Source organism: Danio aesculapii, chromosome 16 (genome assembly GCF_903798145.1).
Source record: "Danio aesculapii chromosome 16, fDanAes4.1, whole genome shotgun sequence".
NCBI classification, from domain to species: domain Eukaryota; kingdom Metazoa; phylum Chordata; class Actinopteri; order Cypriniformes; family Danionidae; genus Danio; species Danio aesculapii.
In genome coordinates this window covers 48,982,733-49,043,680 of record NC_079450.1, presented here as the reverse complement: position 1 = coordinate 49,043,680, position 60,948 = coordinate 48,982,733, and the positions used below count along the sequence as shown (strand labels likewise).

Here is a 60,948-nt window from a genome sequence, read left to right as displayed (position 1 = left end):
GACACACCCCTGGGGGGCGCCAGTGCTGATTGTGCGGATGCTAGATGAGAATTTTCCCAGCTTCACCAGCTGCTGCCTGTCCGTTAGGAAGCTGTTGATCCACTGACAGACAGAGGTGGGCACAGAGAGCTGAGTTAATTTGGGCAGGAGAAGTTTTGGGATGATAGTGTTAAACGCCGAGCTGAAGTCAACAAACAAGATCCTCACATAGGTCCCTGGTCTGTCTAGGTGTTGCAGAGCATAATGCAGTCCCATATTTACTGCATCATCCACAGACCTGTTTGCTCTGTAGGCAAACTGAAGAGAGTCCAGTGAGGGTTCAGTGATGTCCTTCAGGTGGGTCAGCATCAGTTTTTCAAAGGACTTCATGACCACAGATGTTAGTGCCACCGGTCTGTAGTCATTAGTCATATATACTACAGTCTGTAGTATATATTTATCTTTAAAATCGCGGGAATCTCATGCGACAGTTCAAAACAGTATTGCTGCTTCAGGATATTTCAGACATATGGACACACATTGGATAATTAAGTGGAGCAAAGCCACACCATACGCAACTTGATCTTCCATTGTTAAATAATTTGATAAGAAGTGCACAACATTTTCACGCTAGATAGCATGTTTTATGCAGGAATGTAACTGATATTCTGCAACGGCTCCTTTAAATACGAGACCAACGTAGCGAATTTTGACGCTCTCACTGCCGGAGCTGAAGGCATACAGCGTTGTCGCCAGAGTGACCTTGGATGCTCTCACTGCTTTCGGTGTGAACGCACAGAGTGAGCAAGAGGCGACACTCAATAGAACGTTCCATTGCAACAGCAGCGCCCAGCAACAGCCCCGGATTCCGCCATTTTGGAGTGAAAGCGATCGGCTGTTCATTGGATTTTATTGCTGTCGCGATAACAAGCAGCTGCTTTGTTTTTATTTATTTAAAAAGCGCAATAATACTGAGATACAAACTGAAAGACGACAATACAACACTTACGATCACAATCATCAGCACTTTTAATAGTTTATTTTACAGACTTATAATATGCTGTTGTTCTATTGGAGTTTTCATTCCAAAATGGCCGCCGCGCCATCTAGTGGCTGTTTACCAAATTGCACTAGAGTGTCGCCTCTTGGTTTTTCTATGCTCTTTGATGCCAGTCTGTCAGAAATTGCGCTACAGAAAAACACAGCATGTCATGTGACTGAACCAAAGCACATCATTGGCTTCTCTGAGGTCTTCTCTTTCCAACAAAAAAGAATAATGTTGGTCTTAAAGAAACAGTGGCAGGGAAATTAACATAAGTATCATGTTGCCATATGGTGCAGTAGAGGGTTGAATGTCCGTGTACTTATTCCCCATTCAACCAAAATGTGCCCTCAACATGACCAAAACAATTTGAAAGATTCTTTTAAAACGCTACTTATCACTGTGTGATGTGCTATGTGCTAAAACGGCATTAACCTCTATCACTCAATTCAGAACTTGTAAAAAGCACAATTTTGATTAAGGGTTGAATAAGAAAGAAATTACGAAACTGTCTCATTGGCCTTTCATGTGTATCTCAAATAGTTTGCTTGCTTGAAGGGCTGATGTTCACAGGCAGGTCACAACTAGCACTGCGACTATGGAAAAGAACCAAATGAGGCCCTTGGAGATAATCATCCATGGGTGTTTGCAAATCATTATCTCAACCTGATTTTTTTATGTAGAGCTTAACATGTAATGAAGGAAAAATAGATGTGTATGTGCTGCAAATAACACAAAATGGATGTCTAATGTGCCATAACACTAATTTATCTCCACCTGATGACATACTTTTCTTATTATTAATAATTATGGCTCATATAACGATTTAAAGTGGTTCAGTTAAGTTGATATTTTAGTTATATATGTTTGATTAAATCTGATTTTTAATAAATGACCTTTTGTGTGTGAAATGTACAAACATTTCTGCCTATTTCGTGTGAATACCACGTTTATAAATAAGACCCCTGGTTACTGTGGTTTATGTTTATGATTAACTCATTCAAAAGACTGTAGCCATTAACATGTTAAACCCAAAAAGGGATAGTTAGTATACCCAAAAATAAAAATGTCTGTCGTCCTTTTATTAACCATGCGTTGACAAACCTGTTTGAGTTGCTTTCTTGAAATATCTGTTCTTGAAGTTCTGTTGAACACAAGATATTTAAAAAAAATGTAGAAAACCGGTAAGCCTGGCTTCTATTTGTTTTTCCTATTATTGATGTTAATGGTTACCGGTTTTCAACATTCTTCAAAATGTCTTCTTTTGTGTTTAACAGAGAAGCAAAACTTTTAAGTTTGAAACCACAAGAGTAAACAAAGTAAATTTTATCTTTGGGTGAACTACCCCTAGGCGGCACAGTGGTCAACACTGTCGCCTCACAGCAAGAAGGTCACTGTTTCGAGTTTCAGCTAAACCAGTTGTCATTTCTGAGTTTGCATGTTCTCCCTGTGTTCTCATGGGTTTTCTCTGGGCGCTCAGGTCCTCCACAGTCCAAAGACATGCACTATAAGTAAATTGGTGCCATAATGTATGAGTCTGTGTGAATGACAGAGTGTGTGGGTGTTTCCCAGTACTGGATTGCAGCTAGAAGGCATAAAACATAAAACATATGCTGAAACAGTTGGCGGTTCATTACGCTGTGGTGACCCCTGATAAATAAGGGACTGAGCCAAAAGAAAATGAACCACCTTTTAACCTTACTAGCATCCTTGAATTTACAGGCAAAATATTCTAAATTCAGGCAGATGTCAAAATGTGAAAGCTTTTTAAATATGTACTATACAAAAGTGGTGTAAAGTATTTGAGTAAATGTAATTATTTACTGTACTTGTCTTTTTTTGTCTACTTTCTACTGTCAAAGATAACTTTTGATCTCTACTTGACAATTTGAGTGTTTTGTACACATGAAATTACTTCGTCTTCTGCAGCAGATAAAGGAATAGTTCACCTAAAAATTTAAACCTGCTTTACTTTTACTTTCCCTCAAGTGATTCCAAATCTTTATTGTTTACTTTATCGAACACAAAATAAGATATTTTGAGGAAAGCAAAACCGGTAACCATTGACATCCATATATATATATATATATATATATATATATATATATATATATATATATATATATATATATATATATATATATATATATATATAGGGGAGCGCTGGGCACAAAGTAACGCAGGGTTAAATGAGTTTTTAGGTATTTGCTCAGGGTTAACCATGGCATGCTTCTGAGGTTTTCATCAGTGTCAGCAGACGTCTTCCTGCCAATTATTGAAACATTTTGGCGAAATTTGGATGAGAAACACAGGAGAAACAGTTTTTGCAGCATAGAATAATTTTTTATTACTCAATATTTTTTATTTTTAAAAAAATCTGTGAAAGTTTGTTAGTAAAATCTTATACTGTTGTGATCACCGTTTTCTAGGCTAAAAGATGAAACCATTTTGAAAGATGTAAAAAAAACACACAGTGACTGCTAGGCAGTTTTGAGGAAAACATGACACAGCAGGGTTAGTTGTAACAGGGTGTTACAATTAAGACAAACACTGTTGGACACCTATTAAACCAACAAAATATTTTTTGAATTTTGAGTGTAATGAGAACTGTAAATGTTTTTAATAGAAAATATTGTTTTAATAGAAATACAATTATTTTATTGCTAATAATGCAAATAGATTAAAATGTGTTTCTCCAATAAACAAATAAATACATAAACATGCTGTGCTATGTAGAATAAAAAAAAAAAAAAGAAATGAGCCAGTTACTGAGGAAATATAGCTATTCAAAGTAACCTGAATTTAAATTAATTGTGTAAAATCTGCCTTTGCATGCATGTTACAACTAACCCTCTGTTACAACTTGCCCAGCAGGTGGGGTAAATAGTGACATTTGTACTCCTGGCACTTTTGGCAATACTGCACAGAAACCATAGGTCCGGCGATCATAATTCCAGTGCTCATTTGTAAGAGAGGCTTATGTGTTATTGGTAAAATGGTTTGTCTAACCCTATTACTTTGTTCATTATTTGACTAAAACCCAAAAGTGTTACTTTGTGCCCCCCTCTCCCCTATATATATATATATATATATATATATATATATATATATATATATATATATATATATATATATATATATATATATATGGAGAGAGAGAGAGAGAGAGAGACAGCTCTTACCGTTATCCAGCTTTCTTCAAAACAAAGGTTTGAAAAAGGATAAAATGATGACGGGATTTTGACTTTTGGGTGAACTATCTCTTTAATGTCTGCCACAGAAAAACAAACAATAGCGCCATCTATATATCGTTGCACGTATATTTTGTCCTTACCAAAACCTGCTAATAAGACTATACACTACACACTGTACGCGTGCTGTCACTGGGGTGGTACCTTTTCAAAAGATGCTAATTTGTACATAAAAGGTCCATATTAATACCTCAATGCAACATATTAGTACCTAGAAAGTACAAAAGTGTTCCTCTTAAATTTTTAGGTACTAATATATACTTTTGAGGTACCCTGTAAGTACAAATGTGTAACTTTTGAAAAGGTACCACCTCAGTGACAGCTTGCGTTCCTATTTCTGAGAGTGTACAGTGGTGAAAAAGTAACTAGGCTGTATTTAATGGCTGTAGAACATACAGTCTCACTGCAGTCATAATGAAATCAGTCTCTAAATAAATAATAAATAGGATTTCATATTTCTGATAGTACAAACATCACCCATGAAAGGAAGGATACGTCTTTATTACTAATTTTAACACCAAGTTATAGTTAATTGATTAATCGTCTCCTACCATTTATAAGAGCTGCATGATACTGAAAAAAATATGCAAAATTGTTGAGTATTTCAATAAACACTTCCCTAAGATGCTATTTTCATTCATTCATTTTCCTTCGGCCACAGCGGAATGAATCGCCAACTTACTCAGCATGTTTTACACAGCGGATGCCCTTCCAGATGCAACCCAGTACTGGGAAAAACCAATACACTCACATTCACACGCATACACCACAGCCAATTTAGTTTATTCAATTCACCTACAGCGCATGTCATTGGACTGTGAAAAAACTAGAGCGCCCGGAGGAAACCCACGCCAACACGTGTAGAACATGCAAACTCCACACAGAAATGCCATCTGACCCAGCCGGTTTTAAATAACTTTTCATATTAATGAAAACTGGTAAAATTTATTTTGCATCAATGTGGACAGTTAAAACGCTATGAATAAGTTAAACCACAGCAGATATACTGACTCTGATTGACTCTCTCCGTTAGTGTTTATTTTCAGCTCTGGGTTCACCTTTGGGCTGCTCCAGCCAATAGCAGAACAGTAACTATTGTGAAGGTGGGTGGGGTTAAAGCTAGTAAGGCCCCATCTGATCAAATTTAAGTAAATGCATAAAATCAATGTCTGTGATATGTACGCTCACCGGCCACTTTATTAGGTACACCTTACTAGTACCAGGTTGGACCCCCCTTTTGACTTCAGAACTACCTTAATCCATCATGGTTTAAGATTTTGGTTCATATTGACATGATAGCTTCCCACAGTTGCTGCAGATTTGTCGGCTCCACATCCATGACGCGAATGTCTTGTTCCATCACATCCCAAAGGTGGTCTATTGAATTGAGCTCTGGTGACTGTGGAGGCCACTTGAGCACAGTGAACTCATTGTCATGTTCTGAGATGATTCACGCTTTATTACATGGTGCCTTATCCTGCTGGAAGTAGCCATCAGAAGATGGGTCCACTGTGGTCATAAAGAGATGGACATAGTCAGCAGCAATAGGTAGGCTGTGGCATTGACACAATGATCATTTGGTACTAATAGGCCCAAAGTGTGGCAGGAAAATATACCCCACACCATTACACCACCTACAGCCTGAACCATTGATACAAGGCAGGATGGATCCATGCTTTCATGTTGTTGACGCCAAACTCTGACCCTACCATCTGAATGTGGCAGCAGAAACCAAGACTCATCAGACCAGGCAACTTTTTTCCAATCTTCTATTGTCCAATTTTGGTGAGCCTGTGGAAATTGTAGCCTCAGATTCGTGTTCTTAGCTGACAGGAGTGTCACTGGTGTGGTCTTCTGCTGCTGTAGCCCATCCGCCTCAAGTTTGGACGTGTTGTGCATTCAGAGATGCTCTTCTGCATACCTCGGTTGTAACGAGCAGTTATTTGAGTTACTGTTGCCTTTCTATCAGCTGGAACCAGTCTGGCCATTCTCCTCTGACCTCAGGCATCAACAAGGCATTTGTGCCCACAAAACTGCCGCTCACTGGATATTTTCACTTTGTCGGACCATTCTCTGCAAACCCTACAGATAGTTGTGCGTGATAATCCCAGTAGATCAGCAGTTTCTGAACTACTCAGACCAGCCCGTCTGGCACCAACAACCATGCCACATTCAAAGTCACTTAAATCACCTTTCTTCTCCATTCTGACGCTCGGTTTGAACTGCAGCAGATCGTCTTGACCATGTCTACATGCCTAAATGCATTGAGTTGCTGCCATGTGATTGGCTGATTAGAAATGTGTTAACGAGCAGTTAGACAGGTGTACCTAATAAATTGGCCGGTGAGTGTATATTTCATATACCAACATTTCAATAATTTTGTGTTAAAATTGTGCAGCAATACAATCTATACACAAAAAAAGATCTTTTTTCCACATTCTAATCTAATTGAATTAAACATTCTGGAGGGAAAAAAAACGAAGTTTAATTGCCTACGTCGCAGGTGAACGAAAGGTGCAAATAACACAAACTATGAGCATTATGCTAAAACATTCACACAGGACAACGTTTACAATACATCATGGCTGTTTTTAAAAAGCAATAATTTACAGCATTTGGATCTGTGCATGCAGCCTGCGTACTCATATGAGATACAAAGTTTCCACAAGAATTGTGATAGATCTTCCAAATTTAAAAGTGCACATTCATGACTCATGAATGCGAGGTGTCACTTTGGTACAGTTCACAGTCCCGATGTTTATTGCAAACAATGAATACACAGGTTCCCATATCAAAAATACTACAAACAATAATTTGTACCAATCTGCAAACGATGGGATGCATTTTTTTCTTTTGAAATTTGTTTATATCGAAAATCCATATGTAGGTGTTTATTAAAATAGATCATTATCTCGAGAGGAAATAACTTTTAAAAGGGGTGCAGAGTGTGTATGTCTTGTGAGGCATGTGGAAATATGAAGGCCGGTCTCAGTGTGTTGGAATTTTCCGAATATCTTCGAATACGAGTCTTTTCTGAGCAGGCTGTGTTCTGTGGTGTCGATTATAAGATCTTCTGCAGAATGGAATTAGGCACTTCAAGTGTTTCATCCCTCGCCAGGACAATATCGTAAGAGTCCATGTACTTTTCTAATAGTTCCTCAACCTGTGAAATGACATCATCAAGCATATAAGTCAAATCAACAGAATCCAGTCATTAAAACAGAATTAGTTGTAGAACACAATTTGGCAATTTATGATCATTGATATTATTTAATGTGTTGGGGAATTTGTGACAAACAGATTTGATGGATTTATGTACATATTTATTAATTTACTGCATTACAAAAGCTGTTTAAGTTATTGTGACACATGTAAGTAAACTAGTCTAGAGTGCTGTCTGCAGTTAAAAACTAGCCTCAAACGCTATCTACTGTTATAAAACTAACCTGGAGCGCCATCTGCTGTTAAAAACTAGCATAGAGCACCATCTGCAATTAAAAACTAGTATTGAGCGCTGTCTGCTGTTAAAAGCTAGCCTAGAGCTCCATCTGCTGTAAAAACTAGCCTAGAGCACCGTCTGCTGTTAAAAACTAGCCTAGAGCACCGTCTGCTGTTAAAAGCTAGCCTAGAGCACCGTCTGCTGTTAAAAGCTAGCCTAAATTACCAGCTGCTGATGAAAAAAAACTAGCCTAGCTTGCTGCCTACTGTAAAAAACTAGCCTAAAGCGTTGTCTGCTGTTAAGCAGCCTAGAGCACCACACCTAGAGCACCATCTACTAATAAAAAACTAGCCTAGAGCACCGTCTGCTGTTAAAAACTAGCCTAGAGCATCATCTGCTGTAACAAAACTAGCCTACAGCGCTATCAGCTGTTAAAAACTAGCCTAAGTAGCCGTCTGCTATAAAATAAACTAGCCTAGAGCGCCGTCTGCAGTTAAAAACTAGCCTACCCTAGAGTGCCATCTACTGTTTAAAAGCTAGCCTAGAGCACCGTCTGATGTAAAAAAAAAACTAGCCTAGTAAGTAAACTAGTCTAGAGTGCTGTCTGCTGTTAAAAACTAGCCTCAAACGCTATCTACTGTTATAAAACTAACCTGGAGCGCCATCTGCTGTTAAAAATTAGCATAGAGCACCATCTGCAATTAAAAACTAGTATTGAGCGCTGTCTGCTGTTAAAAGCTAGCCTAGAGCTCCATCTGCTGTAAAAACTAGCCTAGAGCACCGTCTGCTGTTAAAAACTAGCCTAGAGCACCGTCTGCTGTTAAAAGCTAGCCTAGAGCACCGTCTGCTGTTAAAAGCTAGCCTAAATTACCAGCTGGTGATGAAAAAAAACTAGCCTAGCTTGCTGCCTACTGTAAAAAACTAGCCTAAAGCGTTGTCTGCTGTTAAGCAGCCTAGAGCACCACACCTAGAGCACCATCTACTAATAAAAAACTAGCCTAGAGCGTCGTCTGCTGTTAAAAACTAGCCTAGAGCATCATCTGCTTTAACAAAACTAGCCTACAGCGCCATCAGCTGTTAAAAACTAGCCTAAGTAGCCGTCTGCTATAAAATAAACTAGCCTAGAGCGCCGTCTGCTGTTAAAAACTAGCCTACCCTAGAGTGCCATCTACTGTTTAAAAGCTAGCCTAGAGCACCGTCTGATGTAAAAAAAAAAACTAGCCTAGTAAGTAAACTAGTCTAGAGTGCTGTCTGCTGTTAAAAACTAGCCTCAAACACTATCTACTGTTATAAAACTAACCTGGAGCGCCATCTGCTGTTAAAAATTAGCATAGAGCACCATCTGCTATTAAAAACTAGCATCAAGCGCTGTCTGCTGTTAAAAGCTAGCCTAAATTACCAGCTGCTGATGAAAAAAAACTAGCCTAGCTTGCTGCCTACTGTAAAAAAACTAGCCTAAAGCGTTGTCTGCTGTTAAGCAACCTAGAGCACCATCTGCTAATAAAAAACTAGGCTAGAGCTTTGTCTGCTGTTAAAAACACGCCTAGAGCACCATCTACTAATAAAAAACTAGCCTAGAGCATCGTCTGCTGTTAAAAACTAGCCTAGAGCATCATCTGCTGTAAAAACAAAACTAGCCTACAGTGCCATTAGCTGTTAAAAACTAGGCTAAGTAGCCGTCTGCTGTTAAAAACTAGCCTACCCTAGAGAGCCATCTACTGTTTAAAAGCTAGCCTAGAGCACCGTCTGATGTAAAAAAAAACTAGCCTAGTAAGTAAACTAGTCTAGAGTGCTGTCTGCTGTTAAAAACTAGCCTCAAACGCTATCTACTGTTATAAAACTAACCTGGAGCGCCATCTGCTGTTAAAAACTAGCATAGAGCACCATCTGCTATTAAAAACTAGCATCGAGCGCTGTCTGCTGTTAAAAGCTAGCCTAGAGCACCATCTGCTGTAAAAACTAGCCTAGAGCACCATCTGTGATAAAAACTAACCTAGAGCGCCACCTGCTGTTAAAAACTAGCCTAGAGCACCATTTGCTGTAAAAATAAAACTAGCCTACCGCACCATCTGCTGTTAAAAACTAGCCTAGAGCACCATCTGCTGTTAAAAACCAGCCTACCGTGCCCCCTTGAGTGCCATCTGCTGTTAAAAACTAGCAAACTAGCCTAAAGCTGTTAAAAACTACCCTAGAGCACGTCTGCGTTGTTTGTTGTAAAAAATTCTAATAAATAAATAATAAATATAAAATTAAATAGCCTATAGCGCCATCTGCTGTTGAAAACCAATAACAGACTCAGTTTTCACTACAGCTGTACATACAAACAATACTTTTTTGCATAGTGAGAATAAAAACAACAACAAAAAACAGTACCTTATCATTGAGATAGCCAATCTTGAGGATGTTCTCCACGTTGGGGACACCATCTGCCATGGTGAGATCCCCGAGGGAGTCTCCTAGTAGAATAATGTTTCCATTGTCCTTCAGCTGTTTGAAGTACTCTGTGTTCCTTAAAGCACCGTCATGCTTGTTGTAAACATGGATCAGCTCTCCTTTAAAGCCTTTCAGAACCCCCTGCAAGACCATGCACACAATCCTGAACACCAGATGCAAAACTGAAGCAGTGTTTAAGAATAATGTGAACCGATGGCATTTATAAAGGGGTTGAGGCTCACATTGTCATCAAAGTCCATGAAGTTGGACACAACTTTGACGTTGGGGTGGTAGACGCCAGCCTGTCTGATGATCTCTTCCAGCACATCTCCCAGTCCCGCCGAAAAAATGAACACAGGAACGGTGTGCTGGTGCAGCCGGTCAAAGAACTGCTCGTAACCTTCCCTGTCACAATCAAACACACAGTAAAAATCAGATCTGGTATTACATATCTGGAAAAAATAACATGTTTTAGCAGTGTCAGATCTAATGATGTCTGGGACTTTTACTCTTATTTCATAAATAAAGTGTTTTATATAAACTTTGACATTTGAATGAAGAATTTTTTTTCTTATGCTATATTAAAAAGACAAAGGCCGCATAAATGACCTAATGAACATATGGATATAAAGTATCGCCATTCAGATTAAGAATATCCTAATGAGCATCAGAAACACGGTGCTGCTAAGTCTTTGATATTTGTTAACTGTGACAAATTAAAGCGCAGTTAAGTGAAACCGGTTAAGTGCTGCATCCCTGTATCATGTAAACATAAACTTAGTCGTGGCTGATACCATAAGCTGCTGTTAAATACTAGCATAGAGCGCTGTCTGCTGTTAAAAACTAGCCTAAAGCGCCATCTGCTGTTAAAAACTAGCCTAAAGCGCTGTCTGCTGTTGAAAACTAACGCTGTTAAAAACTAGCTTAGAGCAATATCTGCTGTTAAAAACTAGTCTAGAACACCATCTGCTGTTAAAAACTAGCGTGGAGCACCGTCTGCTTATAAAAACTAACCTAGAGCACCGTCTGTTGTTAAAAACTAGCCTAAAGTGCCATCTGCTGTTAAAAACTAGCCTAGCGAGCTATCTGCTGTTAAAAACTAGCCTAAAGCGCTGTCTGCTGTTAAAAGCTAACGCTGTTAAAAACTAGCTTAGAGCGATATCTGCTGTTAAAAACTAGCATAGAGTGCTTTCTGCTGTTAAAAACTAGCCTAGAGCACCGTCTGCTGTTAAAAACTAGCCCAGAGCACCATCTGCTGTTAAAAACTAGCTAAGAGCACTATCTGCTGTTAAAAACTAGCCCAGAGCATCGTCTGCTGTTAAAAACTAGCCTAGAGCACCGTCTGCTGTTAAAAACTAGCCTAGAGCACTATCTGCTGTTAAAAACTAGCCTAGAGCACTATCTGCTGTTAAAAACTAGCATATAGCACCATCTGCTGTTAAAAACTAGCCTATAGCACCATCTGCAGTTAAAAACAAGCTTAGAGCACTATCTGCTGTTAAAAACTAGCCTAGAGCACCATCTGCTGTTAAAAACTAGCCTAGAGCACTATCTGCTGTTAAAAACTAGCCTAGAGCACTATCTGCTGTTAAGAACTAGCCTAGAGCACTATCTGCTGTTAAAAACTAGCCTAGAGCACTATCTGCTGTTAAAAACTAGCCTAGAGCACTATCTGCTGTTAAAAACTAGCCTATAGCACCATCTGCAGTTAAAAACTAGCCTATAGCACCATCTGCAGTTAAAAACTAGCTTAGAGCGCTATCTGCTGTTAAAAACTAGCCTAGAGCGCTATCTGCTGTTAAAAACAAGTCTAGAGCAACGTCTGCTGTTAAAAACTAGCCTAGAGCACTATCTGCTGTTAAAAACTAGAGCTCCATCTGCTGTTAAAAACTAGCCTAAAGCATGGTCTGCTGTTAAAAACTAACGCTGTTAAAAACTAGCTTAGAGTGATATCTGCTGTTAAATTCTAGCATACAGTGCCTTCTGCTGTTAAAAACTAGAGCTCCATCTGCTGTTAAAAACTAGCCCAGAGCATCGTCTGCTGTTAAAAACTAGCCTAGAGCACCGTCTGCTGTTAAAAACTAGCCTAGAGCACCATCTGCTGTTAAAAACTAGCCTAGAGCACTATCTGCTGTTAAAAACTAGCCTAGAGCACTATCTGCTGTTAAAAACTAGCCTAGAGCACTATCTGCTGTTAAAAACTAGCCTAGAGCACTATCTGCTGTTAAAAACTAGCCTAGAGCACTATCTGCTGTTAAAAACTAGCCTATAGCACCATCTGCAGTTAAAAACTAGCCTATAGCACCATCTGCAGTTAAAAACTAGCTTAGAGCGCTATCTGCTGTTAAAAACTAGCCTAGAGCGCTATCTGCTGTTAAAAACAAGTCTAGAGCAACGTCTGCTGTTAAAAACTAGCCTAGAGCACTATCTGCTGTTAAAAACTAGAGCTCCATCTGCTGTTAAAAACTAGCCTAAAGCATGGTCTGCTGTTAAAAACTAACGCTGTTAAAAACTAGCTTAGAGTGATATCTGCTGTTAAATTCTAGCATACAGTGCCTTCTGCTGTTAAAAACTAGAGCTCCATCTGCTGTTAAAAACTAGCCCAGAGCATCGTCTGCTGTTAAAAACTAGCCTAGAGCACCGTCTGCTGTTAAAAACTAGCCTAGAGCACCATCTGCTGTTAAAAACTAGCCTAGAGCACCATCTGCTGTTAAAAACTAGCCTAGAGCACTATCTGCTGTTAAAAACTAGCCTAGAGCACTATCTGCTGTTAAAAACTAGCCTATAGCACCATCTGCAGTTAAAAACTAGCCTATAGCACCATCTGCAGTTAAAAACTAGCTTAGAGCGTTATCTGCTGTTAAAAACTAGCTTAGAGCGCTATCTGCTGTTAAAAACTAGCCTAGAGCGCTATCTGCTGTTAAAAACTAGCCTAGAGCGCTATCTGCTGTTAAAAACAAGTCTAGAGCAACGTCTGCTGTTAAAAACTAGCCTAGAGCAACGTCTGCTGTTAAAAACTAGCCTAGAGCACTATCTGCTGTTAAAAACTAGCCTAGAGCACTATCTGCTGTTAAAAACTAGCCTATAGCACCATCTGCAGTTAAAAACTAGCCTATAGCACCATCTGCAGTTAAAAACTAGCTTAGAGCGCTATCTGCTGTTAAAAACTAGCCTAGAGCGCTATCTGCTGTTAAAAACAAGTCTAGAGCAACGTCTGCTGTTAAAAACTAGCCTAGAGCACTCTCTGCTGTTAAAAACTAGAGCTCCATCTGCTGTTAAAAACTAGCCTAAAGCATGGTCTGCTGTTAAAAACTAACGCTGTTAAAAACTAGCTTAGAGTGATATCTGCTGTTAAATTCTAGCATACAGTGCCTTCTGCTGTTAAAAACTAGAGCTCCATCTGCTGTTAAAAACTAGCCCAGAGCATCGTCTGCTGTTAAAAACTAGCCTAGAGCACCGTCTGCTGTTAAAAACTAGCCTAGAGCACCATCTGCTGTTAAAAACTAGCCTAGAGCACCATCTGCTGTTAAAAACTAGCCTAGAGCACTATCTGCTGTTAAAAACTAGCCTAGAGCACTATCTGCTGTTAAAAACTAGCCTATAGCACCATCTGCAGTTAAAAACTAGCCTATAGCACCATCTGCAGTTAAAAACTAGCTTAGAGCGTTATCTGCTGTTAAAAACTAGCTTAGAGCACTATCTGCTGTTAAAAACTAGCCTAGAGCGCTATCTGCTGTTAAAAACTAGCCTAGAGCGCTATCTGCTGTTAAAAACAAGTCTAGAGCAACGTCTGCTGTTAAAAACTAGCCTAGAGCACTCTCTGCTGTTAAAAACTAGAGCTCCATCTGCTGTTAAAAACTAGCCTAAAGCATGGTCTGCTGTTAAAAATTAACGCTGTTAAAAACTAGCTTAGAGTGATATCTGCTGTTAAATTCTAGCATACAGTGCCTTCTGCTGTTAAAAACTAGAGCTCCATCTGCTGTTAAAAACTAGCCTAAAACACCATCTGCTGTTAAAAACTAGCCTAAAGTCTCATCTTTAACATTAATGATGTGTAACTGCCAGCCGATTAACTACATTTCCCTTTATATTGCTCTTGATTTGGTTCACAGTGAAAGGCTGGATAAAATAGCTGAAATGTTTGTACCTTAGACTGACGTCTGACTCTCTGACGGCCTCTGGAAGTTTGTCTTTTTCCAATCTCTGTTCAACCAATAATGTGTGAGACTTGAAATACCTGAAAAAAGCGGCATTTATTTAATGACATATTTTGAAAGATCAATTCATATTATGAGTATTTGTAGAAATGGACACTCACCACTCCACCATAAATGGATATTTCTCCTCTATTGTCAAATGAGGGTCTATCTCTATAGGATAATACGTTTCCTTTAGGTGGACCAGCTGAAAGAATATATAATTTACCATGTAAATATTTATATACGAAATCAAATTTTTATGATATATTTTTAGATGCTCACGACGCATTTAAGGAAAGCTTAAGAAAATCAGATACCTTCTTCCTACAATCGTCTGTCACCAGTTTTGAGTTGTCAATAATATCTGTGAAAGCAAAATGACTGATCACCCAATCCCAAAGACACAGCTTTTATTGGACACACACACACATATATACATATATACATATATATATATATATATATATATATATATATATATATATATATATATATATATATATATATATATATATATATATATATATATATACATATGTAGTTGAAGTCAACATTATTAGTCCTCCTGTGATTTTTTTCCTTTTCTTTTTCAAATATTTCCCAAATTATGTTTAACAGAACAAGGAAATTTTCACAGTATTTCCGATAATATTCTTATTTGTTATATTTCAGATAGAATAAAAGTAGATTTTAATTTTTAAAAAACTATTTTAAGGTCAATATTATTAGCCCCCTTTAGCAATATTTTTTTCGATTGTCCACAGAACAAACCATAGTTATACAATTATTTAAAAGAAATCGGTTATAACAAATGAGTTATTCAAACTATGTCAAAGGTGCAGTAGTAGATTGTCTTCAGAAACATTTTTGTTGTGCTGCCTGAAAGTCTCTTCACAGTCCAATCATAATGATTAAAGTAAATGATCTAAACATATTTATATGTATTTTGATGCTCTGGGTAGGGCATACAACTAAAAAATGTTCATCCAATTAAATATTGTTGGGCCGACAATTACCATAATTCTAGTCTGTCAGCAAATGTAGATTTGTAGAACTGTGTGCTTCTGTTCACGCGCACATGGACATGAGTGACAGCGATAAAAACAAATGCTGAATCAAAACTTTCAAATCCTGACAAAATATTAGAGTTACTTTTGCACGCTGAATGAAGGACAACACCATGGCTGAAAAATTTATTTTAGACAGGTAATGTTTTAAAACTCTTTTAGTCGTGCAAAGCTTCTGTAGATTTTGTTTTTTACAAATGGGTTATATGCACAGAAGTGTTGCCACTGAAATCTTCTGGTTTATTCACTCAAACTAAGGGAAAAAGATCAAGGAATGTGAGCGAGTGTTATACGAGTACAAATCTTTGTTGTAAACACATTTTTTTGGCATACTCACTATGACATGATGGACAACGCTTTCCATTGACAGCAAATCTGCTTAACGTCATATCAAAATCTGTGATGATCTAAAAAAAAAAAAAAGGACAAAAATAAAGCACAGTAAGAATAGTCAAGTTGCACATTTGGAGTCATTAGATTTAGTCACAGATATATATATATGTGTGTGTGTGTATGTATATATATATATATATATATATATATATATATATATATATATATTTATTTATACACGTGTATATATTTATGTGTATCTCTCTCTCTCTCTCTCTCTCTATATATATATATATATGTGTGTGTGTGTGTATATATTTATGTACATACATACATACATACATACATACATTCATACATATATATATATATACACACATACACACACATATATATATATATATATATATATATATATATATATATATATATATATACACATACACACACATATATATATATATATATATATATATATATATATATATATATATACACATACACATATATACATACACACACATATATACATACACACACACACACATATACATATATATATATATATATATATATATATATATATATATATATATATATATATATATATATATATATATATATATATATATATATATACACATATACATATATACACATATACATATACACACATATACATATATACACATATATATATACATATATACACATATATATATATATATACACACATATATATTCAATTATAATTCAATTATATAATCAATTATTAGACCCACCTATACAGCTTAAAGTGACATTTAAAGGCTTAACTAGGTTAATTAGGTTAACTAGGCAGGTTAGGGTAATTAGGCAATTTATTGTATAATGATGGTTTGTTCTGTAGACGATCGAAAAAATATATAGCTTAAAGGGGCTAATAATTTTGACCTTAAAAACGTTTTTAAAAGATTTAAAACTGCTTTTATTTTAGCCAAAATAAAACAAATAAGACTTTCTCCGGAAGAAAAAATACTATCAGACATACTGTGAAAATTTACTCGCTCTGTTAAACATAATTTGGGAAATATTTAAAAAAAGAAAAAAAATTGAAAGGGGGGGCTGATAATTCTGACTTCAACTGTACATACCACCTATTTAATGATGCAAATAAATAAGATTTCTATTGATGTATGGTTTGTTGAGACATGACAATATTTGGCAGGTTCAAAAACACCTAAATATTAAGAAAATCAATTGGGTTAGGGTTGTCTATGGTTGAAAAGTTAAGTCATAATTAAGTTCTTAGCATTACGTTACCAAACAAAAATGGCGTTTTATTATATTTATATTAGAACACTTACAAAATATCTTCATGGATCATGAGCTTTACTTAATATTCTAATCCATTAAAAGAAAACATTTAGACATTCACAATAAACAATATCTACAATAATATTTAACATTACACAAATGTATTTTTGGTAATGCATGCAACATGAATCACATTTCAGCAATATCATACAGTGATTCCTGCTTTATTGTGCTTTCATTCTGTGCATAACACAAGTTGTGCGTTAGAATAGTCATGGCAGTGCAAAAAAAAAAAAAAGCACAGAAAAGGTTGTACCTGCAGTTTGGAAGCTCCACCTTTAATGAGACCACAGATAATCTGCTCCACCCTCTCAGGGTCTCTGATGTGAACGGTGTTTTTCTCGAACTCTGGCATCTGCAGCAACAAGAAACAACCAATGAGATTGAGGCATTCAGTGGTGTGCTGATGTATTCCCTCCCTTCTCCCTAAAGCTATGCTGACGTCACTGTCAAGAGGAGGAGCCAGAGGAGAGCAGATGCTGCAGTCTCACAACCATACAGAAGAAACACACACAAGCTTCAGTCTTTAAGAAGAATTCCACTGAGGCAGAAGACAATAATAAATTACAGGTAAACATTTTCTGGAATCATTTTGTCAATTTGTGCTAGTAATCATTTCCTGTATAATTTTTTTATTTAAATGTCCAGCAATTGCTTAATAATAATTATGCTTATGCTGTTGTATAATTATATCTTAGAGACATTTTTGTATATTGGTTAGTTTTAACAGGGATAGTTCACCAAATCTCTTTTTATACTCACTATCAAGGGGTTCCAAACCTTTACAAGTTTCTTTATACTGTTAAAGACAAAATAACATTTTAAAGATAGCAGAAAACCTGAAACCATTGACTTCCATAGTTGGAAATAGAACTACTATGGAAGTCAATGGTTGCAGGTTTACAGCATTCTTCAAAATATCTTTCGTGTTCAACGTAAGGTAGAAAGCCAAACAGGTTTGGAACAAGTGGAAAAACGAGTAAATGATGAGACAGAACTTTCAGTTTTGGCTGAACTATCCCTTTAAGTACTGCAAACTATAATTTAGACAGTGTTGACTTGTCATTTGTCAGTGTCAAAGTTAAGTCCCTCCTTATCCTGATTCCAAAAATACAGTGGACAACATACTCCGAGTACACTGGATGTACCTTGTGATCTTAAAAATACCCCAACCCCCATCTCAAGCCCCCCAAATGGAAACCAGATCCCTTATATTTACATAAGTTGCATAAGACAGATTGTGCAGATATTCAAACTAATTAAAAACAAGCTCCCAAAGAACTCACGAACTCAAACATATCCCATTTAAGAAGCAACAAACATTTCCAGTCAACTACAATCACCATTTTTTATTATACAACATAAATTATGTAGGTACGTCAAACACAAACTCGCAAGAATGCAAAAGCATCCAAACGTCAAATTACTTGTCGTAAATATGGATTTCACTGACATTTACTGCAGGACACAAGTAAACAAATATCAAGTCCAATAATAACTCGGTGTAAAAATAGCCTGTAACCGTACCTTTTCCTCTTCCAGGCGTTGTGTCAAAGAGAAGAAAAAGTTTCTTGTCTGACACGCACTTATATAGCCCTGCCACAAAGGGGGCGTTGCCTCAAAAACGATAACACCCCATAATCTAACCCCCTGCAGGGAGTCACATGACCCAAACACCCTTCTTAAAGACGCACACAAAAATATATAAAGCCAAAATAATGTGATAATGACACAAGTGAGGTTTAGAAATAGGTTTATTATTATTATACCCTTTTATTTAAATAAAACTCCACTTTTTTGAAAATAGGCTTATTCTACAAGTCACCTAGAGTTAAACAGTTCAGTTTTACTTTTTTTTTAATCCGTTCAGAACATCTCCAGGTGTGATTGGAGCACTTTTAGCTTAGCATAAATTATATTTCTCAAAAAACAAACAAAAACTATTTTAGACTTTTCTGTAGTTACATTGTGTACTTATGCTGTGTTCACACCAGACGCAGCACGCGCAAATAAATCACGCTATTCGTGCATAGATGATGAACATTTTGAGTTTACTCGCCTCATTCGTACATCAAGAAACACTTCATTCACGCGCCAAGTTCGCTTCATTCGCACGTCAAATTCACTTCATTTTTGTGCCAAATTTGCTTCATTTGTGCGCCAAATTCGCTTCATTCGCACGTCAAATTCGCTCCATTTGCATGGCAAATTCGTTTCATTCACATGCCAAATTCACTTCACATTAGACGGGGATTTGCGTCATGGGTAGGGCTTCTGCTAAATCATTGAATCGGATTAGACCATTAGCATCTTGCTCAAAAAAAAAAAAAAGGATAATTTTCCTATTAAAGACTTTTCTGTAGTTGCATTGTGTACTTATGCTGTGCTCACACCAGACGCAGAACATGCGAATAAATCTCGCTATTCGCACACGAGTAGATGATGAACATTGAGCTTACTTGCCTCATTCGCACGTCAAATTCGATTCATTCACGCGTCAAATTCACTTCATATTTGACATGGATTTGCAATATGGGCAGGGCTTCCGCTAAATCAACGAATCGGATTAGACCCTTAGCATGTTGTTAAAAAAAACGAACAAACAAACAAGGATAATTTTTCTATTGAAGACTTTTCTGTAGTTACATCATGTACTTATGCTGTGTTCACCAGACGCAGCACACGCGAATAAATCACACTATTCGCGCATAAGTTCAAATCACATGCCAAATTTGTTTCATTTGCGCTAAATTTACTTAATTCGCGCATCAATTTTGCTTTGTTTGCGTGCCAATTTCACTTACTTCACGCGCCAATTTCGGTTAGTTCGGTGTCGAATTCGATTCCTACGCCCATCAAATTCGCGTCACAGTCGCTTCACAATAGACGTGGATTTGCGTCATGGGCTAGCATGGATTTTATTAAGAGAATAGCTTTGTTTATGTGCTTTAGGAAGGCTGAAAAACAGCATATATTCATTCTGCGCTGTGTCTGAGTCTACTAGATCCTTTCAGAGGTGCACCCAGCTCTGAGTTCATCAACTCCTCCAGAAACTGTACCTGAATGACGGTGGCTTTCAGCGGTGCTTCAGACTGAGCCAAGCCCAGTTTGATGAGCTGTTGTCTGGTGTGGGCACAGAATTTCCTCTTGGGACACCAACAACAGGCACTACGTCATAATCAAGCCCCTACAAGAGAAACCTCTTGATTGGTTAATGCGACACGAATGTCTGCTGAAGTTCAAATTTCCAGTTCAAAAGTCCAGCGATTCGCACGTCAAACGTGCAAAACGCTCAACTTGTGCCAACTCATTCACACGAATAGTGTCATTCGCACCACTCTATTTGCGCGATTCATGCCGCAGGATGTCTTTTTGCATCTTTACATTAACTTAACATGTAGATTACTCCCACTTGACGCTTCATCCACATCTGGTGTAAAAGCAGCATAAGACTGACAAAAACGAATTATGTTACGCAGTGTAGTTACCTAGCTAGGGACTATTTCAGGTACTGCATAATATCATTGCACCTGCTACAGCAGCAAAGTTCCTTGATCATTACACCAGAATGAAAGTATAGTTCCTAGCCATATTAGCCAAACAAAATAGCAACTTTTCATTTTCTGTCAGTATTAGCACACAGTGTACCAACAGAAAAGTCAAGCGTTAAATAGGAAAATTATTGAAAATTATTATTATTATTATTATTTTTTTTTTTTTTTGAGTGAGATGCTAATGGTCTAATCCGATTCAATGATTTATGCTAAGCTAAATTAAAGGTGCTCCTGCCAGACCCTCAGACCGGTCGAATTGATTTGAAAATAGTGAAAATTCAGGTCAAACAACATTGTCTCTGACCAAATTATGCTGACCAAAGGACTGAGGTTATCTCATAGTGTCTGAATGTGCGGCATGTGTGGATTGTGTGGTTCAATAAGGTCAGGGTTTGCTCAAGGACTGCTCTACTCTGCATATGTTTATTTCAGATGTCAGAAACGAAAATAATAAGCATTATGAAGCTCCAAAGAGAATTTCATCCATGTCTGTGGGTTGGAGTCATGCTGTAACATGTTATTGTGTTTCTAAAACAGGTTTTAAACATCACACAATGATTCTTCAGCGTATGAATGCTCAATGAATGTCCCAACAGCATTACTGATACTGAGGATTAAGATACAATTCATCAAGCAAGGACATTTGAGCTTGTTTACCATATTTGAAGTGCGCTAATCAGTGTTTACATGCTAATTAAATCGCATTAAGCAATTGTGACTCTTTGTCTGAATTAAAACTATTTGATTGGTATGGATTGTTTACATTGACTTTACAAAGATTTTTAAGAGTGAAAGTTTTGGTGAAATGAAAATGTTGCCATTATTTCATTGCTTGTTCCAAACTTGTTTGAGTTTCTTTCTTCTGAACACACAAAAGGAAGATATACTCAAGAATGCTGGGGATAAAACAGCCATTGACTTGGATGTCAACGGCAGATTTTCTTTGCAACCTTCTTCAGAATATTTTGTTTGTGTAGGAAAAAACCAGAAGAAAAAAATACATAAAAGGTTTATAACTACTTGAGTACGAGTAAATGTTGAGACATTTTATTTTTAGTGAGATATCCCTTGTGTTTCAAAGACAAAAACCTTTAAGCATAAGTAAAAGTTGAATTTTTAATTTTGTGTGAACAAAGTCAATAATACCAAAATGAAGTGGCCTGTTACACGCCAACATTTTTGGCCAAAGCCTGTTCATTAACATGACAATGAAATTTTTGTGACTGAAAACACACAGATCTTAAAATTGGTTTCAAAGTAGAAGTTTGAAATTGAAAATGCTGCCATTGTCATCTCTATCTATATACCCAAAAATGAAAGTCTTTGAAAACGATGACGTCCTGTACATGCAAAGTATGTTTAGAGAGGTGTAGATTAAAGAATGTATGTAAAACAAACATACACAACAATGGTGGAGTGTGTGGTAGAACGACCAACAGCAAAAACGCATTATACACACACATGTCAAATTCTACATAAACGTCAGCGCCTAGCCGACAGCATGTTCTCCCTTCCCTACTGTACAGTTTTCAAGGACTTGTAAAGGTGGATCATTTTAAAAACGTTGTTAAATATTAAACATTTTTTTTTAAAATAAGGGAAAACCTTTGGCGTTTTTGGCTACATCGTTATTGTGTAAAAGTAGCCCAAATTTCAATAATATAGAGATTTGTTGATATTTTATATATTTTTTTTCTTATTCATTAAATCATATTTTTTTAAAATTACGTATTATTCACACACACACACACTTTGGTGGTTTATGAGGTCTTTCTATTTGCAATATATATTTCATACTCTAAAAAGCACTTGTTATATTGTCCTAACCCTACCCCTAAACCAAACCCTATTAGGAAATCAGTCGCAAATTTTGAAATCTGAAAAAGACCCTGTTAACGTAATTTTTTCATTTGGATGCGTTTTTAAGACCTCTGTGACGGAGTAAGATTTCAAGCAAATTTAAACCAAGAAGTTATCAAGTTTGAAGGTTCGTACACCGTTTATCGTCAGCGTTTTTTGAGACGTTTTTCCGGATTCGAACCCAAGTGATTTTCACTGGCGTCGAGCAGAAGAGTATGCAAAATCACTCCTTGACGTTAGATGGCGCTACACAACTATAAGCTTCTGACACCCGCTTGTAACACAGAAGAAGACAGAAAGTTGACAAGTTTGTTGTTAAAGTTACTGGTGATTTAAACAAGCATGGATGGTTCAAGTAGCAGCTCCAGCTTTAGCGATGAAGAAATTATTATTGTTCATCAGTGCAATAAGCAGCTCCACGTTCATATCGCCTCCGATCATCTTCTTCAATGTGCGCTCGCATTGACAGTGTTGCACTTGAGCGCCTCCAAAGTGCCATTCTGATTAGTGGAGAAGGTTTTGACAGCGCGTCATAACAAAAAAACGAGCATGAGGTGTTTCTTTAAAAATTATGCTTTTACGTCTGCCGTTTTGTGCGTTGGTGTGCACGATCACATTGGCGCCCTTCATTTAGTCACAAGGCGTTAAACGTCGAAGCAAAACGCGAGCAAAAAGCATCCCAGTGGCATGGGACGATAACGGTTTTCAAGGTATACCGCAGTTCGGAAAAGTCAAAGTTTTAAAACAGCCAAAACTTCCTGCTATATCGTTCCTAAGGTATGTGTACGATTTTTTATTTACGTCTTTTTGTTTTGTTTTTTAGGACAACAGTATACGCAGCAGAAAAGATATCTAAAGATGCCATTTATATTGTAAAAAAAATCTGTGTTTTTGAGATAAATGAAGACAGCAGAATGTCAGCAATGTCAGTTTTTATGTTTTTTTTCCACAAATCTTTCAGCCCTATGGTTAAGTATATTTTCCCCAAGTAACCTAGAGTTAAACAGTTGAGTTTTACCTTTTTTGAATCCATTCAGAACATTTCTAGGTCTGGTGGGAGCACTTTTAGCTTAGCATAAATCACTAAATCGGATTAGACCATTAGCATCTTGCTAAAAAAATGAATAATTTTCCTGTTGAAAGCTTGACTTTTCATGTACTAAGAGTGACAAAAATGAAAAGTTGCTAAGTTTTGAATTACGAGGGCACGGGGCATGTCCTCACAAACCACCTCAACATTGTAATAGCTAGGTCATGCCCATGTCATTGCACTAATTTTCCCTATAAACCACCAAAACCAGCACACAAACACACACGCTTTTGTTTTAAAGCTTGTAAAATGTACCTATAAACTTTAACTGATATTTAAATAACTACAATAACATACCATGTTATCACCTGTCAAAGTCTACATTTAAGCAAGACAATGAAGTGCAACCTAGTTACCCGAATTTATGAGTGTCTTTTCTGGAATAGCCTTTAGTAGCAATCTTTTTTCACAGGATTTAGTTTGTCATCAGATACTTCTACATTATGGCAAGTTAAAAAACACACAATAATGGTTAATTGTAATTGATCATCAGAGGAACCTACCATCAATATATATGACTTTTACAACCATAGGTTGCACCGTCATGCCATTTTTGATGAAAATTCATTGGTTTCTGAGCATGAATAATGATAAGCGCTTGTTGCAAGATAGCAAATACGGTGACGTATGGAACAGTCAATTGAGCTATATCTACATATTGATGTCTAAGGTCACTGCACTGTTCATAGTGTAGTTCCGATTGGAAACCTGTAAATAAGTCCATTATTCTGCACTTCCAAATGGCTTAATGGCACATCAGAGATCATTTTCATGCAATACTCCAAAGGCCATTAAAAAAAAACAGTTTGATTGTTGTGGAATAAACAAGGATGATGCTAACTTCTGGGTCGGGCTTTAAAATATGTCATCCCTGTTCCTCTCTTTTTGATAATAACTTATAAAGTCAGACCTATTGTGAGGTACAAGGTTAACTAATGGAACACCTTTGTTGTAGCCATTTTCCAAGACAAAAAATTATCCTGCTAAAAAAAATATTATTAGCCCTCCGGTGATTTTTTTTCTTTTTCAAATATTTCCCAAATGCTTTTCCAAGTTAGCGTTTTACAGTATTTCCTACATTTTTTTTCTTCTGGAGAAAGTCTCATTTGTTTTGTTTCGACTAGAATAAAAGCAGTTTTAAATTCTTAGGTCAATATTATTATATTTTACTCTAAGCAATATTTTTTCCGATAGCCTACAGATCCAACCATCATTGTACAATGACTTGCCTAATTATCCTAACCTGCCAAGTTAACCTAATTAACCCTGTTAAGCTTTAAAATGTCACTTTAGGCTGAATACCAGTATCTTGAAAAATATCTAGTAAAATATCAATTACTGTCATAATGCAAAAGATAAAATAAATCGGTTATTAGAAATGAGTTATTAAAACTATTATGTTTAGAAATGTGTTAAAAAAATCTCCCCGTTAAACAGAAATTGGGGGGTAAATTAAAAGGGCTAATAATTCTGACTTCAACTGTATGTATGTGTGTTTGTATTTATATATAGAGAAGTAGACAATTTATATTTATATATAGTAATTTAACCAGCATCACTTATATTAATTAGGGGTGTAACTGATCACGGATCACAACCCACGGTTCAGAACACACGTGACCCGCATATTAGGCCAATAGGTTTTTTTTCTTTCTTGTAAATTAGTCCTAAATTTGTCACAATCACAGAGAGATACCCTCTTACATCATTAAAATCACATGTATGAAAGCATTTAGGCTTTCCTGTAAAATATAAATGATGCTGGAAGTTGTGGTGGGTTATTCGGGATGTGGTGGGTTTCTTAGGTGTTTAGCCTGCAATAACGCATTCAATGAAAGCTGCACAAATAAATCGTTAAAAGATTGCGATCTCAACACACATGCAACATAAATTAGAAATGATAGTGATTTGCATATATTTATTAATCCTTTGAATCGCTGCATTCAAATCCGTGCGTGAACAATGCAAAAATCAACAAAGAGATTAGGTCTAGAGTTAGTTATGAAGTTACAAACAGTCAAATAACAGAAGTAGTGGGATAACAGTTTATAGTTTTGATAAAAAAACCCACTGATGTTTATGGTAAAGATTAAAATCACCATCATATGCATTTAACTTGAAGCTCAAAAATGAAAGTTGTAGGCAGCAATTACATTATTTAACCAATAGGTGGCGACAACCAGCCATCAAAAATATGCCACTGAATAATTCTTCAAAAATGATACTTATAGCTATGAGTGAATAACTGAATTATTTATTGAAAATGAGACTATATTTTTTAATAAAATTACAAGTTCTAATTCTACAGGTTTCTTGCAGTACTGTTTCTGTAATAAATGCAACAAATTACATGTCTACTCCCCTTTTTAGCAGATCCGAAAAATGGTCCAATCCATGACAAAAAACCATAATGTGATCCGAACTGTGAGATTTGTGATCCATTACACCACTAATGTTAATGTAAAAAAGTCCATAAATCAGAACATTTAAACCTGCTATATATGACAAATCATATCAGAAGAGCTCTTTATCTGTCAACCCTTCAATAAAGCACTGAGAATAGATGCTTAAATGTCTTTCCATGCGCTCCAACAGGTCGCAAACCAGAAGCGATGCTCGGTGGCACTCCGCGTAGCGCCACGCAGCACCATACATTTCAGAATTCTAAACATAGGTTTCTATCAGAGTACACACACCGGCGCCGCAAGTCGGCGGCTGTCCGCAGCGCCCAGCCACGGCTCAGGACACTGTTCATTTCTCTGCCACGCCACACAGTGTGATACTTTCAACTGTCATGTGCGCACCGTGTCGCGACGCCTAGCGGCGCTTCCAGTGTCCGACCTGCTTTCCAATGCCATTTATAAAAGCATATTTTGAACATAAGTCATGGGGTTTTTAAATTCACAATCAAACAAGACAAATTTAAATTGATCCATTTTCATTAGGACTGTGTCATCAAATCACACAGTTCATAATAAGTTAAGCTGTAAATACAGTCTTTTTGTCTGATTTTGGTCTGGTCTTTTCTGCTTTACATCGCAATATGTGATTTATGAATTAACATGTATTGAACAAAGAGGGCAGGCACTAATGCAGTCTATTGGGTCTCAAGAAAAGGTGCCATGGCAACCACAGCTCCAATCCAGTCAAATATATCAATAAGTCATTAGTGCCACAATAACACATTCTCTTCCAGAACCAAAAGGAACCACAAGTATAAAAAAACGTAATAGGTTTTTTGAAGGACATTGTGATTTCACATCAGTAAATAGGGCTGCACGATATTGGAAAAATCTAGTATTGTGATTTTTTTTTTTTATTTATATTTTGCGATATATTTTGCAATATGAACACAATTGCATCAGATGACTTAATATCTCTATTTGGAAAGAATTTATAATGTTAGATCGATTGGAATGATTTTGCAGTGGGAGTGCATCTCCATGAAATCTAATAAACGATGTCTAAACTTTTTGGGGTCCCCCGACACATTTTCATTGTGGTCTGTGCTATTTGCAGTGCATTTCTGTATTTGCATGTGTCGTATTTTCATGAAAAATCAAGAAAAAGATCCAATTGAAATTAAGTGTTTTATCATATCCCGAGTCTATCAGTATTCAAGTACAGTAACTGAATAATAAAAAATAAAAAAATTCAATAAAATTAATCGTTTTTAAAGTTACAAATGGTACAATTTATCATGCCTGAATGCTTTTAATGTCATTATAAACTCACAGGTATCAAAAATGCATGCAAATAATAAATTATAATCCAGGCTCAACATTGCGTACACTGTAAAAAATGAATCTTAAGGCTTGTAATTTTCATTTAAAAAAATGTATGTGGTCATTTTAAATAATGTGCATATTTTCTTTAAAAAATTTATATTCTGCATTTTTTTTAAATAAAATATTAAGAAGATTTCGCTTATATAACTAAGATTTGAATTTCACTTATTTTTTTAAGCAAACTAGTGCAATTACTAAGCTTAATTTGAGAAACCAATTAAGCTAATAATATTGAGGAAAGATGGCTTCACGTTTATTTTAAGAAAATTGACTCAATTATATGGATTTGATTGAGATGTTTGCAGTCTGCCAGAGGGATGACCAACCATGAGGACTTCTGCATTGTCTTGGAGGGTAAGTGAGTCATGGCTAGCTTGGAAAATCTAGAATTGCTGAACTGGATTTATACAAATATTCCCCAAATTAAAATCTTACAAAGAAACGTATATTAAGTTTCTGACACAAATTCACTGTTACAACCTTTTGGGGAAATTTCACTGCATTGACTGATTGTTTGTGTTGCTAATATTTTGAGATACAGCTTTTATACTGGTTTTATATGTTGTACAATACACCAATTCTGTCAAATTTTGTCTAAAATTTGACTGTTCCTATAAAAGAAAGTTGACAGAACATTTTTTATGACATAGATAAAGGAATTTTTTTATCAGAGATTAGCATTGCTGTGAATTTTATATAGATTTGTTTAGCATGTTGTACCATTTTGTTATCAGTGTAACATGTAATAAAATTATATTTGGCCTAAATGTATTGTGTATGTATTTCATTTTACATTATATATTTTACGATTTATGAATGAGTAATTTTCAAAAATAAATATGAGCAAATGGTGGTGGATTTGCTTAAATTATAAAAGCACATTCCACTAATAATATTAAAAACTTCATCTATCACTCAAAAGTTTTGTAATTTTCACATGATTTGTTCAAGTGGTTTTTGCTAAAAAAAATCAAGTCTTGAAATTTACTTAAAAATAATACGTGCAATAGTGTTACCACTATTTTTTTTAGTAAATAGCACGTAAGATTTTTTACAGTGTATGCTCGTGATGGGACTATTGCGAATGATCACACTGCGATATCGATGCTGAAATAATATGTTGTGCAGCCCTATCAATAATATATATATATATTTTTACTTTGTTTGCATATGCCATTACATCATATATACAGTTGAGGGCAAAATGATTATCCCTCCTGTGCAATACTTATTCTTTTTCAAAAGAGTTCTCAAGTGATATTTACAGAAATTTTTCACAGTATTTCCTATAATCTTTTTTCTTCTGAAGAAAGTCTCATTTACTTTTTTCGGCTAGAATAAAAGCTTTTTTTAAAAAAATTTTTAAAAACCATTTTGAGGTAACTATTATTAGCCTCCTTAAGCAATATTTTTATTCAATTGGCTACAGAACAAACCATCATCATACAATAACTTGCCTAATTACCCTAATTAACGTAGTTAAGCCTTTAAATGTCACTTTAAGCTGAATACTAATATGTTGTAAAATATCTAGTAAAATAGTATGTATTGTCATCATGGGAAAGATGAAAGAAATCAGTTTTTAGAAACTGTGTTATTAAAACTATTATATTTAGAAATGTGTTAAATGTGTAATTAAAATAAAATAACTAAAAACGAACAGGAGGGCTAACAATTATGACTTCAAATGTAAACACATTTAATAAGCTGATAAACTAAAAATAAATAAATAAAAGAATGTATTGTAATTATTTTGGAATGTAAAAAGCCACTTAATATAAAGCAGGAACAACAACTGAACAAGGATGCTGACAAAGTGGGCGGGCACTACTTGTGCAGGAAAAGGTACCATGGCAAAAATAGCTCCTATTCAGCCAAATAAGCTATTCTGAAGCACAATAAAATTCACATTCAAAATCATAAAGACACACAAACCTGACACATTCATCCACGTCTTGATGGATATCGTGACTTTACAACATCATAGCTTAACTATATGCTTATTTTACACTGACATTAACGGGATAGTTCACCAAAAATGGTGGTTTCAAACCATTATGATTCTCTATACTCTGTTGAGCACACACAAAAAAGATATTTTGAAAAATGCTATAAACATGTAACTACTGACTTCTATAGTAGGAATAACAAATATCATGGAAGTAAATAGTTACACATTTACATAATTTTTCTTATTTTGTGTGCAACAGAAAAAAGAAACAGATTCGTATTGAGATGATTTTATATTCGCACATTTATTCAGTGACACTATGGTACTTATGGTACTCATGGAAGTATAACTCAAAAACAACATTAGCACCAAGTTATTTATTTGACTGTGAACAATGTTTTACTGCTAACTGTGGCTGCTAATATGATTTAACTGTTTTGAATTTGCAAAGAATACTTTTCTAAAAATTTTATTATTAATATTACTAAGGATAAAGTCCGAATGTGTGAATATAAAACAACTTTACCTCAATCAGATTTGTGACAAGCGAATGATGAGTAAACAAGAATTTTCAGTGTTGGGTCAACTATCGCTTCACGTTTTCTTATTGTAACATTATTATAAAAAAAATTGTAATATTATTATAAATATATAAGATAACATAACTATAATGTCTTTATCCTCAAGAAGACTTAAAAGTACACTTTAAGTGTTCGTCTGAAAGTGGCACTACACAGTAAACAAACATATTCGTGTATTTAATCTGAATAAAGAGATGACCTCTGCATCCCATCACCGTTCACGGTAGCTGCACGGCCCTCGGTACGGTGACCGTGAACCGGAGCTTCAGCAAATACTAGATATAAATTTGTAGATAGATATAAAGGGACTTTTAGTTTCAACGCGAGCGCGTCCATTATGTTCAACCGGCACAGCTGTCAACTCATGGAGCCTGACAACCACCATAACCGCCAAATCTTACGCGCCGCTCACTCGCAGTAGCTAGAGGAGATATGAAAGCCATTACCCAAATTGAAAATGTGCGCTCACCATTTCGATTATCTTGGTTTTCTTCCCTGCTCTCTGTTTTTTGGTGAAAATGTACTGAGCGAACACCACACCGCCGAAAAGCGCGCACACTGTGGCGCTCGCCATCGCGCCGACTTTAACCACCGCGTTCGTGTCCATGTCCGCTTCCAGAAAATAAAACTAATCTAGTCGCACAGACACTACGTTTACGGGGTGTGTTAAGACAGCTCACAACCACCCTACTCAATCTATTTTCTAAGTCGTATGTGTCATGTTAGAGGAACTGCTAGAGAGAGGACCCGGATGACACACTTCTTCTACTTCTTGTGGGGTTAATGGCGGTTGGCAGACCAACTTACATGGTGCATTCCCGGCACCTACTGGATAGGAGTGTGGAGCGCATAATGTAGGAAAAAGCATGAGAACAAAAGATATATATGTATATATATATATATATATATATATATATATACGAATGGAGGGGATGAGATTACCAGAGGGAAGAGAGAACAGGAAGGAGAAGATAGGAGAAAGAAAGAAAGAAAAAAAATAATAAAATAAACAAATTTATTAATAATAATAATAATAATAATAATAATATTAACAACCATAATAATAATAATAATAATAATAATAATAATAATAATAATAATAATAATAATAATAATAATAATAATAATAATAATAAAAGTTTAATATCTAAATAAATTTACCATTTCTTTATTTTGCTAAACTATTCTCAAAATCTATTAATCAATTTTGTTTCAAGTAATTAATTAATTGGAGTATTATTTTATCTTGATTTGCACCATTTCCTAATAAAGTCTGAAATGACAGATTATTTATCCCGTAAATGTTTAATTCTTTAACTAATTGACTTCTCTGTTTTTCATATGCGACACATTCTTTAATTACTTGTTCTAATGTTTCTATTTCCCCACATTTATCACAGCAGCCTGTCTCATGCTTTGCTATTCTAAACGTATACTGGTTTAGACAATGATCAACACGCAACCTAGTTATCACCACATCATTCCTTCTACTTCCAAACTTATTTCTAATAACACCCACACATCCTTGAAAACTATGCATATGCCTGCCCTTTTCTACATTGTCCCACTCCCTCTGCCATTTACTACCTGTTTCCTTTGCAATCATGCTTTTCATCTCTGACTTACTTATTTTTTATTTTTATTTCTATTTGAGTGTGTTGCAATGCCTCTTCATTTCATACTATTCCCATGTGGCCAGGAATCCACAAGAAGCTCACAAAAAGTCCACACTGTCTGATTGTAAATAAATTTAGCATCACCTCATTCACCATGTCCTGCACTTCCTCTATCCACTGAAGAGCGAGAAGCACAGCTACTATTTCTGTAGTAAAGACAGAAAGACAGTCTGAAATTCTTTTTGATATTTTAACTTGGAATTTTGGGATATATACTGCAACTGTGGTTTTCTAATATTTATGATCTTTTGAACCATCTATATATATATGTACATAGTCGCAGTATGATTGATTTATGTACCGTTGCAATGCGTTTTCATTTAACATATTTATTTCCATGTTGTGTTTTTCCTCATTTAAATATAAATCAATTACTGGCATATTAAAAAGCCAAGGAGGAATTGCAGAAGTTGGCACAGCTGGGGCTACATCGATGTCACTTATGCCCATATTTTGAGCCGCCTCATTTGCGGTCCATCCAAAACTATCCATCTTTTTTTGTCCATATTCCCAGCATTCTTTCAATACTGCCTTTACTGGATGACTCTCTATTTGGCTTTTTATGCTGACCCAATATCTCATCTTTATTTTAAGCCTTCTTAATTTTAGAGGCATTTCACCCATCTCTACTTGTATTGCTGTAATTGGTGTTGTTCTTAATGCTCCGCAGCATATTCTCAATGCCTGAAACTGAATGGCTTCAATTCTCAATAATTGAGTTTTAGCTGCTGAACTATATACCATTCATCATCGATAGTTGATCTTACCAATGCGTTATATATTCTTTTAAGAGAGAAACGACATGCTTCCCATTCAGCTCCAGCCAAACATCTCATTACATTTATTCCTTTTTTACATTTATCTCTTATTTTCTGAATATGCACATTAAAATTCAATTTTACATCCATCCACATTCCTAGAAATATGATAACCGATACCTGCTCTATTTTCTGTCCATATAATTTAATATTTATACTTGGGTTCATTTTCTTTTTTGAAAAGCAAATAACTTGAGTTTTAGCAATAGAAAATCTAAACCCCCACTAATCTGCCCAAACTTGTTCTACACTAACTGCATTCTGCGTACACCTTTCTACATGTCCTACATTTCTCCCCCTCTTCCATAACGCACCATCATCTGCATATGATGATCTAACAATCCTTAACTCTATTTTTTTAAATGTCATTGATAATAATGGTAAATAAAATGGGGCTACTAACACTTCCTTGTGGAGTTCAATTCTCTACCATATACTTGGGAGAATGCAGAACCCACTCTAACTTGTTTTGTTCTCTTAAGCAAAAAATTCTTGATCCAATTATACATTTTCCCTTTAATTTCCATTTATTCTTATTTGATTAAAAGTCCTTCCACATCATGTCATATGCTTTTTCGACATCTAAAAATACTCCAACCAACACTTCCTTATTAACTTGTGCCTTTCTAATTTCTGCTTCCAAACAAATCACAGAATCTATTGTATTACGCTCTTTCCGGAAACCCCTTTGATATGCGGAGAAGAGGTTTTCCTTCTCAATGACATAAACCAATCTGCTCATTACCATACGCTCCATTCATTTACATATATTTGAGGTTAGCGCTATAGGCCTGTAGTTATTAGGTTGAGAATGATCCTTACCGGGTTTTGCAATTGGTACTATGACACCGTTTCCACTCTGCTGGTAAAATCTCTGATTCCCATACTAAATTAAATAGTTTTAGTATTATACATAATGAATAATCTGATAAGAGTTTAATCAATTCATAGCAGATCTCATCTCTTCCAGGGGAGGTTTTCTTTACTCCTGCCAATGCTTTTTTTAAAACTCAAATAATATAAACTCACTATCTAATGTATTTCCAGATGGTCCTTTGTCATCTAACAGCCGCGGATTGCTGATCAAGATCTGTTCCCTATTTTCTCTTATTTCTTCAGATAGGTTAGCTTTACTATGAATTCTGGCAAAATGTTTTGCTAAAATTTCAGCTTTCTCCACATCAGAAATGACTAATCTATTATTTTCTGTCAATGTAGGTATATTATTATTTCTTTGCTTTCCTGCCATTTTCCTTATCATACTCCATATGTCAGATACATTAATATCCTCACCAATACTGTTGCAATATTCTCTCCAATATTTATTTTCAGCCATTCTAATTATTTTTCTCACTATTGCCTGAGCTCTTTTATAACTGATAAAGTCATTGTAATTTAATGTTCTTCTTACTCTTTTGAGAGCTTTATTCCTTTTACTTACTGCTTCACTACATTCATCGTTCCACCAAGAAACTGCTTTCTACTTACCATTAACTTTCGTTTTCCTATTACTTCTTTAGCAGTACTCTGAAGAACTTCACAAAGTTTAGAATCAATAACTCCCACCTCATCCTCACATCTATGTAATTCAGACATTCTATTATTACATAATTCCTTAAAATTTTCCCAGGTGGCTGTTCTAAATTTCCATCTTGGCATTCTTTTCACCACAGTTCGAACTACCTCTAATCCGATTGAACTTATTATTGGAAAATGATCACTACCAATTGTGTTTTGCTTTAATACTTTCCAATCACATCTTCCGGCTAGGCTTTCAGAAACTAGTGTTAAATCTAAATTTGAGTATTTTCCATTTATTAACTCGACTCTAGTGTAACCTCCATCATTAATACATACTAGTCCTCCCCAATCCAGCATATCTTCTATAATTAGTCCATTATGATCTGTTTTATTGCTCCCCCATAAAGTGTTATGAGCATTAAAATCCCCACACCACACAATTTTATGATTTCCATTCCCTAGAATATGTTCTAGATTATCCTTACTTAATTTATCACATGTATTATAATAATGAATTATTCTAACTTTCTGAGTTCCTTCCCATACTTCGATCACCACAACCTCTTGTTCCCCATTGACCTCAACTGCTCTATACCCAACACTCTGTTTAATAAATGTAGCTACCCCACCACCATTACATTTGTCTCTATCTTTTCTGACAGAGGTGTATCCACTTATTATAAAATCTAAATGTGATTTGAGCCAAGTTTCCTGAACACAAATAATGTCAGGACTATTTTCTTGATCTACTATGATTTTTTTAAATTTTTGTCCATTAGCTTATAATTTTAGCTTTAATTAGGCTTATAGCGTTCCACTGAAGTATTATTAATACCATTATATACTTCCACATGGTTGACTGTATACTGTCTGACTGGTTCCTGATTGCATCTTGAGTCTATCATTTATCATATCCATCGTAACATCCTCTAATTCCAAATACTTTGCAGCAGCTCTGATAATGATTTTAATTCTCTCGGTCCTGCTTTCAGTCTGCGCAGAGCAATTTTTCACTTCTGTTATAAATGTAATGAACGAAACTTTGTCAATACATACTTCATTGTCTTTATTTTGATCTTTCGTCACTGTTTTTATGTGTGATTCTGTTACTCTGGTTTCTGTTTCATTTGGTGTCTGTTTTACTTTCTTAAGAGCTTCAGCATACGAAATCCCCTTGGTCAACCATGCCACATTCAAAGTAACTTAAATCACCTTTCTTTCCCATTCTGATGCTCAGTTTGAACTGCAGCAGATCGTCTTGACCATGTCTACATGCCTAAATGCATTGAGTTGCTGCCAAGTGATTGACGGATTAGCAATTTGCATTAACGAGCAGTTGGACATGTGTACCTAATAAAGTGGCCGATGAGTGTTTATCATTTTGGACACAGTAAATGTTAAAAGCAATAGTACAAATGAGTTTCTGCACAAAAAAATTTAAATTTATGGACATAAATCATACTCTCATTTAAGTTATCCAAGATACATTTTCCCTAAATTAAATAGCATTTTTACATTTTACTTAAGCAAATTTCCTCAAATATACATACCCTTAAAACATAATTTATTTAGTTAACAACATAAGCATCTAAATATAAAGTATTATAATTTTTAAAGCAGGTTTATTTATTTAGCAAATCTAAATGTCCTTGAATGTGGCAAGCTAGTTCACCTTTATCCAAATTCCAGCAGACCTAACTGGGGGTGTTTACATGACACTACTTAAATGATCCACAAGAGGGTGTCACACACTACAACAACCTGTCATCCAACAACCCTATCTAGCTCAAAAAAACACAGCCAATGAAATGTTCAGGGCAGAGCCATCAGGAAGAGCAGAACACTATAGGCTGCTTGTAGATGATGACCTACATCACTGACACACAGACAGACAGCTCTCAGTGGCTGATTATAGCTCTGAAACTCTGAAAGCCATGTCACTCAGCTGATCAATCAGTGAATTGATAGATGCTTTCATATATTCTTGTGTCTGTGGAAATACAGGGTGAATTGAGTATATCAATGACCATTCTGGCCAATCGCAGACATTTTTGTTGAGTGTGTGAGGACCCACACATATTTGGGGCCCCCAGAGTTACTATTAGGGAGCCCAGTCTCGACACCTACCCAGATCTGTCCCCCCATACCCTTTTGCCCACGACTCGTACCCTATGGCCTTTAAAACAGAATATTCGCCAGGTAACTTAATGATTGTATATGATGAAGGGGCAGCAGGAGTGTTTTGCCTAGAGCAGCAGTGAGTCTGCACCAGCCCTGAGAACCGAGAGAGAACATTTGCAGACACGCATTTGTGCAACACATTAAGGGTGTTTGGAACAGCCAAAGCACAAACAAGCATGCTCATGATTAATGTACATGTAAATGTGTCCATTATATTTATCTATATGATTATATATCATTATTTACAATAATAATCCCTCAACTGTTACCATTTTAAAGCTTAGTTCTATAGACGAATTACCAACCTACGTCACACGGGTTCCCGCTTGCAAAAAGAGACTGGTTGCAATAGCAAACATGTCGTGTTGTGCGGTAGGATGCCAAATTCGAAAAATAGAAAACTTAACTTTTACTGTACACCACACAGCTTTTAATGCCAACCGCAGACGTCTTTGGCTAAAAGGGAGCTGAATGAGTGACGACCTAATTAAAAAGGCTGGAGTTTGCAGTTCTCATTTCGTATGTTCACGCTATGCTGAATCATACACATTACTCATTTTTGATTTCAAGTAAAACAGTTAAATATGGTCATATAAACTGCGGACACTGAATGCTTAGAATGAAATGTAAAAGTGGAAGTTGACATACCCTGCTGTACAGGTGCAGTTCACTGTCAATATGCAGTAGTTTTGCTTGTTGATGATTACCCAGGCCTTGTATAGCTCCGTCTTCTTTCCTTGTCTGTGGCTAGGCAGAACCTGTGTTTTTAGCACTACAAAGTTTTGAATCTGGTAATCATGGAACATTATTTCTTGCACATGACCACACAGAACAAAATTGTTAACATCCAAAGACTTGTAGGCCTTTAACTTCTCTCTTGTAAAATCACTTGGAGTTTCAATGAGATAGTTGTCCATTTCGGGCTGGATGCTTGGCCATTTTGGCTTATCCAATATCCATTGGGAGGGTACTATTGCAGATGGACCTGTCAGACGAATGCCGCTCACTTTAACGTCAATTTTGTCGAATAACTGTGCTTATCAATGGGTGAAAAGCTGTTATAATATGCAAAGCATTATGCAAATAATATATATAATCAATATAACTTATTTCTAAGACAACAACAAACTCTGTACCGCATCGGATGTCATTCCCTCGCTGTAAATGCTAGCGCTCCCGTTTTTTTTCTGCAACCTCGCTGCGCACGCATTCTGAATTGTTGTTGCATGTATGAATTAGATTATGAAGATCCTGCTTTTACTTTAATGTGTCCTTTCTGCAAGTTACTTACAAGTACTTTAAAAAGTGAATCCCTGCAAATAATGTGATATGAAGCTACTGTTTGCATGTCTAGGGCAGGGGTTTTCAAACTGTGGGGCGCGCCAGCATCTATTAAGAGGGGCGCGAGACATTGAGGGGTGCACTCCAGTAAATTATGAGGATGATTTTTATGTGTTCACTAGAGTGAATCTGATTAATGTTAGCTCCACAGCTAACTATCAGGCACCCATAGAGTTAATGAGTTTGAGTAAAACATATACAAATAAAATGGACCGGGTGCTTTTTAAATGAATGACAGTAAATGAAAGTAACCGGTGAGTGTCTGAGTGAAATTGGCGGAAACTTGGGGGAGCGTGTGTCCTAAAAGTTTGAAAATCCTTGGTCTAGGGTATCCTCTTAGAATAAGCAGAGAAAAATAGGTTGCCTGGTCATACATTGGGCAGGTATTTATAATAATAATAATAATAATTTTTTTCCCAATTTCTGTTTAACGGAGAGAAGATTTTTTCAGCACAATTCTAATCATAATAGTTTTAATAACTCATTTCTAATAACTGATTTATTTTATCTTTGCCATGATGACAGTAAATAATATTTGACTAGATATTTTTCAACACACTTCTATACAGCTTAAAGTGACATTTAAAGGCTTAACTATAGGTTAATTAGGTTAACTAGGCAGGTTAGGGTAATTAGGCAAGTTATTGTATAATGATGGTTTGTTCTGTAGACTATCGAAAAAATTAGCTTAAAGGGGCTAATAATATTGTCCTTAAAATGAATTTAAAAAATGCTTTTATTCTAGCCGAAATTAAACAAATAAGACTTTCTCAAGAAGAAAAAATATTATCTGTCATACTGTGAAAATTTCCTTGCTCTGTTAAACATCATTTGAGAAATATTAAAAACATAAATAAAATTCAAAGGGGGGCTAATAATTCTGACATTCTCATAGATTAGACAATACACTAGCATGGTCTGGGTTGTCAGCCAAATCTACACTACAACTACACTACATTATTCCTTCAAATTTGACTTTCTTAAATTTATATTGAACAAAATCTAAACAAATCTTAAAAGATCTGAAAATTGAATTTATTTATTTAAAATTTTAAAATTGCTTTGCATTCATTTACATTTATTATAATGCTATCCTGTTCTAGTTTAAACAATTTAACTATCATATATCTGCATAAAGAAACTCACTATAATAAATAGTATACTAATTTTGTTCATATAGCTATGCAGTACATTTTATATATTAGCATGAAAGGTTTCATTGCACATGCATTCATATTGTTTATCACTTATTGTTTCAAATTTGGCGCAGTAGTGCTGTCGCCTCACAGCAAGAAGGTCGCTGGTTCTAGCCTCGGCTGGGTCAGTTGGCAATTCTGTGTTGAGTTTGCATGTTCTCCCTGCGTTCTCGTGGGTTTCCTCCGGGTGCTCCGGTTTCTCCCACAGTTCAAAGACATGAGGTACAGGTGAATTGGGTTGGCTAAATTGTCCGTAGTGTATGAGTGTGAATGAGAGTGTATGAATGCTTCTCAGAAATGGGTTGCAGCTGGAAAGGCATCTATTCCATGAAAACATATGCTGGATAAGTTGGCGGTTCATTCCGCTGTGGCGACCCCAGATTGATAAAGGGACTAAGCCGAAAATGAATGAATGAATGAATGTTTCAGATTTTTTATTGTAACAATTTGTTACAAAGAAAGTAGTTAAATATGTTAAATATGGGGAAGTCAGGATCACAATTTGTAGCTGCAAATAACAAAAAATAAATAATAATGACTTGGTCCTTTTGTTATACCCGAAACTCTCAATGTATCCTGGGAGATGCAACTCATAGTATTTTTAAATCGTAAATAAAATATTTAAAAATATATTTTGATATGTTTTGCGTAGGTCCAGATAATATATAAAAAATGGCATGAAATGTATTTTTTTTGCTTATTATTTTCCATTCCTTACTGTTTCTGAGGATTAAGAATTTTTGGATATTTAGATTAGAAGCAAGTCAGAAAATCTTAAATGAGGAAAGGATTTTTGCTTATTTATGCATACATTTATTTATTTATTTTTCAGTAAGCGTGAAGAATTTCATACAAGGATTCAGCTTCATTTAAAGAAAACCGGCAATCTCTAGTGATATTGTTGTCAATAAATAAATGTAAAAAAAAATCTAATGTTGTCTGGGTTTTTGTTTGTCAGGTAGCTAAATGGTGCTTGAAATTTTAGAAAGTATTGAATTGTTTGTCTAAATGTTCTGCAGCTGTCTGGTAGTCAATACCACTGCATTATCATCAAAGCATATCAATAATTCATATTAATAACACTGTATTGTTTGGTTATAATTTTGTTATTTTCAGAATGTAACTTTATATATAAACAATACAACAAAATACATATCTCTATATGAAAACGTATAACTAGGCTACAATTAACCATTACACTATCCAACTTTGTGTTTTTAAAATATATATTTATAAACAGGACATTTAATAATCTTGGAGCGTTGATTTCAAATGTATTATTTGGCCATGTATCTTTCATCCCCCCTACTGGACGCACTAGGAACAACAGGGGCGTAAAACGAGCGTAAAACTGCCTGGGCCGTAAAACTGCCTGAATCCAAGTCTGCAGACGACCCATATAGTTTCAAACTGAAGGAAGACTTGAACTTTTCTGTTGTTGATCCTTCATTTACATTACACCATATTACAAATTGAGGAAGTAGATGATATTACAGCCGTTGCTTTGCCCAACCATAGAAGACACTCCCATTACGGAAGAGGGCGGAGACTGTATCCACATACTTTCTTTAGCATCAACTTGTACGGGTTTTTGACCAGTACCTTCTGAAGAATTCGCGTATCGTAGTAATTTTTCCGGGTTTTTCACAATCTCCTGAAGACCTCGCGTATCAACTTCTTCGGTTTTTGACTATCTGCTGAAGAAAGCGAGCTTATAAAATGAATTACCAAGGATATGGCGCACCTCCTGCAGCGGGCGGGGTAAGATTTATTGAGTTAACGTTACTCCTAAAATAATAATATTTATTCATACGCTTTACAAGGATATTAGACGGAGAACATTTAGAAAGCTCAATGTCAAACACTCTCCTGCTTATTTTAAAACACCGGAAACTTAAGGTTGTTTAGGACGCCACTGAACCAAGTAAATTACTATGCTATTACTGTGATTTTTACTTCACATTGGGTGTTTTAAAAGGTTTTACCGTGTTCTCTAATGTTTCTAAACAGTAGTGGAATGTTGATAAATAGATTTGATAACCTTTTGGATCTTTATGACGCCAGACCCTATTTAAGTGGATAAAAACCCACATGCAAAGAACCTATATGAGGATAAATGTGCATGAAATATGCAGTATATATGCATAGAAATGATCTATACGCTGCATATATGCGTATATATGTCACTTATAGGCAAAACTGAGGTGCATATATGTGCATACTGGCCATATAGGTCTCCTGTATTGCTTTTTTATGTCCACATAAAAGCCCTATATGTACATACAAGATATGTCTTTTATATAGCTCATATCTCACTTTGCCAACTTTCATACATGATGCCTAGTTCATATTTTCTATTATCAAGGCAATAACTAATAACAAAAAAAATGCAAACACAATGTATGTCAGGGTTTCTGTGCGGTCTTAAAAAGTTTTAAAATATCTTAAATCTCAAAATCCAAATTTTAGGCCTTAAAAAGTCTTTAATTGACTGAAATATTGTGTTGTAGGTCTTAAATGTTTTTAAACAGAATTAAAATTTTCTTTGTTCATGTATTGCTACCCAATCTGGCCCAAACCCATGCAATCACCAACAATCCTAATCTCAATAAAACTTTAAACTTTTTATTTAAAAATGTCATTTCTAACTCTATTTATCATAATGGGTTTAAGTATTTTTCTTACAATAACGTTTGTTTGAAAGTTCTCCATGTATTTACTGCTCAGAACACTGACCTGGACGGATTGCTGTGCATAGATTTATTTTATGATATTTTTTAAAACGTTTGTTCATTTTTTTTATTTTATTTTATTTTATTTTAAAGAAAGTATATGTCGGAAAAAGTGTATGGATACAAGTAGAGCTTGCTTGTTTTTACACAATATTTAAAATATTTAGCTTAGAAATAAAATCTAAAATATTTTAATTGTTTATTATTAATGGATTATTGTATTCATAAATAATATAGGTAGTAATAATATAGGTGATAGGTCAAATAAAAATCTTTTCCATCTGCACATTTGAAAAATTCGTTAGCCTGTAGCTCTTTATGAGTCCAAAATTTCATTCATAATGGTCTTAAAAATGTCTTAAAGTCTTAAAATTAACTCGGTGAAACCTGCAGGAACCCTGGTATGTATGTGCGAACACTTGAAATTGGAATCACATGTAATTGGCATGTTATGGAATTTAACTATTAATAATAAGTCAGAGCCCACACGGAAAGAACCTATATAAACATATGTTTTAATATAGATTTTGATATAGGCTTTTAATACACGTGACATATAAAATTGGCTGTTTCCCAGTTTTACATATATGTACATATAATATAGGAAAATTGACTATTTGATATATGTTTATATGTAAACATAAACATTTATGTTTAAATAGGTTTTTTCCGTGTGGGAATAAATATGGTAATTTTTTTATTCATGACCTTTCCTGTATTTGCACAGGATATTTTCAGAAATGTTTATTTAAAAAAAATTATTTATAATGTTTCTGATGTCCTGTATGATGTCCATGTTGTGTTGTTTAGTAAAAGTAATCTCTAATAATCTCTCTCTCACACACAAAAAGTCAATCTTTCCCCACATATACACTGGAACATAGACTATATTTGCTCCAAATCTTTTCTTTCTAAGACACACATGCACACACACGTCCTGTTTTTTTTTTAGCCGCCCCCTACTTTGGATGAATGTCTTGAAAATGTTCAACGTTTGCAGTTATAATGCTGCTTCTAGCTGCCTTGTGTAGAGAACTGTCAGGTTGTACCTAATTAGTAGTTAAGTGTGTGCTAAAAACCCCAATTTTTGGATTTTGTGTCGACATTTTTGTTTGTGCAATCTCTAGAGTTAAATGATGTTTATTTTTATAAAGGTGCCCTTAAAATATACCTCTTAAATTTAGCATTGTTCATAATTTCTTGTTGGAAAACAATAATGTTTGACTTCAGCTAAACACAAGCAATGTAAGTAATTTGGGGGTGAAAAAGAAGTTTGAGTACTATTTTCTGAATAACATATATTTTGTTCATGATGTTCTTTCAATTAAAAAGTGTTACAATTAATTCTATATTTAGTTTCTTATTCTATAATGCAAATTCCTACTTAAATGTAGGATTTAATTATAAACTTATTTCTATTATTTTGTTCATTTATTAAAGGGATAGTTCCCCGAATAATGAAAATGTACTCACCATTCACCTAATCTCAAGTTGAGTGTTTTTGTTCTGTTGAACTTAAAAGAAGACATTTTGAAGTATGTTGGATGCCAGTAACCATTGATTTCCAAAGTAGGAAAGTCAATGAAATCAATAGCTACCTGTTTCCAGCATTTTTCAACATAAATTCCTTTGTGTTTAACAAACATGTCTGGACAAAGTGGAGGAAGAGTAAATGATGACAGAATTTTCAATTGTGGGTGAACTATCTTTTTGAGCTCAGGATAAATGGAAACTTACATTTAAGTAGTGGAAAAGGGGTAATGATAGTTAACGTTTGCACACATATCACGGGAGTCAATACGCTAAATGCATGGAAGGTAATTTTCAGCCACCAATAAACCTCCATTGAAAGGTTAATGTGATTATTTTTAATTTCATAAAGCACATCATCAACAATGTAATTAAATTCAAATATAGTCCATTAAATAGAGAAGCATTCATTTAGTTGTTCAAGCATAAAATGAGATTACAGAGCGTTTAAACACAAACACCATCAGGTGCAGCAGGCAATTGCTGAAACTCCATTGAAAATTCTGCGGTAAAATAAATGTATATTTTAAAGTCATAACGCAGAACAATTGAATTTATTGCAGTGCTTTTGTCCTGTATGAGACCCACTTTATATTGTATCTCAATCAGGCAGTTAAGATAACTGATTTTAAACTAACCATATAGATCTTAAAGAGTGCCTTGAGCTGGATTATTTAAATTAAAAGTCCCAGTGCATATAGCCTATTGTGTCTGTACTGCCAATGTTGACTTTGGTTTGCTTTCTAAACACACACCTGGTTCTACTCGACTGATTAGTGCAGTCACCTTTGAACAGCACCGGGTGTGTCAGATTAGGAGGCATGCGTAGCCTGTAGGTCATTGGTTTTCAATTCTAGTTCTGACATACTCCGACCATTTTCTTTGATGAAACAAGATGATCAAATACATTATTGTGATAATTAAACAAGGGAGACATACTAAATCTCTAATTTTGTGGGTAAACAGACTTAAAATCCACTGTAGTAGATCATGACCACAATGGTTTACCTCAAAAAAATAAAACCGCCTGTTAAAATTAGAATTGAGTGGTGTTGAATGCACAAATTTAGCAAACAAATGTTCACTTAAAATGGGATCTGAATTTAAATAAGTTATGTATACCAGTTTATTTTATATTCAATTCAAGTCATCTTTATTTCTATAGCGCTTTTACAATGTAGAATTTTCAAAGCTCTTGTAAATTGAAACAGTGTCAGTTCAGTTTTCAGAGTTGAAGTTCAGTTTATTCAGTTCAGTGGGGTTTAATTTTCACTGCTGAAAGTCCAAACACTGAAGAGTAAATCCATCGATGCGCAGCTCCCTAAACCAAGCAAGCCAGTGGCGACTATTATATATTTCGTTACACTTACATAATTTTAGTATTCAGATGTTTAATTAAAAGACATGATGTTTTGTATCTTGCTAAAGAACAGAGTCAAATTTTTTGGATTGCTTTTAAAACAAACTGGATGTGAAACAATATGGGAAAAACCACTGTTGCATTTCCTTTTACTTTACAACTAATGTGATGTTAACATTCATGTGAACCGGATGTTGCTGCTCACTTTTATTTTCAGTATGATGGTGTATTTCTAAATGGAATGGAATATTAAGTAGGGGGTGGGGTTATATTATAAAGCTCCTCTTTTCATCCTTTTCTCAAAGCAAATGAATAGTTGGAGGGGCGTGGCTAAGCATATTTCGCCTAAGCCCTCAAACTGACAGCATCATTGAAGGACTGCCATTTTAGACTGGGCACAATTGGATAAATTTTGATTAAAGATTTCTTTTTTCAGTGGATTAGTTCAGTTCAGTAGTTACACTCAGTAATCAGTATCACTCAAATCAGTAGATTTGTTGTTCCCCTTAAAACTTATAATGTGTGCTAACAAAACAAACTTTGTAAAATAGAAATTTAATGCAGAATTAAACTATTTACAGTTTTTCTCTTTAAATGGGAAGACTACTTGTAGTTAACAGGTTTTACTGTAGCTGCTATGTTTTTTTTAGCAAAATAATGCTTTTGTGCATTAAAGTTTACAGTGATTTTTGGCAAGGTGGAAAACATATTAATGTATCGTATTTCATTTGGTCATGTCATAAAAAAAAATTAAAAATAATAATAATAATTAGATAAGTAAAATGGCATCTGCCACATAAAACATATGCCAGAGTACTCTACCTGACAAAAGTCTTGTTGCCGATCCCAGTTGTAAGAGGATCATGTGGAAAAGTGGCAGAAGGTAGATTTTTCAGATGAATCATCTGTTGAACTACATCCCAATCATCACAAATACTGCAGAAAACCTATTGGAGCCTGCATAGACCCAATATTCTCAGAGAAATCAGTCGAATTTGGTGTAGGAAGAATCATGGTTCAGGGTTACGTTCGGTATGGGAGCATGTGAGATATCTGCAGAGTGGATGGCAACATCAACAGCTTGAGGTATCAAGACATATGTGCTGCCTATTACATTACAAACCACAGGAGAGAGCAAATTCTTCAGCAGAATAGCGCTCCTTTTCATTCTTCAGCCTCCACATCAAACTTTCTGAAAGCAAAGAAGGTTAAGGTGCTCCAGGATTGGCCAGCCCAGTCACCAGACATGAACATTATTGAGCATATCTGGGGTAAAATGAAGGAGGAGGCATTGAAGATGAATCCAACGTATCTTGATGAACTTTGGGAGACCTGCAAGAACGCTTTCTTTGCTGTTCCTGATGACTTTAATAATAAGTTATTTGAGACATTGCAGAGATGTATGGATGCAGTCCTCCAAGCTCATGAGAGTCATACACAATATTAAATCTTTTTCCACTGCATTTTGATTTCTGTTAAGTGACAAGACTTTTGTCTAAGCAAAGTCAGACCTTACTGTCCTAATTAAATAATTAAAAACCAAGGCATTATCATATTTTATTTTGGTAAAATAAGCGTAATCTAGAGGCCTTTGCCTTTCATATAAGCCACTTTTGATACCAAATGATCAACTAGAAGTCAAGTTATTATTTGTTGTTCTTAACTTGTATAGGCGACAAGACTTTTGTCAGGTAGTGTAATTGGCAGTTCATTTAACTGTAGCGACCTTTGATATATCAGGGACAAAGGCAAGTGAGTGAGATAAGTAAATAATTTAATAATTAAAATAACAATTGTAAAATAAACCAACTTCAATAAAAACTAATAATAAGAATATGTCCTTATTACCACTATTTAAATCACTAAAATCAACTTCTTGATGTTCTCCCATGTAGTATCCCGGTGGATTCCCTGGACAGCAGCAGGACCCTCTGTATGGATACTTTACTGCTATTGCTGGTCAAGTAAGAACTCAACAATACACTCCGGGCAAATTTGCTAACCTTTCGTTATGTTAGTGACTGCTTTTGCCCCATTGACTTCCATTATAGTGACTTTTTTTTATTTGCAGGTCTTGACAGCATATAATCATGCATTCTTGATTGTTGGTGGTTTTCCCTGTTGGAAAGAAGTACAATTTGTGATTTTTACTGTTTATCATAATTTACAGTGCAAAAAAGCATCTGGCTTTTATATGGAGTATAATGTGTGTGAGAGTATAAGGTTTACACTGTCAGGCCAAATTCTGATGCCTATATCAGATTTTTTGCCTGTTCATTTACACATTCTTTTAATTGTGACCCATATCCGATTCATGTGTTTACACTTGCCATACAATTTACGACGTCACGCATACGTAAAGGCGGGTTCTGGCATCTGCGCCACACTAGCCACGATGGACGAAATTGTCTTGCTTATAGTTCTGCAAAATATGCGAAGATCGCCCAACATTAAAATGATTTTGATATCATCGCAGCTTGCGCCTATGGTTTATATATATGGTGTCCTCCACCAATCAGAGGAATTTGTGGGTATGAGAGAGATCTCAGGTCTGGTGGGAGCAAATTGTGGCGACTGACCACTTTCCTCCTCCATCTTTCCTCTGTTGTTGTTGTTTACCGCATTGGCGTCTCCACACACGCTCTTCCTTCTACATCATTAAACCGCAGAGAAGTACCACATTGTCGCAAGTTTAATGACGTACAAAACGGAATACCTCAATAAATTCAATCTGCCTGTTAACATGATAGTCGCATTGTCACATATCCGATTTATATCTGATTTATTTCCACATATGAAGGAAGCCTGAAACTGATCTCTGAATATCCGAATACATGTGCTTTTTTTCGTGGTCATACAACAGATCCGATCTGTGTCACATATGAGCAAAAAATCGGAATTGGGTCACATTTAACTGGCAGTTTAAAAGGGGCCTAAGAGAAACCCTTGCACACTTACCTTGATATGTTTGAGAAAATAAAAAATAAGCAGCTCAGCTTTCAGAACACAGTAAACGCAGCAAGTGTATTTACGTACGCACACCCTAATTTGCTATTTTAATCCATAGAAATCAATATAAACAGCAGAAACGTTTTTGAACAGGCGTATCTAAAGGGTTTAGGGTGCCGAACTGATGATCAACAGTACAAATGTCAAATGTTACCTCTTACCAACAGAGAAAATCACCAACAATCAAGAATGCATGATTATTTGATGTCATGGCTTTGCAATCAAAAAATGTGGATATAATAGAAGTCAGTGGAGCAAAACCAGCTACAAACATAAAGAAAGATTCAATTTGAACAGTACAGAATGGTTAAATAGATTGATGTATGATAATGTTGTTCACAGAAAGTATGTATGTAAAATTTGCCAATTTTTGTTTCAGTCTGTAGCAGAAATCCTCAATTTTACTTTTACGAAGATCTTGTTTAATAATTGATGCTGTAAATAATATATTCGATTTGTTTTTCGGCAGGATGGCCAGATATCTGCAGAAGAACTTCAGGCTTGTTTGACTCAAGCCAATTTCTCTGGCGGCTATAGACGTAAGAGCGTTTATCTTAATTTAATAGTGAAGCAGAATAGCTCTTCATAGCCATAAACTGAAAGCATTTGCAGGTTTACGACTGTAACACTCCTTTCTCTTGCAGCTTTCAACCTTGAGACATGTAGACTGATGATCAGCATGCTTGACGTATCCTTCTCACACAGATGTGCTGAATTGCTTGTAGTTTGAATTGTTGTGTTGTCAATATTTCAGAATTAGTCAAAATTAGTGGAACTATTTTAACATAATAACATCTAGTAAAATTGAATCATTAAAATGCTGTAAATAATTAAAGGAACAGTTCACCCAAAAAGATCAACTGCCCTCATAATTACCTCACAATTTAGTCTTAAGCCATCCAAAGAAATAAATCTAATTCAGTTTAATCGGTTGGTAATGACAACAAGATAGTAGTTCTGCGATTAATGACAGCTGTTTGTGTCGCTTTGTAATAAAGTAAAAGTAAAATTAATTTTCATAGCTTGAAAATTACATTGTATAATAATGTTTTTACTTCAAATTCGCCGCATAACTACTCGAGTGTTTGAAATAAATCCTTCTATGAGATGATTCCATAGTCAGTGTGTTTATTAGTCAAGCTGATTCAAAGAAAGCAGTTACATCTTCTGTTTATTCAGCAACCGCCATTTTCTCCAGAGGATTTCCTAGGTTTCTTCGTGTGTATTTGGACAGGTTTTTGGTGAGAGCGCCCTCTGGCTTTCAGAGGAAATTTACAACAAATCACACAGTAATTCCTTGAAGACGTGCACTATAAACTAAGCTCTGCTCAGTTGCGTTTGCGATTTCAATTCAATGAATCGCTTAGCCCTAGATGCAACTTACGCATCCTTCCTGTTTGCTGTAAACACACAATTGCTGTATCCGAAACCGCCTACTACTAAGTAGGTACTACATTGAATTTGAATTTACTACGCGACTGTTAGAAAGTACGTTCTATATAGTATGAATGCGAGTTGTGTAAATGAAGTTCAGGCATACTACATCTACCATTTGTCATTATTACATGACCTACCCGTGTCAGTTGTTTCGCTTCACTCCCATTCATGAATTCTCTCACGTGGCATCATTGGATAGCGAAGCATCCATCGAATGCGCACTTTAGAATCTCGTAGGAAGTAGTAGGTCATCCGTGTACTTCTCACATCCTGTTTTCCGAATTTTATGAATTAAGGCATACTACTCGGCTCGCATACTGTTTTTAACGTACTATATAGTATGGAAGTTTGCGATTTCGGATGCAGTGAATTCAAGCGTGCCTGAGAGTTTGATCTCCGTATACGGTTGTAAAACATAGGAACTCATTTTGTTTCACTTGTAAGTGGTTTTTGACTCCAAAAGTGATGATAAACAATGTTTTTTGTGGGTGAATAAATAAGTTTTTTTTTTTTCTAAAATGCCTCTGACTAGCCATTATGTCCGCATATTAAATAAACATGTCTTTGATTAGCTACACTCAGGGGCGTAGCGGACATTTTAAAAGTGGGTGGGACGGCTGTATGAGATCATATGTTCATATAATTATTAATCACCTGTTTCTAATTGGTCTGTCTCTAAAAGTGAGGAGGACGGATCCCCCCGTCCCCCCCCGGTTGCTACGCCCCTGCACTGCTCAATGCCACAAAACACTCATCCACAGAATGCTCACATATCTATCACCATGTCCTAACAACAGTCCAGCAACAACTAATTTGGCTGTCCACATGAGATGCGACACGATGAACTTTAAATACCGTATACATTCAGATGTACAGAATAGTGCATTACACACCCAAAGAAATGGACTGTTTTTCATAAATTTTAAACCTCATTAACATTATTAATAGTACATGCGGAGTGATGATGCTTTGTTCATTCATGTTTAAACTGCATGTTTGTCATGTTATTCCCATGATCAGGTAAAAAAATCTGCTGGCACATTCAGTATCCGTGTAAATGTCATGCAAAATGGTATTTGAACTCATACTGGTAATACTTAACACTAAATAAAAACACATTCACTTCCTGAGGTGATCATTGTCATAGTAGTTTATGCTGTTTTTCAGCCATGACATTGTATAAATAGAAAGTGTTTCTAAAATAGAAAATATAGCATTTATCGTGTCACAGTGCTGCGTCTTATATTGATAGGGGATGGTGTATTATAGTAGCACTTTAGCAGCACTCAATACTACTGTTACCGCAAAAAGACTTGCGTTATTATGTTTGCATTGTCTTCTTGCAGCACTAGAGCTTATTAACATATCAATACTGTTACTAAATGAATTGTGGGTGTTTCTCAAGCTTTTTTTTCTTCCATAACTTAACCGTTCATCAGAGAGACATGTCTTGCTCGATGGGCTTCAATGAGTTCAAGGAATTGTGGGCAGTGCTCAATGGCTGGAAGCAGCACTTCATGAGCATTGACAGGGACATGAGTGGCACAGTCGACCCACAGGAAATGAATCAGGCCATTTCCTCTATGGGTAAATATTTGGAATCAATTTCTATTTTGTTTCTGTTTTATTGATTTTTTTTCATTTTAGATTAGCTTTTTTGTGACTAAAAGAAGTCTAATAGGCACCTAATAGATGTCTAAACATAGACCTTTTGGCTAAAACTAGGCTAAATTTGGCCTGTCAATGAAAATCTAATAGATGTGTAACAATAGATCAAAAATAGACCATCATCAAATAGACATGAATGAATGACTACACACATGCAGTCTGTCCAGGAAGAATTTTTGTGATTAAGATAATTCTAATAGGCACTTAATATATGTCTAAACATAGACCTTTTGGCTAAAGCAAGACTAAATTTGGTCTTTCAGTAAACATCTAACAGACGTCTAACAATAGTTAAAAAATAGACTATCATAAAATAGACATGAATGAATGAATGAATGAATGACTACATATATATATATATATATATATATATATATATATATATATATATATATATATATATATATATATATATATATATATATATATATATATATATATATTCATATTCATATATTCATAGTCTGTCAGGCAAGCTCCTTTGTGATTAAAAGAAGTCTAATAGATGCCTAAACATAGACCTTTTGGCTAAAGCAAGACCAAATTTGGCCTTTCAGTAAACATCTAATAGACGTCTAACAATAGATCGAAAATAGACTATCATCAAATAGACATGAATGAAAGACGACACACCTGAAGTCTGTCCAGCAAGCATTTTTGTGATTTAAAAGAAATCTAAAAGGCCCCTACTAGATGTCTAAACACAAAGCTTTTGGCAAAAAACAAGCCTAAATTTGGCATGTCAGTGAACATCTTATAGACATCTAAGAATAGTTCAAAAATATACCATCATCAAATAGGCATGAATGAATGACTACACACATGAAGTCTGTCCAGCAAGCATTTTTGTGATTAAAAGAAGTCTAAAAGGCACCTAATATATGTCTAAAAACACAGATGTTTTGGCTAAAACAAGGTTTAAATTGTCAGTGAACATCTAATAGGTGTCTAACAACAGTTAAAAAATAGACATGAATGAATGACTACACGTGAAGTCTGTCTAATCAGTCTATTTGATGACTAGTCTATTTTTTAGACTTATTTACCCTTGTTTTAGCCATGAGGTCTAGGTTTTAGACATCTTTAAACATTTATTTTAATATGTGTAATTTTCTTCAGAACACTGAACATTATTCTATACTTCATTATATTTTCACTTCAGTTCTTATACTTTAAGGTGAATTAATAGCTTTTAAATCAACCGAATAACAACGCAGCCAATAAATATAAAAATGAATTATGTTATAGAACGTAAATAGGAACATAAGGTTTTCTAAAGATTATTGCAGTGTATCCGTGAAAGAGTATATTCTGATGATTGAATACATCCACTTAAGTTTTAAATATATCTCCTTGACTGAAAACCTTTCTTTAACAGTGCTTTAGATAAATAAATACCAAAAAAACAAGGTGGAATAGCTACATAAGGATTTTATTTTTGTTTCCTGATAAAAATGCTAAACAAGATTGGGGAAAAACTGGCTTTTTTAAGGAACTGGATTTCCATCTAGCTAATTGTTGTCAGGATGTGAATAAACTGTAAAAATGTGTTCTTGAAGGTCACGGTGTGTCTTGTTTTAGGGTACAGACTGAGTCCTCAGGCCATGAACAGCATAATTAAGCGTTACAGCTCTCAAGGAAAGATCACATTTGATGATTATGTGGCTTGCTGTGTCAAACTAAGGAGCTTGACTGGTAAGTTTTATTTCTTTCCTTGTGTTCTGATCGTGAAGAATTCAATTCAATTCACCTTTATTTGTATAGCGCTTATACAATGTAGATTGTGTCAATGCAGCTTCACATAAAAGGTCACAGTAAATAGGAACAGTGTAGTTCAGTTTGTAGTGTTTAAGTTCAGTTCAGTTCAGCTCAGTTCAGTGTGGTTTGAAGTCACCACTGAGAGTTCAAACACTGAAGAGCAAATCCAACGATGCGCAGCTCTATAGATCCCGAACCATGCAAGCCAGTGGCGACAGCGGAGAGGGAAAAAAACTTCACTAATTGGCGAAAGTGAAGAAAAAAAACCTTGAGAGAAACCAGACTCAGTTGGGCACGACCATTTTAATTTTTCCGCTGGCCAAACGTCTTGTGCAGAAAAGAAAGCTTTCGGTTGATTAAATGTTACTCTGAATAATGCTTGATCCACCTATCGGGTGTCTGTAATGAGCATGAAAAGTTTTTATGTTACTAACCTGAATATTTCCTTTAATAACTAATAAAATGCTTTTAGAAATGTTAATAATTTTTTTAAATTTCCGGATTTAAGTCTAATTCCTACCGCCTTTGAAAGGCAGTGAAAAAAATAAATTTACTGGGTTCATATATGGTCATTGAAAACCTGGAAAAGTTATGGAATCTGGGCAGGGCATTTTCCAGGCCTGGAAAAGTTTTAGAAAAAGAGAAAAACCCACAAAGTTTTGGAAAAGTCATAAAAATTTGTTTAACAATATTGCTGTGTAAGCATTATCTAAATATATTTTACAAATAGAGATTGTTGCATATTTTACGATATGCTGTAAATGTAATAATACATTTGAACGTGCATGTTTTTTTTATTTTTTATTATTTGCCAGGTATATGTACATTGCTTGAAACATTAGGTAATGAAAATTAACTTGGAAGTCTTAGAAAAGGCATGAAATTGTAATAGTAAAAATGTGCATGAACCCTGCATTTAACTAATGCATTGTTCCCATTCATTTCAATGGAGAGCCAGTGATCTCCAGTAAACAAGTGATACTAACCTTTGGTGACAAGATGCAGGTGTGTGCAACAATGCAAGTCATGTGAAAAAATGGATGAAAAGTTTTACTTCATGCAAATTTTACTAGGCACAAACAGTAGGAGCGAGGCATGGTTCAGTGGATCTCACTAAGGCTGTTGTACATTATCTAAAAACAAATCTTAATTAAATGAAGCTTTTTCTAAACAAGTAAAATATTGTTTCATTTTCATATACAATAAGTGAAAATTAAGTGAGTGTGTCCTTAAAATAATCTGCCATTGTTTAATTAAAAGAATCTCATTTTTTTGGATTGAAATAAGAATATTTGGTAGATAATATAGCTTGTTTAAATGGAAGAATTCTCTTAAATGTTGACTTGTTATTTCTGAAAAAAAAGCTATATTTTTTACTTGTCTAGAACGTTATTCTTGATTAAGCATCTAATAATATTAGGACTATAAACAAGAAAAAAGTAAGAGCATTTTTTTTTTTTTTGCAGTTTAGTAAATAAACCAAAAATAAAAAAACTAGTGGTAAAAAAAAACATTTTCATTAACTGAAATAAAATGATTATTTCATTAGCCTTACAGCCTTAAATCATAGTACCTATTATGAAAATCAAAGTCTGTTAGCTGTTTGGACAGAACTGTGTGTAGGTAAAGTGTGTCCACAGTCATTTTAGAGTGATATAAACACAATAAGTCTCCCTTTTTGTTTAATTAATGCGCATAATCATATCAACAAGACTGGACGTGCGCAAAGCAACTGGGATTAGAAGATCTGTTCAGCTCTCTATGATCAGCTGCACATCAAGACAGAGTTTTACAAGTTTAAAAGGTTTTTAAAACAGTGCATGTTTGTAATAAAAACAGTAAAACCGCAGTAATTCATCAGCACAACCGCATAGTTTCAGTACAATTATAAAAGAAGACACGTCAAGTTTGTGGAAATCAGGTTTAGAAAGGTATAATAATTAATTTGATGGGTGAAAATCTTTACAGACACATTCTGGAGACATAAAAGACTTATGTTAAATTTTGAAAAAGAGGTAAAAATAGGTCCCCTTTAATAAACCTAACAACAGAAACAGAAAACTAACAAATAAAATGCAATACAATTTTTTTTTAATTAATAAGCACACATTCTGTGGCGGAAAGTCTGACCTGTGGCTGTTTATGGAAAAACTGTAGATGGAACTTATTGTGTGTCATCTGCGACAGCCAAACCCAACAGTTAAGCACATGTTTATATACAAAAACCTCTTTTATAAACAATACATCCTATCTGTTTTTCCATCATCTGCCTAAAATGTAAACTAGGCATACATATAGCCTATATTATCTGTAATATGAAGATCTTTGCCTCAATTCTTCATCATTTTAACTTTGCAAAGCTGCATTTGTATAGTTTTGGATACAGTGGCTTCTGTGGTTTTCACAAGAGTTAAAGTAAACTGTGAAAACACTGAACTTTCCCTTTGGTCAAAGTGTTCCGTTAATCTTATAATGAAACTAAAACCAAAACGAAATATAAAAAACCGAAATGAATACGTGTTCATAAAAAACTGGACTTAAAACTGTCAGTGAAATGAACTAACTGAAGGAAAAAAAATTAAAATAGTATTTAAAAAAACTAATTTAATAATAGAAATCTATAATAATGAAATGTTCTTCTTCATTAATAGTATTATTTTCAAATTTATTTTTAAAATGATAGCATTTATCATGTACCACAGTGCTGTGTCTTATGTTGATAGGGCATGGTGTTTTTTATTATATAGTTATTTATTTTTATTGTTTATTTTAAACAGTTTTGTTAAGTGTAGGTTGTTAAATAAAGTGTGAAACTTAAACTGTGAATAATTAAACACCCCCAGCCAATCATTTAAATCAAATGAAGTGATGCATATGTCTAATACTGTAATTTGTCTTTTAAAACAGATGTGTTCAGAAAGCGGGACCAAGCACAACAGGGAATGGCGACATTTCAATATGATGATGTAAGTGACAAAAAACATTCGAGAATGTAATATTTACGTCAGAATTGTGTTTTCGTTTTGAAATAAGTGTCTCTACAATGTAACCTATAAGTCAATATGGGATAGTTTAGAGAAAAGACAACATTCTGAGTAGTAAGTAAATAGGGATTTTAGATACGGGGTAATACTAACTCTCTAATAGTTTGATTTGCCATGGTACTATGGCGGTAAAGTTGTAGTGATAATTTGGAAGAGTAAAAAGTGGTTTGGGTTCCTTTCTAGTGTTGATTTTACATAATGATATGTAAACCTCGAACCATCCTCTCTGTGCACAGTACATGCAAAATATTCCTCCTTCATACAAACACAGTTTGATTTGTATCAAATAATTTTCTGCCATTATAATCATCTTTGTAATGGCAGTGAATGGTGGTTGAGTTTTTTTTTTGTCTCTAATAATGCTGTTAAACACTTGATTATTGACTACTATCCCAAAATGTTACCAAAAAAAGTATATAAGAGTAATATCTCACACGTAGCGGTGCAATATTGCTGAAGATCGGCACTGGTGGGAGGCATGCCTTGGCTCGAGGCCGCAGGCCGAGTGCATTATGGCTCGTCTCCACTTAGTGGTATGGTTCGGTTTGGTACGGTAAGCTTTTATGGCCGTTTCCACTGTCAAAAGGTACCTGAAAGCGAATCGTATTACACAGTATTACAAAGTAATAATTAAACATATAATAACGAGCCATGATCTACCCGAGCTCAAACAAACCTTATTGTCGTCTTGATGAACAGCCACAAAGCCAAGAAGAAGAGCAGAATATGCCCTGTGCTTTCTCGCTTGCGCTCGCCGCATGTCTCTATTTGAAATAACGAACTTCTTGAGCTGATGATAATAATGTGCGCGTGATTATTGAAGCGCTTTCAACATCCAATCCTTTCAGAAACAAACAAACGCGAGACTGACGTGCGAAAAGGAGAAGCCGAAAAAACAAACGAGTAAATGATTGTTTCAGCAAGCTAAAACATGAACAAACTGCCATGTTTAACTATTAGCATCACCTTTTTGACTATTATTTACTCTGAATGATGGAATTACTTTCTAACAGAGGTTACATGTGCTGGTGAAGATTAAAGATCCAAATAAGAGGTTAGACTGTGGGCTATACAGTATGTTGTGTGTTGTTTTTGAAGCTAAATAAGGACTAAATGTATGCTGTGTGTAGTTTATCTCTAATTGGTAACATATCAGAGACTGTAAGGGTCTATATGTGTTCATATATGTTGCATTTATTTATTTATTTTATGTAATCGCAGATATTACAGTAGGCTATTTCACACAGTCATTGATCTGCAGTTATAATCAAATCATGCTCATTGAAAGGTTAGTAATGAGCATCAGTTTTGTGAGAAGTGCTTCTCATATGATACATGAACGACCCGTATAGCTTTACTGTAGACATTTCCTCCAGCGAGAATGACGTTGTCTGAAACTTTTTTTGAACACCACGCCCACCAAAAGCTTTTAACAGTGGAAAAGCAAGCCTGATAAAGGTGACCTGTACTGACCCGTACCGTACTGTACCTCTCAGTGGAAACGGGCCATTAGCGTCCCACCAGTGACTATATACAACCATATCGCACTGCTATGAGTCTGATATTGCGTTTATACAACAGTTTGACGTCATGATCGTGTATATAAAAAGAAAATTAAACAAAGAGTTTCTCCAAAAACCCCTTTGTAAGAGGAACTACTTTCTTCCACCATTCATACACATCTGCAGCTGAGTGTCAGAACAGCAAAAACCTTTGCTACTTCACAAACGTCACTTTAGAGCAAGTATTTGAATGATTCTCCAGCATAATGTCTAAAGTGATGACAAAACAGCTGATATTGCTCAGATTATAAGGCTGAACGGCATGAAATGCCATCAGTCTACAGAGATTTCCCAGTATTTCTGTGTTGCAATCAGGAGATCACAATAATTAGCCCCGAAAAAGCCAGAGCAAAGCAAACACTACCAGATTACTATGGTGTAAATACAGCACTACAAAATACAAAAGCAGGAGATCTACTTAGGAAGTCACTTACCTGTTTTATAATGATTTGATCAATTGTAGTTTGAGACTTGCGCTGAAAAAATGCTGTTTTTCTCCCCTAAGCACTTATTATGTGTCTCTGTCTCCATCTTGTGGTGGAACGTCAACTTTCTTTGCTCTGCTCAGTATGACAGGCTGATGGCCGCCAACGTGCTGAATCTCTGAAATTTATGAATATTTAAAAAAGGAACTATCCTTTTAAATAAATTGCATAGTTGCAATCTAAACAATTATGTTCTTGCTTAAAAAAGCCTCAAAAGTACATTATGTTGTCCAACAGCAGCAATGTTTGTCAAACTGTAGTGAATTTATTGATCTGCTGTCACTCTACGTCGGGCGGAGTAATACAGAAGGTTAAGAGACTGTTCGAGTGCTGTTATTGTAGAATATCGCATGGCTATCAGCCAATCAGATTTGAGAATATATATATATATATATATATATATATATATATATATATATATATATATATATATATATATATATATATATATATATAGATAGATAGATAGATAGATAGATAGATAGATAGATAGATAGATATAGACGTGTGTATATATATATATATATATATATATATATATATATATATATATATATATATATATATATATATATATATATATATATATATATATATATATAATTTATTGAAATATTAAACGTCTAATACTGTTGACATTTCATAAGCTAATTTCTTATGTTTTAAGTGTCCATCATTAGGCAGTGTATGCTTGTGTTTGAAATGATATGACAAAGTCATGATAACAAATGTTTTGATGTTATTTTAACCTGATTTAATAAGTTAATGAGGTTTAAATAGCATTTTTTAAAGTTCTACGAGGTGTAACCTAATATTTTTAGTCAGTTTGACTGATTAGTTGAGATAACTATAACATTTTATTTGATTCAGCTAAGAACAATTAAGCCAGCAACAATTTTCTACAGTGTATAAATGATTGTAATTTATTTCTTGTGCCTCCTCTCACAGTTCATCCACTCCACCATGAGCATCTGAAAGAAGCCTCTGGATTCACTGCACCATGAGCATCTGAGAGAAGCCTCTGGATTCATGCTAAGATCTAAAATAAAAAAGCAAACAAACATGTGCTTTAGTTTTCACTGTAAACTATACATTTTTTTCAACAACCACTTGTCATGTCTGTTACAATATTGTAGTAATTATGCAACATATTACCTAGATTTAAAACAATATTGTTATCATGAAGTTAGCTATGCTAATAAATCACTCAAATGTACAGGATCTTATATAAAAATGTAATCGTATAACCTATATAAATGATAGTTTAACACCATTAGTTGCACTATAGCATTCAACCTGTGGAACTTTATCAGGGCATTTATATATTTCCATTACTTGTTTGAGTGTCTTAATCTGATGTGGGTTGTTATGAGCAGCTTGTAATTGTGGCAAGTGCTAAACCTCTAATCAACATACAAGTGCTTTTAAATGGAGTTAAAATGTATGTAACGCCAAATAATTAACGATTCCGCTCTATTTTTGTGATCTGTTTGTATACATTTTTCATTTATATCGAAATAATTACTTTGAAATAACACATCAGCTATGAAATCTGTTTGACCTCATGAATTACAGCATAACACCATCATTGTGCTTTGTAACATCTTTGTTTCACGATCTTTAAACAGACCATGATATGAATGTTGAATGTGTTTGTGTTGTTTTTAGTCTTTTCCAAAACGCAGTTGTACATGTCAGTTAGACTGGTTTAATAATCTCCTAGTGGTAATCTGTTGACTAAATACAGCTTAGCAACTACTAGTAGTAGTAAGCAGTAATTAGTAAACAGTCTGCTTGATTACAGAACTCTTTACACTTTACATGACATGAATTGAACATGACTTGGTATTGGTATGATATACAGCAAATATATAATATACAGTAAACTAAATCCATTTTTCATGTAAAATAATGCAAATTGATAAAGTGATAGGAAACAGATAATTCTCTTACTATTTGTTTAAATTCTTGTTTTTTTTAACCATAAAGCTGCGGTCACACTGGGCTTTTCCTCCCTTAGACTTCAATTACTTCAATTACTAGTACACAAAGGGCTTTATTTTAACAATCTAGTCACAAAGTCTAAAGCGCAGGGTGCAAAAGCATTAAGGACGTGTTCAAATCCACTTTTGCTATTTTAAGGATGGAAAAACACTCTGCCATGGCGCATTGTCTAACAGGGTTGAGCTTATTCTCTTAATGAGTTATGGGTGTGTTTTGAGAATAAACCCATCATTGTCTCCTCTACCATTCCCTTTAAGAGTCTGTTGCGTCGCACCATGGCACATTTGCTAATTACATAGTGGACTTTGTAAAACTGAACACTTCTCTAGCGAGAAAACAGTTAAACAGACCATCTGCAGCGCGAGGATAACAGACAAGCCTTTACAAATATGCATATAATAAATAATACTGATAATAATAATAACATACAAAGTTGTCGGGAATAAACTGAAAGTAGAAAATGTAGAAAGTAATAATTTTTGAAATATTTTAATCCTTTTAGTTCTTTTTCATTTGTAAAAATATTGGCATATTGCTGTACATCCTGCGTGTTTTAAGCAATGTTTAAGCGGCGCGCAACTGACGTGCTCTGCACTGGACTTTAGACCTGCTCTCTGCTAATATTGCACAGTCTATTTTAGTTCCTCAAAATAACAACGCACCAACAATGCACCTTAATACGCCTCTTTTCAGGACCAAAACACCCATGAGTCCACAAAGTGGCGCAATTGAATTTGCTATTTAAACAATGTGGCGGAAAACGGGAAAATTAAGGTTGCGTTGGTCTGATAAATAGCAACACATCGTGGAAACATGTCTTGTGCCTTATTGCGCCGGGTGTATAATAGGGCCCAAAGTGTTACACCATGTCTGAAAAAACGTGACCATACACTCCCAATGAAATGGTAAAGTCTTTTAATCTAATAAATACATATTAAATGCTTATTAAACCTCTTGAACATTATACTGAGTGACTAAGGTTGTTGGTTTATACTCAGTCACAGTTTTGACTTTTAATTTTCTGCTAGTTATTTTATTTTCTAAATCTGAGGCGAACTATCAAACTCAAACTATCTGTTGCTGCTTTGAGTAGTATGGTAATTAATAAATATAGCATAAAATCATATTTAAACTCAGATTTGAAGCATTTAACGTTGAATAAAGCACATAATCTGTACCTGAGGGGATCAATGTTTTAGTAGTAGCCTATGCTGTTGTTCTGTTGCGGAAATAGAAACGGTTTCTAAAATAAAAATTTAGTGCATCGCCGTTGCAGATTATTAGGATAAAAACTGCTTTTAACATGGAAAAGATGCCTTTTATTGCAGGTCTCGTCACATGTTGTTAGGACATGGTGTAAGTTGACATGCAGTAAATAATAGTAAACAGAATGCTTAAAGGGGACCCTCAAAATTAAGTGTATTATAGCCTTACTTCTGAAATGCTACATTTATTTGTTTGCTAGTGGGAGTTTGAGGGATGGAAACTCATGAGAAGTATATGTGGTCAGTTTGTGGAATGGAAAATGATTCCACAATCAACCACAAACCCACACAGGAGACAGGTGCAAACACACAACAACAAACGTTTTGATGAACTGTATGAACAGGCAGCGAAACCGCATTGAACTATGATGATAGTTGAGAAGAAGTATTGCTGTTGTCGTGAAATGCTCTTTTTATTTTAAACAAAACAGTGAAGTT

The 60,948-nt window shown here is 35.0% G+C and overlaps 2 protein-coding genes across 3 annotated transcripts; one reads left to right on the top strand and one right to left on the bottom strand.

Annotated features, from left to right (window-relative positions):
• Nucleotides 1-5,178: 5,178 nt before the first annotated feature.
• Nucleotides 5,179-30,681, bottom strand: nt5c3a (5'-nucleotidase, cytosolic IIIA). 2 transcript variants are annotated; one of them, XM_056474924.1, is made up of 9 exons: nucleotides 30,393-30,681; nucleotides 17,356-17,454; nucleotides 15,748-15,817; nucleotides 14,661-14,707; nucleotides 14,463-14,548; nucleotides 14,292-14,381; nucleotides 10,387-10,549; nucleotides 10,085-10,285; nucleotides 5,179-7,435 (listed from the first exon to the last, which is right to left on the bottom strand). In XM_056474924.1, exons 1-9 carry the CDS (start codon nucleotides 30,528-30,530, stop codon nucleotides 7,334-7,336), a joined length of 996 nt encoding a protein of 331 aa, XP_056330899.1. In that variant the 5' UTR covers nucleotides 30,531-30,681; the 3' UTR covers nucleotides 5,179-7,333. The 2 variants fall into 2 exon arrangements, with proteins under 2 accessions (XP_056330899.1, XP_056330900.1); XM_056474925.1 differs by lacking the exon at nucleotides 30,393-30,681 and adding an exon at nucleotides 18,627-18,715.
• Nucleotides 30,682-40,186: 9,505 nt separating this feature from the next.
• On the top strand, nucleotides 40,187-58,889 carry sri (sorcin). Its single transcript, XM_056476043.1, has 8 exons — nucleotides 40,187-40,417; nucleotides 46,174-46,242; nucleotides 47,757-47,826; nucleotides 47,932-47,975; nucleotides 50,164-50,311; nucleotides 51,974-52,087; nucleotides 55,058-55,116; nucleotides 58,190-58,889. The coding sequence occupies exons 1-8, from the start codon at nucleotides 40,376-40,378 to the stop codon at nucleotides 58,214-58,216; spliced, it is 573 nt and encodes a 190-aa protein (XP_056332018.1). The 5' UTR covers nucleotides 40,187-40,375; the 3' UTR covers nucleotides 58,217-58,889.
• The last annotated feature ends 2,059 nt before the right edge of the window (nucleotides 58,890-60,948 follow it).

Coding starts and splice junctions, on each gene's coding strand:
- nt5c3a (XM_056474924.1), bottom strand. CDS start 30,530: ATGGACACGAACGCGGTGGTTAAAGTCGGCGCGATGGCGAGCGCCACA. Junction 15,818..17,355: donor GTGGAGCTTCCAAACTGCAG/GTACAACCTTTT, acceptor TTTTTTTTTTAG/ATCATCACAGATTTTGATAT. Junction 10,286..10,386: donor TCATGGACTTTGATGACAAT/GTGAGCCTCAAC, acceptor ATGGTCTTGCAG/GGGGTTCTGAAAGGCTTTAA.
- sri (XM_056476043.1), top strand. CDS start 40,376: ATGAATTACCAAGGATATGGCGCACCTCCTGCAGCGGGCGGG. Junction 47,827..47,931: donor TTTCTCTGGCGGCTATAGAC/GTAAGAGCGTTT, acceptor TTTCTCTTGCAG/CTTTCAACCTTGAGACATGT. Junction 55,117..58,189: donor CGACATTTCAATATGATGAT/GTAAGTGACAAA, acceptor CTCCTCTCACAG/TTCATCCACTCCACCATGAG.